Source organism: Archocentrus centrarchus, chromosome 16 (genome assembly GCF_007364275.1).
Source record: "Archocentrus centrarchus isolate MPI-CPG fArcCen1 chromosome 16, fArcCen1, whole genome shotgun sequence".
Lineage (NCBI taxonomy): Eukaryota > Metazoa > Chordata > Actinopteri > Cichliformes > Cichlidae > Archocentrus > Archocentrus centrarchus.
In genome coordinates this window covers 4442982-4515070 of record NC_044361.1, presented here as the reverse complement: position 1 = coordinate 4515070, position 72089 = coordinate 4442982, and the positions used below count along the sequence as shown (strand labels likewise).

Sequence of the window (72089 nt, the reverse complement as noted above, 5' to 3'; positions counted from 1 at the left end):
TTACTTTCCCACATATGGGACAAACTGTACAGACCTACAGATGCAACAGATTGACATCAGTGACTTTCAAGATGTCTCAGGGGGATAGCTGGTACAGACATCTTCCTCTTAGGAAGATTACAATCCATTAATTTCATCCTTAGACTTTCACCATATCTCAGTTCACACACTTTTGTAAGTGTACTAGAAGATGTTGCAGGACTGTAAGAGAACTTGTATAAACGAATACCCGCAAACTTCAATGAACTGAAGTAACGTTGTAAAGAGGAGTGAGCCAAAATTCCTCCACAATAATGTGAGACATTGATGAGATCGTGCAGAAATGATTAAGTTGTTGCTGCTAAAGGAGGTTCTGCACACAGCCCTGTGAAAGCTTTCTTATACATCCTCATAACTTTTTTAAAATACAAGCATATTTTGTATTTATATTGAACATTTCTATCATTTCTACTATGCTGCTCCCCAGGTTCATGTTATTGTCTCCACTATCTGTGTTAACATACCCTCCAGTATTTTGTGTGCATACTTGTGATACCATTGTGTCCCTTTGAGCTCTGTGCAATATCATCTTGGCTGGGGGCCCATTTTCTCATCTGCTTTGCAAACGATTGAGGGGCTCAGAAACTCACCTAAAGCGCATTTAAACACATTAACCTTAATTTCACGCTGGAAAATAAAAACAATAACATTGTATTTGTGGCTTTTCAAAGACCTTAGAGGAATGTCTGTGTGTGGTAGGGGGTGTATCAAGAAACGTAAGGAATGCTAACAGACCGTTGGTCTTTATTTGGTCTGGCTCCGACTGTTATCTGGTTCTGCCAACATTGTGCTCGGTTATAAGCAATCACAGTCAAGTTAAGTGTCAGTTTGAGTGGGAGCAGAGGGAAAAAAAGAGGCAGATCTTGTTTTCTTTTGAATGAGAAATCAAGTGTATACAATAATAAGTTCAAAAGAATGCATGTTTGAGATAACAGAAGAAAGGGATACAAACACACCGTCTCTGATATCGCAAGCACGCAGCAGTGAACAGACAGCAGTTTGAAACCATTTTTCTCTGAGTCTGTGTTTAAAGCTGTGGTGTTACAGAAGAGAAAGATCACTGAGTGTAAAAAATTAGGTGTCTGTTAGAGCTTTCTGTGATCTGTAGGCTTATTTTTTGTGTGTTTTTCTTATTCCACATTGAGACTTTTATTCCTGAGGATTTTATTCAAAGGACCAAACTGCATTTCAGTCCCAGCACCACTTGAAATTTTCTCAGTGAGAAACTTGGCTTGACAGGATACAAAGAGGACACTTCGAAATTAGAAATAAACATTGTAATATCAAATTTATATATTTTTTTCCCATCAAATTTAGTTTTATTTCACTGCTGGCACACAGTTTCAGCTGGCTCATAACAAACGTAAACATTCAGCGATCAAAATTTGAATAATTTACTCAGGTGTAGTTGAAATGTTATCAACTGAGACAGGTTGAACCAAATACCAAAAAATGACCAATATAGACAGAGGACAACAATAATAAAAAAAAAGCCAGGACTTGAGTCATAAGAACTACAGCAACTGTTGAGACCAAATCATAGATGAAAGGAGACGCAGTATCATCTGTGGATGCAAACACTTTTAAGTGAACATGTTAACTGTAGCGATTAGCTGGGTGAGTAATAATGGTTGCTTATCTTTTGGATTTTCAGCCCTCCTATTTCTTAAAATTGAAAGCTTTAAAGAAACTGATTGCTAACTGAATTAACGAACCAAGAAAACTGGAATATTTGAGTGCATTATCACTATTACCTCAAAAAGAAACCCAAACAATCCACTAAGTCAGGGGGTGTCCAGCTCGTTTAAGTTCGTAAGATGCATCCCATCCAGTTGATTCTCAAGGGTGCCTCAGGAGAACCACTGCAAATGAAAAAATTTGTTCCTTTAAGGGTAAAATAGGTGTTTATGGGAAAAAAAAAAAAAAGAAAAAGAGTCACATGCAATGAATCATCCAGGTATGAAAAACAACCATGTCTCAGTTTTTTCTGCTGTCATTCAAAAATTCCTTCTTTCATAACTTAAAGAACTTTGCTGGCAGGCTCACTGGCTTATACAACTTATACCTTTTATAAAAATAAACATAAAACTTAGTCTGTGTGATTTTTGCACATTCAGTGTGCTGGTTTGGACTATTTGGCCAGCCTCTTCAGTTTGGCTCCTCTGCAGTGTTGAAAGGGCAGGTTTACTAAATCCTTTTGAAGAACTGCTGTAACAGGCTTTAATATACTGTAAGCACACATTTACAGGAGGTGGCTGCGTGCTTGACAATGCTGATGTTCACTGAGGTTACTGACAAGCCATGACCTAACCCACCATTTTACCTTTGATCTCTCAGGTTATACCTTTGTGTTCGCACCTCTTCTGTGAGCACGTCGTGTGGTGTTAACAGACAGTTTTAAAGAAAACACTCTCAGCGAGCGCCGCTGGCATCCTGTGATCCTCACACTTCAAAGAGCATAAACATGTCTGTTGTATTTGCAGCACAAATTGCCATATGTCCCATTTTGGTATTCATCTCTATGGATTTAAACAGTGCCTGTGTTGTTGAGGGTGTAACTGCAGCTACGGCCTCAGGGAATCCACTGGCTGAGAGTCTCAAAGCCACACAAGAGCAGCTAAGCTCTGCTAAAGAGAGGCTTTCATCCTCTCCAGGCTGCACCTGTGGAGACTGGCCTGCTTCTCCAAAGGCCTGGCCAGGAAAGAGAAGGGAGCTTTGGAAGGATTTGGGTGAGAATTGGAGCCCACTTTGCACCTTGACGCTGTAAATGCCTTGAATGGATCACGGATCTTCGGGATCAGGCCCTGCGGGGACTGGATGAAGATGACACCGGAGCTGTGGAGGTGGTACAGGTGTGCAGACAGGAACAGGATGATTTCATTCAAACTCACTTATTATTTCATCAGATTGTCACACACAATTTTTGAGTGAATGACTACGGGGCGATTAAATGAATCCACCTCATTTTCATCATTAGATAAAAGAACGCTGAGAACAGTATTCAGCTGGTGTGCCCGTATTCTTTCTTCTTTGTCCTTTTATGTACAATATGTACAATTCCCTCCTCTGCAATGCTGCATAATTTTTTGATTGCTGAGTTTAGTTTTTTACAGATGGGTTTAGTAGAAATTATGGCAAAATTCCAGAGTGACTCTAAGAAGTTACAGTGCAGGTTTCTGAGGGTTGTAGTATAAATTGTTGGTGTGCCAGAAGCAGCAACAGGGCAGGAGATCATTCTTTTGGAAGCTTTATCTATGCTTGATATCTACACTGCTCAAAAATATTTAAAGAAACACTAGCCTAGCCTGTAGAGGTCTGTGCGTCCTTCCAAGGATATGCATCCCCAGACCATCACAGACTCACCATCAAACTGGTTGTGCTGAACAATGTTACAGGCAGCATAAGATTTGCCATGGCATCACCAGACCCTTTCATGTCTGTCACATGTGCTCAGGGTGAACCTGCTATCATCTGTGGAAAGCACAGGGTGCCAGTGGTAGACCTGCAAATTCTGATATTCTATGGCAATTGCCATGTTTGGTCAGAGACATTCACGCCATTGGCCTGCTGGAGGTCATTTTATAGGGCTCTGACAGCACTCATCTTATTGCTCATTGCACAAAGGAGCAGATATCGGGCCTGCTGATGTTTTAAGGACTTTATTTGGCCCTGTCCAGCTCTCTTAGAGTAACTGTCTGTCTACTGGAATCTCCTCCACGCTCTTGTGACTGTGCTGGGAGATACAGCAAACCTGGCAATGTGCCATCCTGGAGAAGCTGCAGTACCTGTGCAACCTCGATAGGGTCCAGGTGTAGCCTCATGCTACCAGTAGTGATACTGACTCTAGCCAAATGCAAAACTAGTGAAAAAATAGTCAGTGGTCTCCACCTGTAAAACCATTTGGGGGGTTGTCTCATTGTTGGCCCTCTAGTGCACCTGGTATGCATCAACATGTTTGCATATTTTAAATAGTGAAAATTTGAGCAAACTTGTTATTCTTGGAAGACAGATGCGTCAGCACTGAATAAGAATGCATCTGCAGCACCTGGTGCATCTGACATACACTCTGAGGCTTTGGTGACAACAGTGGGGAGGAAGAACTAGAGAAATAAGAGATCACAAACAACAAACAGGACAAAACTTAACCCATGAGCAATGCAACAGTGATTTATAAAAACAATGTTATCAATCCATTGAATGGGTTATTATTTGCATTATTTACATTGTATCATTATTATTATTATTATTGGTAATAAGCCCAGTAGTTGAATATGGTTCAGATGAGGCCTTGGGCACCAACTAGCTGGCTACAGGGTCCGTTACATGAATGATCACCAGCAGGAATACAGAAAGTCCAGATCCAGTCCAAGAAGCAACAGCCTGGGCCTATAACTGCACAACTAGGGGATGGTTCGAATTCACCTGATCCAAACATAACTAAAGGAAAGTTAAGCCTAATTTTAAAGCAGAGAGGGTGTCTGTCTCTTGAACCCAACTAGGAGCCGGGAGCTGGTTCCACAGAATATGAGCTGATAGCTAAGGGCGCTACCTCCCTTTCTACTTTTGAAAACTTTAGGAATTGCTCTGCTGAGATAATATGTGACTATAAGGTCTTTAAAGTAAGTTACCTTCTAAAATTGAATAGAGGCAAAGTATTTACACTGAATCAATACTCTTGCCAGTGCTAGTGTTAGCTGATAGCTCCATCGTTCTCCTCTCTTATCTTTTCTGATCTCCTGCTAATCTTAATCATGAATGTAGAAAGAAATGAGAGGTGTATGATTTATCTGTTTAATGTTTTTGTCTCACTAAGACTCACCCGATTAACCAATCAGGATGAATACAGATCTGAAAACAAAGAAAATGAGAAAGAAATATTTCGTCATGTTTAAGAGCCATTTATCGAAAACGTTATTAGTTGGTGGCTTTTCTCATACAGTGAGGTAGAAATATGTGGCTTTAAACCTGCTCCATTTTCCCATCTTGGTCTCTCCACAGGAGAGCATTTCACAGTCTGGTACTGAAGATGTGTTTACACACACTTAAGCCTCACTGTATTTATTACCAGCACGATTCCCAGGTACTCATTCAGCCAGCCCACAGTTTAAAAACTCTCCAGCACACACTCTGACAAATAGGCTCACACACACTTATGAATCTCATGAAAAACCACATTTTGTACACACACACATTTTTCTCCAAACATGCAGCTAAGTATGCCGCTCCAAAGTACTTAGCGCATTAGAGAAACAAAACAGATCGACCTCTCAGCACACACTTTAATCCTCAGGCATCCAGCTCTGGGATGGTGTGAGGCTGAGCTCTGCATCCCTGCCGGTCTGCGCTGACAAACAGCGCTCTCTGCAGAAGAACAGGTCACTGGTTCATGTGACCCTTATTGGGATGGCCATGATGTTAATCCAGCCATCCGTCTTTGACATGTTGTCATCAGGCAATTGAAGGCAGCATCTGCAGAAAGTGCATTTTGAGGGAATGCATGCTGATGAAGAATGAAGAATTTTAATACAAAAAAAAATGTTTAAGCTCTGTGCTTATGTATCCCATATTTTAGTAACTGAAGACACCACCACTCTTTTGGACCACTATGTCCCTGTTTGTGGGTGACTGTACTGGATTTCTAATAAGCTTCTTTTTAAAAAAAAAAAAAAGATTTCAGTGTCGATATTAAGCTTCACAACAATTTCATAGCAAGTAACCAACCATAGTTCTGTAGCTATGTGCATCCATTTCCATCCAACCATTTTCTAAACCACTTATCCAATTCAGGCTCAAGGGGTGCTGGAGCCTACCTCAGCTCTCATACAGAGGCAGGGTACACCCTGGAAAGGTCTCCAGTCCATCACAGGACTAACACAGGGAGACAAACAACCATTCACACTATATCCAATTTAGAATCATCAATTAACCAATCAAGCTTTGAGGATCTTATTTCTAAGGTTTGAGAATTGTGCAGGCTGTCATTCAGTGTGATTTAAATGAGTATCGAGGAACTTTTTAGCTTTACAGTGAACCAAAATGGATAGTTGTGGGCAGATGTTTGCACAGATACAGTGAAGGTGAGGCTTTCAAGCCTCAGAACACTGATCCAACTGTCAAGCATGGTGGTGGTAGCATCATACTCTAAGGCTGTTTTTGCTTCCAGTGGTGCTGGAACACTGCACAAAGCAGAAGGAATTCAGACGAAGGAGGAGCACGTCCAAATTTTTATCACACATACAGCATGCTAACATTACGTTTATAGAACGGCCTTCCCAAAGCCCCAACCTCAACCCTATTAAAAATTTGTGGACTGTGTTTAAAAGCCAGGTCTGTGCCAGGAAACCAACTACTAAATAAACGCTACCAAGAATCTGATCGAGGTGCAACTTGCTACGGTACATTTAATTAAATATTAGTAGTGGTGTGAGTGTATATATTTGAACCTGTATGTATAATTTTGACCCTGTGTGGATCAGAGAAAATCCTAAATAAATTCCAACATAAAATTGTTGACGGTATTTTATTTGCTGATTTCAGAAGCTTTAAATGTGTTTTTTTTTTTTTTTTTGAATGACAGCTTTGTGAATGAAATTTTCCACATATGAAGTGGAGTGAGTGTTAATGTTGGGTGATTTGATCAAGCTAAACAAATTGTAGACTGTAGGTTCTGGATCATAAATGTGAAGTCATTGCAGAAGTACCTTCTACCTGTGAGTCCTCTGGTTGCAACAAAGGGAAACTGCCACTGGCCTCCTTTGATCTGTGACCTCTGTAAACACTTTCCTAATAACTTTATAGTTTCACTGGCTAGTTTGAAGTTTTATTGAATATTACACGATGTTCAGTTTGTAAATTATAATGCACATTAAAATCAAAAGCAAACAAGTTTTGTTACTATTGTGTATTTGAAGTTTTTTTTGTAATAGATTTATTCTTTGCTGTCTTTTGCTTAACCATTATTACCACCTTTAGTTTTAAAAAAAATCTTTAATGCTTTCATCATTATAACCTTTCGAAGGGTGGCTGAGTACTAAGGATGGATGTAGTTGAAAAAAAATAGCAGCTTTTATGTCAGACACACAGCTGAACAAGGATCCTCTCTGTTACACCACATAAAGATGTTTGCTGCAAGAAGTGGATGTGGACAGTTTGAGGAATGGAAGCGTTTATAATCTGTGCAGGAACAAATGGAGGACTGAATGAGCACGAGCAAAGTACATGATCGATCACGGAGCGGGAGGAGAGGATGGGAGACGGAGGGAAAGTGTGAGTGTAAGGCCGAGATGGAGAGGCAGCGAGGGAGTGGAGGAGTGGAGGAGTCAGGGGGCTGGTGGAGAGTGGGTGGGTGCAGATAAAGTCAAGCTTTGGAGGATTAACTTGTCTTGAGTATGTTTCAGAGCCAGCGTGGTTGAGGGACAGGCCCTCTGCTCTTGGAGGGCTCTGGAAGTTCTCAGCAGCATCCAGACACCCTGTCTGCTGTCTCCCATTCGCACAGACAAAGACACACATTCAGAAACATAAAAATAACATCATGAACAGAAAACACTAAGATACACACACACACAGTTTCTTCCTCTCTGTATTTCTGACCGAGTTTGTGACCTCTACTTCAAGCCTGTTTATTTGCATGGTCCTGATTTTCTTCAGTCCTTATAATAAAAAGAAAATTCTGAATCTGAACAATCAACTTTATATTTATTCATATTTTACTGTTAATGAGGCTTCAAGCAGTTCTCTCCCCTTCATCATTACCACCATTTAAGTGCCCTTGACTGAAACACTAGTTGCCCAGTGACGCACATATTAGACTGTGGTCATCTTTCAGCACCCTTCAAATATGAATGAAATACACATCTGCAGGTGAGTGATGTCAATGTAAATATATTTAAAGTTTTATAATATTCCCCCGTGACTCATAAAATCTGTTAGTCTTGCATCTTAATGGATTTTCCCGCCTCATGCCAACAATTCAGTCTCTCAGTAGCTTAACAGTCGTCAGTAGTAGCGCAGCCTTCCTTTATCAACTTTAAATCATTTTTAAACAGTCACACAAAGTTTTATGTTAATCAACAATTCATAACTCATCACGTGTGCTTAAGTGTGCAGCACATCTGCTGGTGACATGAGGCTAATTTTAGTTCCTGCTTTCCCATCACTTTACCAGTAAGTGAGTCAAAAACGTCAGCAGTAATTTCAGAGGAATGATGGACAGTTTCCCCGTTTCCAGATATTTGTGGATGTTTAACAGATCCGATCCGTGCAGCCTTTAATCAAACTAACATGAGTTAGCAGGTCTGTTTCACACCATGACACTCTTGGCTCTGGCTGCTTCACAGGTGTCAGCTGAGGAAGGTGACAGGAGACCGTGTGAAAGCGCTGATAGGAGCTTGCTTTTCCAGTACGTTCCCACCCGGAGCGTCTCCAGAGCCACTGATGCTGACAGCACAATGGGTACGGAGCAGACCATACGTTGCTCCTGATGACAGTTAATCGATATAACAATGACTTGTCTGAGTTTTGTATCAATAAAAATAAACATGGTGGTGTCTCGGTGGTGATTTTCAAGAAAAATGTTTGACTTTTTAGACTAAATAAACCAGTTAAAGTCGCACTCAGTTATGCAGCAAAAGAGCAATAAGTAAGGCTTTGCATATTAGCAGAATGAATAAAAAGCAATTAAATATTTTAAGTTTTCTCAATTACAAAGTCAGTTTGGGCTCTAATAAATTACAAAGAACCTTTTTAATTTAAAAGAGAAAATAATCTATTTATTTATTGACAAAATAATTTGTGTATTATTCTGTGATAAAGATAAATACTATCTAACGAATGGACATGATTGGTGGAAGGATCCTGATTGTTTGCTTGAGGAACAACTTTAATACAACAATGTTGCTGACGTTAAAGTCCAGCATTAAAAAGTTTCAATGTTTTAATGCCAACAAACATCTATGTGACCACAGTGCAACTAGTTTTGGTCGGCTTTCTTCCTCTTCTTGTCCACCACTACTGTGTCCGGTTGGTTAGCCATCTCTAGTTTGTCTGTCAGTATCTGGAAGTCCCACAGGATCTTAGCTCAGTCATTTTCTACCACCCGTGGGGGCATATCCCATATTGACCTCAGGACTTCCAGGTCATACTCGGCACAGATGTTCCTGTATACTATGCCGGCCACTTGGTTATGATGTTCCATGTATGCCCTGCCTGCTAGCATCTTGCACCCTGCTGTTATGTGTTGGATTGTCTCAGGAGGATCTCTGCACAGCCTGCACCTGAGGTCTTGCCTTGTGTGCCTCTATCGATCTTGTGCTTGGAGGCTGTTCCTGTGCTGCCATGATTAGTGCCTCTGTGCTGTATTCAGTCCAGCTTTGTCCAGCCATTAGTAGGATTTTTCTATATCAGCCAGTTCTTCTATCCTCCTGGTGGTACATGCCGTGCAGAGGCCGTTCCTTCCATGATGGTTCCTGTTCTTTCTTATGTTCTTTCTCAGGTTTCTGCTGCCTGAGGTACTCACTAAGCACCTGATCCTTTGTGGCCATCTTCCTGATGTATTCATGGATCTTTGTTGTTTCATCTAGGACAGGGGTTCTGACACTCAGTAGTCCTTGGTCTCCTCCTTTCCGCTTACCATACAGTCTCAGGGTGCTGGATTTGGGGTGAAACCCTCCATGCATGGTAAGGAGCCTTCTTGACTTGATGTCAGTTACTTCTATCTCCTCCCTTGACAAACCTATTATCCCAGCAGGGAATTTGACAACTGGCAGGATGTAGGTATTGATTACCTGGATCTTGTTCTTCCCATTCAGCTGACTCTTCAGGACTTTCCTTATGCGCTGCAGGTATTTGGCGGTCGCAGCTTTCTAAGCATCCTCTTCATGGTTTTTATTTGTCTGTGGGATTTCAAGGTACTTGTAGCTGTCTTCAGTGTCTGCATTGTTGCCTTATGGTAGTGCAATCCCCTTAGTTCTGACTACCTTTCCTCTCTTTGTTACCATCTGACTACACTGCGCCGTCAAACATCAAACGATCTGAGCCTAAATGGTGGAACAATAACCCATAAGAGACAATCCTACTGGAGTATCCTCCATCACCGGGACTTATCGCATACAAAGAGATTAAAGAGGCAAAACCATATAATTTATGTATCATTTATAGCGCTATAATCAGGGGTTACAGGGGGCCGGACCGAGTGCTGATGTCTGTAAGTTGTGTTTGCGGTACTTCAGCATCTTAGCTAACACTGCTGAAGAGGAGCGAGCATAAAGGGAGTTACATGTTTCAGGTAATTTTAAATGCAACATTTCTAAATGCTCAACAAATATCAGCAAACACACAAAGTGTCTGCATTACACAAAAAATAGCTGGTAGCAACGTCCTCCAAAGAGCTACTTTTACTTTCTTACTTTGAGTACATTTCAGAACCTGTACTTTTTTACTTTTACTTAAGTAAAGAAGTTGAATCAGTACTTCAAATTTTACCAGAGTAGTTTTTAACACAAGTACTTGTACTTCTACTTAAGTACAAAATGTCAGTACTTTTGCCACCTCTGGTCTTTGATGAAACTTTTTGTTTTGGTAGGTAATTAATTTCTATATGACAGTAGCTCACAGATATATTCTTGTGAGAATTCCCACAGAGATCCTCACACATGAACTGAAATACTTTACACACCATAGATTAATCTTTTAAACCAGTATTCTTTCCAGGCTTTTCTACTCTCCTGCATTATGGAATACTTTTTGCTCTTCACTACTGAGCAGGCAAATAGAATTTCAGAAAAATGGCCGTCAGCCTTCTTCTGTAGTGGCTGCTCGCTCTATTGTGTCTGTGATTTGTCATCTCTTTTGCTTCAGGACACTTGGCCAGGGGACAGCGCCTTTGTGCCGTCCTGGTGTTGAGCCCTGGTGAAAAGGCAACAGAGACGAGGCAATGAGCTAAGTGATATTTAGCTCTTTGCCTGTCTGAAACTGACACACACACACACACACACACACACACACACACACACACACACACACACACACACACACACACACACACACACACACACACACACACACACACAAAACTGCACTTACAATACATCTACACACACACAGTACACACGCAAAAAACCCAAAACACTCACAAAGTCATGTCAGTACACTTAGCAGCTGTCATGGCTGGCTCCAAACCGTCATGAGCACACACACAGACTCACACGCACATACTCCGTCAGTCTTGACTTGACGTTGACAGGCCGCTCTTTTGTCCATCATTCACCCACAGACGAGAGCACAAACAAGAGAGAGAGAGAGAGAGAGATAAAAGCCCTCCCCCCTGCCCGCCATAATCCAATTACAGGCCTGCAAATTTGATTGGCGCCCTGGGAGTGTGCCTTCAGCTGTCCGTCATTAGCAACTAGAGAACAGGGGGGCTTGCTGAGGGTGCTATAAGGGAGGTGTGTGTCTGTGTGTGTGTGTGTGTGTGTGTGTGTGTGTGTGTGTGTGTGTGTGTGTGTGTGTGTGTGTGTGTGAGAGAGAGAGAGACAGAGCAGGACTTACATTTTATCTCTGTTGGCTCAGAAACGTCTCCTCTGTCTTCATGTGCCAACGGCCGATGTATACTTCCCATTAGTAGCCATTAGAAAAAATGAAGCACACTGAAAAATACTTTTATTAAACATTTGTCAAATTATCAAATGTGCTGTAGATTCCTTTGCCAGACCACACTTTTGCAGCAGGAGTGAAAAACAAAGCAATAAATTAAGAAAAAAAAAAATACGTGGAGCATTTTCTGTTATGTGTCTGATGATCTGCTCAGCTCAGCACCGCAGACATCAAAGAGAAAATAACAGTGGAAATGTAAGAGATCTGGATACTGATTGGCTGAGTGAAATGGGCTTAAGTAGAAGCCCTGATAGACTCACCTTATAACCACATTTGTTTTTACTTACAGAATTATCAGAATCACAGTAGAAAAAGATTCCATGTATTACTGTGTATCACTCTCAAGCTTCTCATATAAACGACATTCAGAAATCATTTAAATCAAGCGGGGAAAAGATATGAAATGACATAAATAGAACATGAAGACTGAAAAACAACTGTGAAAGGTTGCATGCATGCATTTGTAGTTTATTTTTTCTTATGGATTCAAGATCAACTCTTTGTTTCTAGTATTGTGCATCAAATTGAAAAATGTGACCCTTTTCTGGGCCATAAAGGCAAAGCTGTGTTACTTTCCTGAGTGCAGGGGGGTCCCAAAATGCAATTGAATTAATTACACATTTGCCAGACATTTGCATCACTTAAGGGCAAATTCAGGTTCTTCGGCGTCTGTCTAGCAGCCCTGCTCACTCACAGAGACCCTCTGCCAAAAATGTAGTTGCAAGACTTGAGCTGTATTAACTTATGTTGAGGTAATTTATGTTTGTTTAGTGTAATTTAAGTGTTTACATTTCCTAGCATCCATCCTTAATTTTCTGCCAAAATATTACTAAAAATAGTATTGAAGTTCTGTGGCCATACCTGACAAAGTTTATGTGGGACAAAGAGGGTGTTTTTGCGGGCTAATGTGGGACCAAAGCTTGATACATCCAGCTATAAAAAAATACAAACTTTGGTGTCAAACCTGTAACCATCACAACCTTCAGTCGATTAGAAATATGTATGCAGTCTTTTACTCTTCTCGCAATAAGCAAATACTGTAAGTATAAATGGAGGCTAAAATTGGCTTTAAGGCCTCAAGAGTCAAACAGACCACACTGATACCACAGCAGCTACAGGTCCTTGTTCCATTATAAGAGGGTCTTCACATACTTCTCTGTCCTCTATGCTTGTAGAATTCCTTTGTGATACAGGCCATACTGTTACCAGAGTGTCAACAACAATATGACTGCAAGTTTTGAATCTTTTAACTTGAAAAGTGGGTGGTTGTCACAGATTAAATCACCTAATTGTTTCAGCTCTACAACACTGGTTGGTTTCTCAGTGCCTGAGTAATAATGAAACTGCCATATTAGTGAAGATCCAACAGTGCATTACCTTTTTTTAACCTACCTTTTTTTTTGCTATACAGTGAGAAGAATTCTTAAAGGGTGAAATTACAAATTTACTATTTGAACTTCAAACTTTAAATCCTATCTGATGGATGGTAAATTTGCCTAACGACCTCAGTTATAAACCCATCATTATACTTGATATGAATGATGAAAATAAGACCCTGAATTTGGATTCAGGTTCAGCCTCAAAGAGGCCCTGCTCTTTGCTTGAATGCCTCTATGTGAGCGGTGTATGTTTGGTTTCTCTGTGGATGCCAGTGAGACGCCAGCCATATCAGCGCGGTGCCTTGTATCTGCTAAAGGAAGACCAGTGAGGAAGTCACAGACATGTCCTGGGTCTTATCTTTTATTGGCTGGCTCCTCTGAGGCTTATCTTTTATTGGCTGGCTCCTCCATCAAGCTTGTCTTTATTGGCTGGCTTCTCCTGAGGACAGCCTGTAAGCTGCGCAGGGCTGAGGTGGAGCTTGAGGTGGAGGGGTGCACTGCCAGGATGACTGGGACCGGCACAGATAGCTCTATCACCAGTGTGGGAAAAACATACAACCTTGTTTCCACCTTCAGGACAAAGAGACAGTCACTACTGCGTCTCCTCACTTCCTTTCCTTCCTACTTCATCGTCTACCAGTGATTGTTTTGACCTCTCATTGAGCAGCTTTTCACAAAACAGTAACAGCAGTCTGGCATTTCATTTCTTAATGCTCAGTCATCCCACAATCTGAGACCTGAGAAATGAACGGATTTCAACAGAAATGCCAGTGTATTAAATAAAATAAAAATAATAACCCAGACAGAGTCTAGGACCATAATTAATGTCAGTTTGTAATAATAATATTGTAACTTTCTAACAAGTCAACACAAACAAAATATAAGCTATAAATGAGAGATGAATGCACGCACACACAAATGTTAGTAATTCTTCTAAATTTGAGAACACAAATGGTTAGAAAAGATAAATAATGATATATATATTCTGACCATAACTTGCTATGTTAATGGCTTATCTTAACTGGCTTGGTTTCAAAGCTACATCTACACTGTACAGGTGCAACATGCAGACACACATATCTGCTTATTATTGTCAAGTAAAAAAGAAATGAATAAACTACAAGAATTTCACACACCAAAACTGCCCAGAAGGCAACAGTTGGTTACAGCTGCTCATGTCAGCACATCAAAGCAGACACACTCCAAACTTTAACTTAACAGTATCCAAATCAATGAGTTATAAAAGAAATTGTTGATAATCAATCATTAGAATCTATAAAGATTTAATTGCTGACGCTGAGTATTTTGACATTAGGATCTATGGGGGGGGGTTGACACTCTTTTGGTTTCAGCCTCCAGTGGCCACTAGGGGAACTGCAGGTTTTGGGCCTTCCATGTTGGGTTCATTTTCTTAGCCCTGGAGGTTTCTGCTTACTTCTGACAACACATTCTTACTCCCAAATGATCACATTTGAAACTCTGTCACTATACCTTTGCGTCACATTTTAATACACTGGGTACCCGTGACAGTGAGTGTTAAAAAAACAAACAAACAACCAAAAAAAACTCATACATTTATATTTAAATGTATATTAAACTGTGTTATATATTGAGCCCATGATCTTACCAGTAATAGAATATTCCGGAGGTTATATGAGAGACATTATCATCTTTCTACTGATGACATGATTGTCTATATATTGGCAAAAGAAAAACAAAGTGCATTAAATGTTGTTGGTGTTCATTGTACAGGTATTAGGAATATGTTAAAAGGCTACAGGCAATATATATATATGTAGTTCAAGATTGCATTGAAGTGTTATTTAGAGAGCAAAGTGAATAGCTCCATTAATAGAGAATGATAGCTGCATTATCTTATTTTCTGATTACATGCTTATTTTGATTATCACTGTTTTTTTTTTTCATTTCCTCTTTACATCTCTGGTTTTCTTGACCAAGCACAGACTCTGACAGACTGATGTGCTGCTTTCAATCAGCAGCCTCCTTGTTGCTCATCACCTGTGGCATCACTCTGTCCTCTGTTAATGTGTGTGCGTGTGGCTGTCTGTGTGTGAAATGACAGAATAAGATGCTATTCTCAACACTTGTTTCCCGGAGTCTGGCCTATCAGTGAGATAAACAGCAGATATCCTTCAGCAGGTCTGTTACAGGAACTGCTGTTCACAGGCGTTACACTTTTATCATCCACAGGAAAGCTGATAACTGACCTCTGCAGACCCCAACTGGGTGTTAACAATAATTAGCTTTTTTAAGGAGACTGCGACACCTGCTTCTACTATACACTGTGGAAAACATGACAGTTTTCAAACAAAGTTATTGGTTTCAGAGACCTGTTTCACAAAAAAAGTGTTTGTTTTGTTTTGAATAAATATGAGAGGAAATCATCTTCTGTAAATCCTTACAGTTTGCAAATTTGTGACAAATAAAATTATACAAACTATTCTTATAAAAGATGGATGTGGCCACCATAAAACATGGCCACACCCCAAAGCATACCCTGCTTTATCATCTACTTTGCCCTTAATGGGGCTATAATTTAATAATAATAATAAAATCCTGCTGTTAAACTGGCAGTTGAGACCATATTAAATCTCACAGATGTATCTTTGTGTATATCTACTTTCAGTACTGCTCTTATTCATTTAGGCTCTCTGTCTCTCTGATTGATCTTTCTGAGTTAACTTAGTTACTTCCTCCAAACCAGCAACATGTTTTTTAGATCCCATTCCTACTAGACTGTTCAAAGGAGTGCTACCATTAATTGATGCTTCAATCTTAAAAATTATCAATCTGTCTTTATTAGTTGGCTGTGTACTACAGGCCTTTAAGGTGGCTGTAATTAAACCGCTACTTAAAAGCCATCACTGACCCAGCTGTCTTAGCTAATTGTAGGCCAATCTCCAACCTTCCTTTTCTCTCAGAAATTCTTGAAAGAGTAGTTGTAAAACAGCTAACTGATCATCTGCAGAGGAACGGTTTGTTTGAAGAGTTTTAGTCAGATTTCAGAATTCATCACAGTACAGATACAGCATTAGTGAAGGTTACAAATGATCTTCTTACAGCCTCTGACAGTGGACTCATCTCTGTGCTTGTCCTGCTGGACCTCATTCGCCACTGTCGCCAAGTGTTTCCTCATGGGGGTGTCATTTTGTTTGTTGGGCTTTCTTTTTAATTATTGTACACTATAAAGCACCATGAGGTGACTGTTTGCTGTGATTTGGTGCAGAGAATGTTACCTGGAATGGCCAACAATTTTTGGAAAATCAAGAGTACTTTTGTGGGGACACCTGAATCCTGGAAGGGCTAGCAGCTGCAATGGGAAGTGACTAGTACCAGAGACCATAAAATGACAAAGATGCTCATGCAACAGGTGAAATAACCACTGGCAATGTGAAGGAGACGAGTGGGAAACTAAACTTTTGTCAGCCTTGAGGTGATCGCTGTGAACAACTATCAAAATACACCATTGATTACAATCTGAGGGGGTGATAAATACATTTGTCTTACCTGTAGGTAACTGGAGCCTGGAATGTCCACTAGCAACCAACCATCAGCTATACATATATTTATAGTACTTTATATGTAGATGGGGTTTAAGTGAACAAATTCAGATTTCTTGTAATTTTAATGACTAAAAGATTTGGATTAATTAGTTATCAAAGCAACAGTAAATTTTCTCTCAAACAATTAATCAATTGATGCCCTGACTCAGGAGCCCAGGGTCCCTTTATCAGCCCCTACAACCAGCCAAATTTCCCTACAAACACCCATGTCTTCCATTTCCACAAAAGTCCAGATAAGTGAGTGTGTTTGCATTATTGTGTCCTGCTTTGGCCTCTGTCTGTCTCCATGGCTCAAATGACATCACTGGACCAAAAAAAAAAAAAAAGGGGGGGGGGGGGTGTCTGTGTCTGGAGGTGGTGAGTTGTCTTGAGGTTGCTGTGACAACAGCATCATCCATCCCGAGGGAGAGAGAAGTGGAGGCTTATCACTCTGAGACGCTTTTAAAACAGAAAAAAAAAGAGTTGTGGCTTTAGGAAGCAGAGCCTGATGGGTAAATAAGTTAACTAGGATCCATGTCCGCCCTTTAAGACCAGTTCCCGTATTCTCTCATTATTAACCGAATACTGTGTGAGGGTGTGTTTTTGTGTATCTGTGAGGTCCAGAAAGTTTTCTTTCAACTTTTAAAAAGACAATGGACAGTAAACAGGTGCTCATCATACAAACAAATACTACCTAGAGCAGTATATTTACACCACTTCATTTAAGGGGCAGAACTGCGTCACAGCTATTAGTTTTGATTCAAAATAATCACGATTATTCATTATAATGCAATAAATCCCATGATGTGTTTTGGGGCACAGCATAGCAGTCATGTCACAAGTCATTCCAGCTGTCATATGATGTCATGTTGTCAGATGCCACCTGTTACTCACCCTTACCCACAAAGTGTCTCGTGGTAGCGGCCCTTGATGCCATGGCAATATACCTACAAGGTCCGTATTAGGAGATCGAAGAGTTGGTGGTCTCTTAAGCTGCAGGTTTGTCAGCCAGGTGACTGTGGTACACGTCGTGTCGGGACCTTTCTGTTCTGTGTGGGTGAGTAAAGCTGTACTCACATGCAGGCCAACATGTTTCAGGCTTCAGTAATCTCACTTCTCATTCAGTTTGAATGGGCTGACTTCATGCGCTGCCAAACTGAATTGTTGGTGTGTTGCTTCATTTTGCTTTTAACAGAATGTTAAGAGGAGTTTTCAAGCTGCAGTGCAGTTCCCAGCCAATCAAATTACATGACTGATGGCATGACTGATCGCTGGTATAATGACAGCAGGCTCTACCACAATGAACTGTACATGAGTTCTGCTTAATGTATGGAGCTAAGAGTACAGCCAGTCTAAAGGGAAACATGAACTGCAAAGATCATTGTTATTGTGTGGAATATTCTGACTAAATAAATGCAAAATATATGTGACAGCTGTATACATTTTTGTTTCATTAATTAGAATAGAACAGAATAGAATAGAATAGAATGCCTTCATTGTCATTATACAGGATGTACAATGAGATTTAATTCACTCAATGTGGTATACTGATGGAAATACTAAGATGTGGGTGACATAAGAAGACAATCAGTTATATTTGGGATTCTTAGAACACACTGAGCTCAGTTTTCACAACATTCAACTTTTAGCATCCAACATCACTTAAACTCAGCTTATGTGATGGAGATGCTCAGCTGAACAGTTTCTACTCCCTCAAATATGTCAGATTTTTTTTTTTTTTTTTTTTACTAATTATGAGAGTAAGGAGGCCATTGTGATTAACTGATTAACTGGTATTACTCCAATTCTCATGAAGTTTGGAGAATTTTACCCTCCTTTTCTATCCAAAACACATTTCCTCTCACTTTAATAGCCTTGAAAAGTTATCTTTCTTCATCTCGCCTTGTGCATCTTATCCAGACTTCTAATGAAATCAGGAATGACAGTGTGCCATGACAATCTGCAGATCTGTCGCCTCATTGGCTAAAAACAGGAAGTCATTCATGCAGTGAGTTTTTATACAAAAACTAGCATTACACTTAAGGTTTAGGAAGTTGTCATACAGCAGACATACAAATGAGACAAAAAACAGTCTGAATAAATCATAAATGCAACTTTCTTATGAGAACACACACACACACACACACACACACACACACACACACACACACACACACACACACACACACACACACACACACACACACACACTCTGTCCAGACGTCCCTCCTTATCTCTCAGCTCCTTGGCTACATCTTAGCACACTAACATGTACAAATATGGAAAGAGCAAAGCACTGTCAACACCATCCCAGTCATCCCAGTTTGGGCCACAGCCTTTCTAGTCTCCACTCAGAAAGCACACATGGACACACACATGCACGCACACATTCACACACACATACACACACATACTTAGACAATCGTAGGTTCAGAGACACATGTAGGGATGCAGACAGTTAGAGAAGCACTGTAATGCTCAATAACTACCCAGAGATAACACACACAGAAATAAACCCACATGGGCTGACTCACAAACACAGCTTTCTCTTTCTTACAAGATGTTCAGACACTTTCACTCTCACAGTCTTAAACACACACAGAGTGATCCAGACCTGCCCAGTCCACCCCTCCTCCCTGGGAAAGGGTGAGAGGACAGCAGGCCATCACTGTTAGCGTTACATACCACTCAGAGCAAGCCCAGATAAGACAAGCCGAGGAGCCGAGTCCTTCAGAAGACCACAACCAGATCCACACTGAGCCGCCCACATGGCTGTTGCTTACTAAAGAAAAGCTATGAATTCATCGCGAAATACTGGGTTTGTTATTTTGGCATTTCACCCCAAACTTTGATTAAAGTTCATTATTCTAATTATTGTAATTTGTAACATCAAATTAGCATAATCTAAAGTCAGACAGTAATTAAAACTTTTAAATTAATATAATTTTAAAGGAGAATTGGCCTCTTTAGTCTGAAATTTTGTCTTCAGCTTCTGTATTATTGACTCACACAGTCTTGCTTATCCTAAAATAATCCACAGTGAAGACAAAATACATGCAGCATATTGTAAACAGATAAGCAAAGAGCTTTGTGCAAGTAAAGAAGCAATAAAATACAAGTGTTATATAAAAACACAAAATGAAATACAAGGTGGTACAGTGGAATTGCATCTTTATAGATCATTTATTTTCAGTACATAAACGTTTGCAGGAAGCTGATCAGCTAGTCTAACGTAAAGGTAGGAGTTGGGGGGGCAGTATGAGGACTAGAGTGGTGCTGATAAAGGAAAGACAAGGTGTTGCATTCACTTCTTTGCTAATTTAAGTCGCTCTCTAATTGTGGCTCTCTAATGGGTTTTATGGCTACTCTTAGGATCTGTGAGATAGTTTATCTGTGAACTAACAGAATACTCCGCCTGCTAACAGTTAGCAAAGCTGTGAACGGTCTGTGCTTGCTCTGGGCAGGTACTGCACAGAGGGGTTTTCTTTAAAGTGGAACCCCTTGGGAGAAAGCTGAAAGCTTCAGATTTTTTCCTCACTGGAAAGATTCAAGAAGAAAACAGCCTCAGACTGGTCAATGTGGTGAAAGTGCAGCTGGCCTTCAGTGTATAACAGATTCTTAAATCTTTCTTGTGATCTAGCGGTTTAGTGAGGTTTTATCAGAGTTTGGGGTGCTGCGATCAGGGGTCAGAGGGTCACCATGGGAGGCCTGAGAGTTCAGGGACAGACTGTCTGTGGGGTAATCCTCAAGCACACACACTCACCCGTCTACCACCAACACCTTCACAGACTGGACCTGGAAGTTATGAGTGTGTTTACATCTGTTTTGTGACATTTGTATAAATCTCTTCTGACCGTGCGTTTGTCACATTTGAGCACTAAAATGTACATATTAACTGTGCATGTGCACTATACGAAGCCCAGCATCAATCAACATTTTAGCTGCCAGACTGCAGGCTGCTGCAGCCGAACAGCCACAGACTGGGAGGCAGGGTGAGGTTCAAAGGTCACAGAGAAACAGGAGTCCCTGGCCACATTTATCTATCATCACTTGATCCTTCTGCACCTCCTTCTTCTGACCAGTACAGAAGAACTACCGGCAAAGTCACGACAATTATCAACACTTCATCAGAAAAAAAGTCACTTCTGTTGGTTTGTTTACATCTTCATTTTACACCACATCATTAACAAACTCAATACATCATTTTTGTGAGGATTCACCAATATTCTGAGTCTCCATGACAAAAGAGTTTTCACCATCAAGAGTTTTTTGTTTACTGGTTTACTATTTTGATGGTTTCTGGAAAACAATGGAGCTCTATAACAGAAAACGTAATATACCAGGCAATGTCTGGGCAGGAAAGTGTCCTTCAGCAGCTGCTATTTCACTGCTAAAACTGGCTCTATGTGCACATATTTGTGGCTGAGACCATAAGCTACATATAAATGAAGGATTCATGACATCAGTCACTGGCTTGTGGACTTTCATTTTAAAACCTTGAGGTAAACAACGATGCTATTGCCACTGTTGATTGGAGCCAATAATAAGTACAGTATTTGGAAAAGATGGTAATACACTAATGAAATACAAAGTTCTTTGTAACAGACTGAGACAGTAAGCCATGCTGTTTGCTGGATAATTGCATTAAAAATGCCCCAAAAGCCACAGGCACCAAAAATGCAGTCAAGTGTTTCAGTTCAGTAACAAAACGACCCCCTATGAGCAGCATTTGGCGACAGTGGGAAGGAAAAACTCCCTTTTAACAGGAAGAAACCTCCAGCAGAACCAGGCTCAGGGAGGGGGGGTCATCTGCTGTGACCGGTTGGGCTGAGGGGAGAGAGACAGAGATTAATAATAACTAATGATTAAATAAAGAGTGAAGTAAAAACAGAGTAGAAAGAGGTGAATGAAAAGAAACAGTGCATTATGGGAACCCCCCCAGCAGCCTAGGCCTATTGTAGCATAACTAAGGGATGGTTCAGGGTCACCTGATCCAGCCCTAACTATAAGCTTGATCAAAAAGGAAAGTTTTAAGCCTAATCTTAAAAATAGAGAGGGTGTCTGTCTCCTGAATCCAAGCTGGGAGCTGGTTCCACAGAAGAGGGGCCTGAAAGCTGAAGGCTCTGCCTCCCATTCTATTCTTAAGTATCCTAGGAACCACAAGTAAACCAGCAGTCTGAGAGCAAAGTGCTCTATTGGGGTGATATGGTACTATGAGGTCTTTGAGATAAGATGGGGCCTGATTATTCAAGACCTTGTAGGTGAGGAGAAGGATTTTAAATTCTATTCTAGATTTAACAGGGAGCCAATGAAGAGAAGCCAATATGGGAGAAATCTGCTCTCTCTTTCTAGTCCCTGTCAGTACTCTAGCTGCAGCATTTTGGCTCAGCTGAAGGCTTTTCAGGGAGCTTTTAGGACAGCCTGATAATAATGAATTACAATAATCCAGCCTAGAAGTAATAAATGCATGAATGAGCTTTTCAGCATCACTCTGAGGAAGGATGTTTCTAATTTTAGAAATATTTACGCAAATGCAAAAAAGCGGTCCTACATGTTTGTTCAATATATGCATTGAAGGACATATCCTGGTCAAAAATGACTCCAAGATTTCTCACAGTGTTACTGGAGGCCAAGTTGGGGCCGAGTACAAAAACTTCAGTTTTATCTGAATTTAGAAGCAGGAAATTAGAGGTCATCCAGAACTTTATGTCTTTAAGACATTCCTGCAGTTTAACTAATTAATGTGTGTCATCTGGCTTCATTGATAGATAAAGCTGAGTATCATCTGCATTATCTGAGGTAAAGCCCAGCAGACAGCTAGCTGGTTAGGCAGCATCCAGAGCATCCCTGTCAGGTCCTTATTCCTTAATGCAAATGACACAATTTCAGTACATTTGGATATAATTGGAACTGTTTTGTTTTTTTTTAAATAGAGTTATAAAAAATACCTCCCTGGTCAGTTGTCACAAGGCTATAAACATTTTTTTTAGCATGTGTGTATATGGGGATTGACTATCTTACCTCACTGACCCAACCTAAAGTGGCCATTTAAGGAACTGCATTGTTTTTGGCTCAGTTTTTCAGGCACAGCAGTTGCTGCTTGGCTAAAACAGACTGCAAACTACACATACATCATATGGCACTTTTATATCAAATGTATTGGGATTTAATTTTTTCCCTAAAGACTACTCCCTAAAAGCTGAATCATTGGGAAGATGAAACAAACTGATGTGATTTTCTCCATCGTTTGTAAAATTAGCACAACTCATTATTGTTGGCCAGTTCTGTGATAGATTGACGACCTCAGATTGGGCAAGAGGCAATCTGTTATGTGCTTAGCTCTAACACAAAACAGGTTTGGTGCCTATTTTTTAGTTTATATTCATATCAGTGTTTCTTTAAATTGGGATTTGTGGTGAGTCACAGACAGAAACTCTGTGGAAATAAATCAATAAGTATTAAGTGTAAATTGGTGGCACCTGAACTGCATTTCTGTCAGTCTGATGTTCAGTTTGGGTGTGATCAGGTCCTTAACGCCTAATAATTTATCTGTAACAATCAGCATTAAGGCCGTGAACGAGCAGTGAGACTGAGAATTTTTTGAAAGTTGATTCTCTTATATTTAGTATTGCAAATAATATCTCTAAAAATGCAGCCATTTTGTCTGCATCTTTCATCTGATATTGAATTTTTTTTCCTCTCTTTTTGTTATGTTCAGTGGTCAACTGATACTGAAGAGTTTAAGCATTAAAGCCATTGAGGCAAATTGAGTCGTTTCTTTATATCTCTGGAAGTGAATCTAGAGAAATCCATCATGCATGTTTTAAAACTTGATAAAACATGACCTTTATGTAGTGATTGATTTTCATTCCTCAGCTCAGAGAACCGTTGACTGCATCGGCCGATAAAATGGACATAATTTTTATTTGTGTCAGGACTTGTGGGCTGCAGGGACATGTGATAGTGTGTATTTCTTGATACGAGTCATGCGTGTGTTGTTGGGGGACCATTAAGAGGGGATAGTTTGTATGTTCAATCTTCTATAGATTTTAGCAGCAGCGTGCTCAGTTCCTTGCAGTTAGTGTTTCTCTAGAGGCCTGCAGACAAAGTGTGTGTACATGAATGTACAGTGCAGTGTGTATCCAGTGTACACAGTGCACTGTACACACAAGTTTCCCTCTGGACTAAGAGAATTTTTTAAGCTTTTTTGTGAATTCCTTTTTCTTCATTTGCAAGTTTTCAAACATTACATTAAAAATTATTTGCACAGGTGTGCACTGTTTCTTATTTTTTGTATTTTAAAAGTCATCTTCATGCTTCCTCATGAAACACCACAGTCGTGGCTGAATCAGTTTTTGTTGCAATGAACAGTAAAAATCAGGACCTTCATCAATGACCTTGATGATGGGAGGATTTAAGTTTAGCTTAGTGTAACTAATAAACTGGAAACTGAATATACAAACAGAAAGATTCAAGTGCACTCTCCTGAGATTGCAGCAGTTCTTAGCAGCTGCTTGGTGTTTGGTATGACACCTCTTCAGGAGTGCTAATGCTGGAGAGGCATTTAACAGCCAAGCAGGCCGACGATCCCGCTGCTCCTCCTCGCTGCCAGGAAACAGTAATGGATGGCTGGACAGTGACTGAAAAAAAAAAGGGGAGGAGAGAGGAGGGGAGGTGAGGGGCTGTGTTGAAGACGGGTGAAGGAAGATGTTGTTAGGAGGAGTGTTTCTTATCCAGATCCCTTGGCGGCTCTCCTGCTGCGCTGAATGAAAGCTCCCCAACCAGCAGTCGTCGCGGTAACTAATTTGCTGAGATTTTCTGCTTGACTGGAGGCACGAGGAAGAGGCCCCCACACCCCCACCTCATCCTATCAAACAGTCAAGTTCCCTTCACCTCCTCCTCAACAATCACTCTCTGAATCTCTGCTCTTTGTCTCTGTGCATCCTCTTCAGCTTTCACAGAGATGTAAATCTCAATTATGATCATGAGTAATAAGCAATAATTTTACAAACAAATGTATTAGGAATCGGGCCAAAGTATGAAAAAATCATGAAGCATCTCTCTCTTCCCATAACAACATCATCATGTCAGAGTCATGTAGAAATTCTTAAAAGTTGACCTGCGATCCTCATTTTCAGATCAGTTTTCACTGTTGGACTCTGTTGCAATAGCTTTTCTTGGTTCACAATTCAAATTAATCCCTATTTATCTTATATTGGGTCTTTGTGCAACATCTCAGTTCATTCACTGCCTTAAAAAAGCAGTTTTAGCTGAACAGAAGGTTTGGATGGCAGGTGGGTGGGCCTGTTGTGCTCACAGCCAGAGCTCTCTGAATAAGATGACCTTATTAGGGATATCCCCTCTCACTGACATCATAAAGAGCCAAGAAAAAAAAAAGGTCTGAAATAAAGCATTTAGAACAGTCTGAAACCTGAGCTTTAGGCTCACGGGCATTGTTGACCTCATTCTTTGAGAGTTTGGCCATGTTTTATATGAACATCCACCATTGGAACAGTATCTGACAGCATATGAGTCTTCTTTAACCTAGCCTCCAAGTGAAATAAAGTGGCCCAACTCTATTAGAAAGACTGTGACAGCAGAAAAAAAAGAAGAAATAATTGGTAGAAGCTGGTCCAAACATTACTATTTAGAAATGTAGAAATTAGCAGCTTTGAACTGTCAAGGCGGGCGGCGTGGCAGGCAAAGTTGGGATCTAAATGCAGGGAAACACACCACTATGAGGTGGGCAAAGGACAAGGAGAAAACACAGACAATATATACAGACCAGGTAATGAGACAAATGGAAACAGCTGGGAGGGAACCACACAGGAAGCAAAATTGGACACAATGCACATGGAACAAAGAACTGGAAAATAAAACAGGAAGTGTGTCAACAGGGAAACAGAAACACAGACTAGACACGGGGAGACAAGAACACTGAGGAAAACCCAGATCCTAAATACTAAAAACTGAAACACGAAGGAAAAATATACAAGACTGCAAAACCTACAATAAACACAAAACACTGGGCAAAAGAACCAAGACTATGACAGGAAGAAATGTTTGCTAACTATAATTTGCTGTGGATTTTACCATACCATTTACCGTACCATTTTGCAAGAACAGCATCCATCCATCCATCCATCCATCCATCCATCCTCTTTACCCCTTATCCACTTCAGGCTTGTAATGGTGCTGGAGCCTATCCCAGCTGTTGTTGGGTGAAAGGTGGGGTACTGTACACCCTGGAGAGGTCACCAGTCTATTGCAGGGCTACATTATGTATTATTTTGTAAAATTGGGTTAAAAGTCAAAGTTCAGAATTTATTCAAGACCTCAAAAGTAACAGTTTTAAAAAACATTTCATTTGCAAGTCCAGTCAGTAGCAGTTTGTAGCACCTACAAGGTCATTCCTTTAATAGGCCACCAGGGTGCGATAGCTGTGGTTGCAAGAAGATCTGCGGTCCAATGGAAGCCTATTGGAAAACAGTCCTCTGCCCCAACCTCTGTAAACACTTTCCTGATCTGTGTATAGGTTCCATCACTCAATTTGGGTCATATTGGATAAAACATTGTCTATCTGGTAAATTCTGGTCCTTCTAATATTTAAAAAATCTAATTATTCAAGATGTGTTTATTAGTTAATGACTTGTCAGTCACAAGTGTGGATTTTCACAGTCAGCTCCGCCTCTTTCTCATTACATCCAGTTTCAAAATGTCAAGCTGGTGGTGCCAGGGTGGCTCAGTGGTTGAGCAGGTGACCATATATGCCATGTGGCCATACAGACGGTGCAGGTTTGAGTCCCTGAGTTTACTGCATGTTTTCTCCCATCTCTCCTCCTGCTTTCCTGTCTCTCCACTGCAAATATTCTCAAAAAAAGGGCCAAAAAAACATTTATCTGAAGGCTTCAGGACAGGATTTAACAAGCCATTTGTCTTTTATACAGTCTATATGTTTACCATGTTTAATCTACAGTATGTATCACTTTGCCACCCTTTGCTAATCAGCACTAAACACACAGCACAACTGTGACTTACAGGGCTGAATGTATTTAAACTACTGAAAAAGTTAACATTTAAAGTCAAAGGACCACCAAAGTAAGCTTCATTTGAGGATCTAAGGATGGCAGTCCATCCATGTTGTAGTGTCTAAGCTTTTTCAGTCTCAAACTAAAGTGAAGTGTTGACCATCTCCACAACCCTGCTGCTAGCATCGCTCAAGATTAACATGCAGCCACTCATAAAACCTCTTTCACCCTCTTCTTTTCCTATTATGTCTAAACTGCTTCATCTTAATAATATTCACTAATTACCGTTGTGGCACCCTTTGGGGTTCAAACAGGTCATTGGCAAGAAGCCATAATCCTCTTTCTGAACTCTGACCCGCGACGGACATTTTAATGGGGTCAAATACTGGAAGCGGATCACATCACAGCCCGACCAGCGTCGCAAACTCTGACATATCGGCTGCTGGAGGGGAGACAATGAGGGCTTTTTGTGTCTCACACTTAGAATTCAACAGTTATGTACTGGGAGAGAATAAACATGAGGATTAAATGCTGTAGGATCAATAATATTGATTGGGACACCGAAGAAGATGTGATCGCTCTCTGAAAACCCTGTAAGAGGCACCTTCGTGTGTGTGTGTGTGTGTGTGTGTGTGTGTGTGTGTGTGTGTGTGTGTGTGTGTGTGTGTGTGTGTTGTGGTGTGCGTGCGTGCGTGCGTGCGTGCGCATTATTAACAAATCTATGGGAACTGTGTGAAAACTGAAAGAAATGATCAATGTTGTGCTTGTAAGTGCACAAGTCTGTACGTGTCTGTATGCATGTGACCATGTGTGACACTATGTGTGTGTGCATTTTGGGGTTACTAAGCACAGATAATTCCAGGCATTAACAGCATTGGACAACAATAGACCTTTTCTTGGGTCTGTTGGCCCACTTCCAGTTTTCCTCGGTGTTATTATAGCAGTAAGGCTAATCCCACTTCTAGCAGTGTTCAGGCTGCAAGATTATGGCTTATAGACTGTTTTTTCTGTCTCACATCCATGTAAGTGTGTGTGACCAGACTATTGTAAAAATTTACATTTATTAATGTAGTTCTTATTAAAAAAATACAATAAATGATCAAATCTGACTCAAATATCTTGGACTTAAATAATATTTCTAACTTGTTTTGGTCCTTATCTCTGGAGAACAATCACCTCTGTTTTTCTGGTTATCTGAAATCCACTACATAGACAACTGAATGGGGCCACCTACACTTTACGCCCACAGGAGCCACTCGGCCACAGAAAACCATGCCGTGAAGCTCCAAGTGCACAGTTTGTGTGTTGATGTTAATGCCAGAGAAGGTTTGGAGTTCTGCTGTTATTGTCAGAGAGTTGGCAGCTTTTACACAGTGTCTACCTCAGCACTCAGTGACCCCGCTCTGTAGCTTTACATGCTGCCACTTCGCAGCTGAGTTGCTGTGGTTCCTAAAACGCTTCCACTTTGCAATGATACCACTCGCAGTGGATTGTGGAATATCTAGGAAAGAAGGAATTTCATGAACTGGCTTGCTGTGTCAGAACCAAAGCAGATGATAAATTCTGTCGACTCTAAAACAGGACCCAACGCACAATGTGCAGTTTGCAACAGTTTATTTTTACAAGCACTGAGGTTTAAGCAAAGGAATTTGCACAAAGGAGACTTGGTCCTCGGAGCTGGGACGGGCTTCTGTCAAAGAGGAAAGGTAGATTAATTTTTATTTCCTGTGCAATATTGGAGAATGTGAGTTATTGTTGTCTTAGGAGAAGACACTGGAGAGGGTGACTGGCCAGAATTTACTCAGAAGATTAGGAGATGGTTGAGGGTGGACAGGCAGGTGAGTGTACCCATCTTCTGATGGCATGTTGCAACTGTGGTATCCAGTGCCACACTCAAATTCACTGAGCTCCTTACAACAATAGCCATCACAAAGGGCTTTATATTGTGAAGTAAAGATCCTGCAATATTAGAAAGAGAACTGTCATGGTCCAGGGTCTGGGACCATCAGTGTTTTTGAGTTTATGGACTTTTGTTGTCTTATTTTCTGTGATCCCTGGGTTTGGTTTCTTATCTTTTGTTTGAGTATGTTTGATCGTGTTTCAATTCTGTGCTTAGTTTAGTTATCTGAGTCGTGTGTATGATTTAATTGAGTTTTGTTCCCTCAGTATGCCTGCCTCCTGTGTCTAGTCTGAGATGTAGTTAAAGCCTGTCTTGAGTCCTGCACTGGGGTCCTTTACCCACGTGCCACAGTGGTTACATGACAAGAACCTTATGGATGAGAGCCTATGAGCAAGCACTTTGTGACAGTGTGGAAGAAGAACTCCATGATAATTGCACCTGTGGTGGATCCAGGCTCAGGAGGAACAATTGTATGCAGTGAATTAATTACTGATGGCTGTAACCTGTCCTTAAATGATTGTCCACCCACCTTATTGGGAATCTTTTCTTTTAAGAAAAGGCCATGAACCACAGTGACATCACAACTACAGTTTCTCTGTCGTTTTACATTTCTTTCTTTCTTTCTTTCTTTCTTTCTTTCTTTCTTTCTTTTCTTTCTTTCTTTCTTTCTTCTTTCTTTCTTTCTTTCTTTCTTTCTTTCTTTCTTTCTTTCTTTCTTTCCATCAGCAAGAACCTTGTGAGACAGTGACAAACTGTTGGTTGTGATTCAGTTTCAATTCAATTCAATTCAATTCAATTCAGTTCAGTTCAGTTCAGTTCAGTTCAGTTCAGTTCAGTTCAGTTCAATTCAATTCAATTTTATTTGTATAGCACCAAATCACAACAGTCGCCTCAAGGCACTTTATATTGTAGGTTAAAGACCCTACAATAATACAGAGAAAACCCAACAGTCAAAACAACCCCCTATGAGCAGCACTTGGTAACAGTGGGAAGGAAAAAACTCCTTTTTAACAGGAAGAAACCTCCAGCAGAACCAGGCTCAGGGAGGGGGGGTCATCTGCTGCGACCGGTTGGACTGAGGGGAGAGGAAAAAGACAAGCTGTGGAAGAGAGCCAGAGATTAATAATAACTAATGATTAAATGCTGAGTGGGGTATAGACAGAGTAAAAAGAGGTATAAAAAGAAACAGTGCATCATGGGAACCCCCCCAGCAGACTAGGCCTATAGCAGCAAAACTAAGGGATGGTTCAGGGTCACCTGATCCAGCCCTAACTATAAGCTTGATCATAAAGGAAAGTTTTAAGCCTAATCTTAAAAATAGAGAGGGTGTCTGTCTCCTGAATCCAAATTGGGAGCTGGTTCCACAGAAGAGGGGCCTGAAAGCTGAAGGCTCTGCCTCCCATTCTACTCTAAGTATCCTAGGAACCACAAGGAAGCCAGCAGTCTGAGAGTGAAGTGCTCTATTGGGGTGATATGGTAATATAAGGTCTTGGAGATAAGATGGGGCCTGATTATTCAAGACCTTGTAGGTGAGGAGAAGGATTTTAAATTCTATTCTAGATTTAACAGGGAGCCAATGAAGAGAAGCCAATATGGGAGAAATCTGCTCTCTCTTTCTAGTCCCTGTCAGTACTCTAGCTGCAGCATTTTGGATCAGCTGAAGGCTTTTCAGGGAGCATTTAGGACAGCCTGATAACGATCATTCAGAAATGGAAAAAAATATAAAAGTGACCATCAATTGCCCTCTGTCTGGAGCTCCATGAAAAATCTTGCCTCATGGGGTTAAAATGATCTTGAGAAAGATGTTGGATCAGCCCAAAACTAAATGGGAAGAACTTTTAATAATCTGAAGGCAATTGGGCCCACAATCACAAAGAACATCATTGGTAACACACTGTGATGTAAGGGATGCAGGACAACTTCACTGCATTGAGGGGCCAATAGACAGGGCCATGTACCATAAAATCTTGGACAAGAACCTGTAGATGGGTCGTGGATGGTCTTCCAGCATGACAATGACCCAAAACAAGGTGAAACAAGGCAACAAAGAAGAAGCACATCAAGGTCATGGAGTGGCCTAGCCAGTCTTCAGAACTCAGTCCTTAGAAGATCTGTGGAAGGAGCTGAAGCTTTGAGGTGCCAAGCAGCAGCCAAGAAACCTAAGGATTTAGAGAGTTTCTGTATTTGTAGTGCCCGAAAACATTTCTTTCCCCGTCTTTATGCCTGGTTCAAACTCTATGACCCTAAAAGTCATAATTTTCTGAAAATTTGCATCAGAAGCCAACCCTGCATCATCCTTGACTTTCAAAAGATGGCCTATATGAACCATGTGATGCCAATATCCACCAAAGCTTTCATTTGATTCACAAAACACAAAGAAATAGCAGCAGATGAAACATTATAACAAATAAATACACAACGCAAATGGAAATCAACCACTTCCAGCATGTTTTTTTTTTTTTCACTTGAATGTTGCACCCTCTCCTTTTGCACAACAGTAGGAGTGAGTTTAAATAGTGAGCTTAAACTGATTTAAAGTACACTTGCATGGAAACTTTAAACACAGAAGTAATCATTTTACCTAAAAGTTGTTTTTATGTTACATTTATTAATTATCTATGAATGTATTTTTCAGCTTCAGAGTCTAAAATAAACACAACAAATGGCACCGACATACAATACAAATCATATTTGGATACCCTTGATCTGGAAAATTATTTTGAAAAATACATGAAAAGTAAGTTTCCATTTTTTACAAGTTGTGCAATAACCTTGACTTTTACTTTGACTTGTCATGCTCGGTGTGAAGGTTCCAGTGAGCACATCTTTTCTCTCTTTGCCAAAGTGAAAATCTGTGGAGCTGAAGTGTGGAGTTCTGAAGTTGAGGTCAAACTAATACAAGGACACGGAGGTGAAGTCCACAGTCTAACATGCAGGGATGGCTCCCCTTCACTCTGGCCATATTTAGAGATGTGACTCTTGGCACATCTCAGAAACAGCCTCCCTGGGGGTTCAAGAGGGTCGATCCAGTCTGCAGGACCACAACACAATGACAGCTCTCCTTCTTAAAGAGATGTAGAAGCAGGCTGAGGTGCAGGGTGGATGTACTTCTAAAATCCCACTGTTAGCTTTTAGCACCACGCCCCTGCTGCTAAAATCTCCTGGATGTCCCTGTTATGCCGCAAAAAGGGTTCGGGTGTTGCAATAAGCGTGTTATTAACCTCTTGCTACTGGCGTCTGTCACACTCTCTACATAGCAAACACTGCGGGAGCCTGTAGATGTCCATCAATCTACCTTTTTTAACCACCGAGCTCCTCAATTATTCAGAAGCAGAGTGCAGTCAAACATTCCCATCTAAAGATCTAACACTTGTTCGACCAGCTGAATGTCCAATAGTCGTGTCGAGACAGATAGAGCAAATGGCTTCTTAAAGGGCATAGAAGATAGATACAAAATCCTTTCAGGCTTGAAGACCGTCTGTATTTTGTTTGAGCAAATATGAGCTAATGCTAACACCACGTGATCTTTGTATGTATTGGTAATCTGCAGTATAGGTCAATTTTTAAAACACGTGTACTGATGTTCACAGTGCTCAGTGTCACACCAGAGAAGAACATAAATATTGAGCAAAGCACTGGAATATGTTCACTGACACAGTGTATTCTACTGTGACTAACTGATACCCAGACACAAAGGACAAAAACTAAATGATATCCAAAATTGCCTACACCAAGTTTTGTAAATAATAATTAAAAATAAGACTTTTTCTCTTTAGTTTAAATAGCACCGAAGAAGCTCAATACAGGGATTACCGTATTTTCCGGACTATAGAGCGCACCATACTATAAGCCGCACCTACAAATTTTTTGGAAAAAACTGGAAACGTACATATATAAGCCGCACCGGGCTATAAGCCGCTGGTATCTCCGCCGCTCTCGGTTTTCCACAATTACTCGGCACTCAGCAGAGGGGGACAGACAACCCCAAATTTGAGTTATAACAAGTCAATTCACCATTGATTCGTTCACGCCGAGCTTACGTGCAGCGGCTCTATTTCCCTCCTGTAGTGCCAGGTCGATAGCCCTCAACTTAAAAGCGGCATCATAGGAAGTTCTTTTTGTGGTTTCCATGATGAGGGAGTTTGAAAAAATCTCTTTTGTGCCTGCTGCTAGCACTTGTTGGCGCTTTCTTCTTTGATTTCCAACTTTGACGTCCCATGATTCATATCCTGCTAAAGAGCCCCCTGGTGGTTAAAGAAAAATCCACAGAAACGCCGCACCGGGCTATAAGCCGCATGGTTCAAAACGTGGGAAAAAAGTAGCGGCTTATAGTCCGAAAAATACGGTAAATTCTTTTCAAAACACAAACATATGTGGGCTAACCTGGACCCTCCAGTCACTGATACTGGTGTGACATCATGGGCCATCACTGCAGGTGATTTCTGTATGTGATTTACAGCATTAAATGAAATGCAAAATGGTTAGGGCTAGAACATGTGTCTGAGTTACACTGTTGAAACTAAATGGCATAAATGACATGTGACAAGTGTTGTGATAAAATGCAGTAATTTAGAGGACTTGGTCAGACCCCGTTTTATGATGCCAGTCTCTCTACACACCCATCCACCGCCCCAACATCCACAGACTCCTGTTGCTGCTGGCACCACACCAAAAAGGTGACCTAAGAAATTGTCCAGTATTAATACACTATACTGCCAAAAGTATTCATTCACCCATTCAAATCACTGAATTCAGGTGTTCCAATCACTTCCATGGTCACAGGTGTATAAACCAAGCACCCAGGCGTGCAGACTGCTTCTACAAACATTTGTGAAAGAATGGGTCACTCTCAGGAGCTCAGATTCCAGTGTGGTACCGTGATAGGATGATACCTGTGCAACAAGTCCAGTGGTGAAATTTCCTTGCTGCTAAATATTCCACAGTTGACTGTTAGTGGTATTATAAGAAAGTGGAAGCAATTAGGAACGACATCAACTCAGCCAGAAAATGACAGGCCATGGAAAGTTACAGTGTGAGGACAGCGGAGGCTGAGGTGCAGAGTACACTTACTACAGACTTCATGTGGCCTTCAGATTAGCTCAAGAACAGTGTGTAGAAAGCTTCATGGAATGGGTTTCCATGGCCGAGCCTTGCATCACCAAGTGCAATGCCAAGTGTCGGATGCAGTGGTGTAAAGCACGCCCCCACTGGACTTTAGATCAGGGGAGACATTATGGTGTGAGGTTGCTTTTCAGGAGTTGGGTTCGGCCCCTTAGTTCCAGTGAAAGGAACTCTTAATGCTTCAGCATACCAAGACATTTTGGACCATTTCATGCTCCCAACTTTGTGGGAACAGTTTGGGGATGGCACATCATATTAAACCCTATGGATTAAACATGTGATGTCACTCAAGCTCATATGTGTGTGAAGGCTTACGAGTGAATACTTTTGGCAACATGGTGACTAAATCCCTGGTATACTGTGCTGGGTACAAACTTTGACTGCAGACACACTGCCTGCCTCTGATTTCACAGGTCTTACCCTGTAAATGTTGCAATGTGTTGTCATCCTGTGGTATCAAATTATGAAATTTTGTGAGATGACGGCCACATCTACCATTACACGACACACCAGCCATGGAGATAATGGTATTGGTTTTAGAGACCTACAAAGAGCTTGGAGACATAGTGGTGTCATAAGTCACAGGTTTACCAACCAGGTGAGTATGTTTTTTGGAAATGGGGAAATCTTGGATAATATAACACATATATTATAAAAAAAATTTTTAACTTGGATCAAAAGGTCACCTTTTGTGTCTCAAGCAAGTGACTGGATATGGTGTAGAAAACTACAAAAAATTATAATGATATAAAGTGTGCAAACATAAAGACGGAATGCTTACTCTATTGGTCAAAAAATCTTGCTTTAAAAAAGAAGAAGAAGAAGACTTAGTGCTTCAAAAGTTTTTTCAGGTGACTTTGTGGTCTTGCAGTCCAGTAGCTCACTGGCCCTGTGATGAATCATCGCATCCTCGTCCCTCTCCTCCACCCACCCTCTTCTCTTTTCATTTGACCTATCCTTCACCAAGGCCCAGTGTAATCCCTTTGAGTTTGGGCAAAATAGAGTTTAAGGGGGAGGGAGGGGTGAAGGTTGGACTGAGGTTAAGAGAAAGCCTGCTTATTTATCGAAGAGTCAAAGACGTGATCCTGCTGCTACAGCAGTGTTCTTCAGAGCATATTTACATGCGGTAATTCACTGAATGAGAAAACGGGAACTGGAGGATTGGTGATAACACTGTGGTCTGTGAAAATTAGTAAAATGAGATGAAAGCACCACCCAGTCTCCTGCACATTTTTTTTAACAGTACCTGGACTACTTAATTTAGTCTGAAATAGGAACATGATCTGCAACATTTTGACTAAGGTCTTCTTCAGGGACAGATCATACTTACAAACCTCACATTATAAGTGTAAATCTGTAGGCAATCAAGTCCGGAAACATTTGGTCATGTACACTCCCTTGACCACTTTATTAGGAACATCAGTGAAATACAAATACAACCACTCTATCTCTAACACATAGTATAAAAAATGTACTCTGAGAGCACATGAAATAACTTAAAAGATGGTCATTTCCAGCTTCATGATGATATTACTTACTTATTTATTTTGCACTGTGCCTTGGTTTAGTAGCTCAGTTTGCCTGCTGTCTAGATTTTAGACAGCGTTACATCAACTTTTTTCTGATTGGCTGCCCTTCACGGATGAGGAAGCTACAGCTGGAAGGTGGAGGCATCTGTGACCACAGCTAGAGCTTTGTGCCTGAGATGAACATGTTTTGGCTATTCACTCTCAATGACATCATAAACAGCCAAGATTAGAAAAAACAGCAAGAAGTCATAGTTTAACGCATTCTGGAGGCTGACCTTTGGCTCATAAACAAAAGGTTAATATTGTATGGCATCGCTATGGTTGGATGGTGCATTGCTGGAATGTGCACAATATTTCACTGATATTCAACATTTCCTATCATTGTAAAGGAATTAGAGGAAACTTTTACAAAGATTGCATTTGCAGATTATTTGTGCTCATAGTGACACCCAGCTCTGCTTTTAAATCTTTGTTAAAATGTGTGTAAAATAAATAAATCCTTAAGGTCACATACATAGCCTAGATAAACTCTTAACTCATTTCCATCTTTAGTTTTTTTGGGTGGGGCAAGTGGTGGTTAGAGAAGTTAGTGGAGACGTCGGTCCTGCATTTGAACTTAACCTGGCTGTGACCCGGGACTGACGCAGCAATTAGCACCAGGGATCAGCATCAAAAGGAACGGCACAGTGTGAAGCTGGTCTAATTAGTCATATGAACGGAGGCAACAGACCGACCACTGCATGCCTCAGGTTGTCACGGTGTGTGTGTGTGTGTGTGTGTGTGTGTGTGTGTGTGTGTGTGTGTGTGTGTGTGTGTGTGTGTGTGTGTGTGTGTGTGTGTGTGTGTGTAGGTCTGGCTCAGTGTAGTCAACAGCAGGTGAATGACAGTCTGTGTTGGTGAAGACACACTTTAGATCAAAGCTTTGTTATGTATGCTAACTGACCTGATCTGATCTGTTACTGAAATAAAGGAAAACATCCCCACTGCTTCTCTGCAAACTCTCGCTACTCCAACAGGGTCATTATTTTCATACTTTAACCTCACAGTTCATCTCACGAGCAAGATGAGGTCATATCAGAGACTATTTGAAATGAGCCATGCAACAAAGTAAAAGAAGTAGAAGAAAGTTTTGATGGTTGAGACTACCGCTGACCAGAATTTCCTAATAAAATATTAGTAATCAGTTTAGATGAATAGCTGAATAGTTCTTGCACATTTCTTATATTAATTAATTACTTAGATATTTGTTTTAATTCTAGAGTTGAGAAAGCATTACATTTTCTATTTTTCACACCAAAATAGTTGGAATAAGGCAACAAGGAAGACTAAAGCTAGATCCAAAGCTATTCTGAGTGCTGAGAATATACAGATTTTAAAGGAGAGGCTATCACGTGGGTTTTACCACTTCCCTGCCCCTTTATCCTGTTGGTACTACCTGCAGGTAGTACCAACAGGATGGGTGGAGCTGTGCACCGATACTGACCGATTTTTAGCTCCAAATGTTCACAATCTACATGTTTTCCACACTTTCTTGGTCAGTTTTACTGTAGTCAAATGCATGTGATGGATGAATGTGGAGGCAGCCCAACAAATGCATGGAGTCTTGCTAGATACTGTGTTGAGCAAGTATAAGTATGGAAAACAACCAAGGCACTTAGTCATCAAGTGAAACTGTTACTATTATTTTTAGCACTAGACTGAATTAAATACCAGCCATGGGTGCCAATCAGCTAACACCTTTGGGATAATTAACATAGATCACCAGAATAATTAGCATAAACCACATACATGTCAAACCAATATCATAACACATGATAAGAAAGTAATTAACTTTATTGAAGACTGGCCTCTGTTTCAGCATCACACTCTTGTGAGATCTTGCAACACAAATATATCGCTTCCAGAAATGCAAAATGTAATGGTGTAGTGGTTGACCCTTTCGCTTGGCGAGCAAACGGTTGTTAGTTTGAGTCCAGCCACAGACACAAATCAAACATGTGGGGCAACCTTTGAGCAGCTGAAAGTTGCTTTTTAAAAAAAAAATATATATAATCTAGATAAATATTAATTCTGACATTTACTTTTAAGCCTTCTGATCAAAGTATCATAATAACTTCCATCCAAATATGGTTGGTGTATATAGTAAGTGTATTCTATAATGTGCCATCTTTGTGTTAGAGCATCTTTGGAATATGATGCACAAAGATGATAAAACATATTAGTTGGTTATTCTAGAAAAAGCTGTACACTAAGACTTGCAGACTTCCTTTAAAGCTCAGCGATTAACTGTGTTTATGACTGGCTGTGCATAAGACCCCTGGTGCCCCTTCAACCCTGCAGGTGAACACAGGCGTGTAATATGCAGAAATAGCTGTGATAATAGGGATTTACATTGGCAAAACAAACCTATGTACATATATTAAATATATTCCTGTAGGCAAATAGTCGCCTCTGCTGTCTGCCCTGTAATCTGGTAAAAAATCATCAGAGAGGTGAAAGGGTTGGGTCACAACAACAACCATTTCATTACTGTGGCTCAAATGTCCCAGGATTCAATTCAATCACAGGGCGATTATTTTTACTCAGTTTCCACTCTGCGGGGAATTGGCCGTCGTTTGTTGCTGACCTTTTCACACAGCGCCCATTTATCCCGAGGAATAATTGTTTGGATGGTTTCATTGTCATATCCCTGAGTGCTTCGGGCTCTCACTGCGGCGAGATGTCACCTATCCTGTTATCTCCTGCCACTGATGTGTAGCAGGAAATGCACAGACCACTGCAAACAATTGTATTGGGTCAGATTCAAAATTTAAAAAAAAAAAAAAAAATATATATATATATATATATATATATATATATATATATATATATATATATATATATATATATAGTTGCAGTCTTTCCTTGAAAAGCTTTTAATGAGGCATTTTCAACATTTCCTGACTAAAAGCCACTGCCAAGAAGCATGTTTTTACACTGAAAAATACACAAATACACAAAGTATAACCGTCATTCATGTTTATATTAACTCCATGTTGCTGTTGTTGCCTCGTGTTCATTTTCATCAGACTTTGAGGAGTCAATTTAGGAAACCAACAACTAGCCTGAGACCTTATCTTCTGGTGCAAACTACCCACTTTTGGGGGACTTCCAGTGTTGCCAGTGGATATCCAATTCAAGATTTCCTGTTCGGTCCACTCGTCCTTGTTCAAGAATGCACATACATTTTAGAAAAGACTAATAAAAAGTAAATAAATTGTCATTAGACAAAAGCTGAGAGCACTGAAATTCGGCAGACACAATCCTTGTTTTGTTCACCAAATCCAAATGGACTACAAACAGAAATATAAAAGTCTCCAGAACCAAAAATCTTTTTCCCTGCCTAAATATTCTCTATATTTGGATGTTGATGTTTATTTAAATGTTAGCAAGGATCTGACAGGATATGAATCAAATCTAAGACAAAATAAATAAATAAAGGTAGGACAACTTGTGCAAGTGACCCAGATCTGATTAAATAAATAAATAATAAAGTCAGATTTGATGTGTCCATATGTACTACTTTAGCAGGTAATGTGAATTTAAGCTCTTTCAGTTAAAGTGGCAACAAATCGAATCTTTTTTTTTTGAATGATTAGATTAACTTTAAGTGTATTTGCCAAAAGACTAGACGTGAACAATCAAGGACTCACTGTATGTGTGACTGTTGCTCGTGCTAATTGAACATGTTCTTCTTCATTAACAGTGGCTCTGTGATGTTTACAGGAATTAAGATTATCAGGGAATAAGGAAAGTGAAATTTGGCAGCAAAATGACCAAAAAGCAGTTAAATACAGGACGGGTTCGTCTCTAAATGATGTCAAAACTGCTGTCATATTTGTCATATTTGTAGATTGGACACATACTTTATATAGAGTAAAGAGTAAGTTTCAATCTTACCCAAGGTTTTGAGTCATTTGGCTCTGAATCAGCCACAGAGCCATTTTTCTGTTTTCTCTGTGACTCATCTTGTATTCAGGCACCGACTCTGACCACCATCTGCGTCTCACTTCCAGGCGTCTGCTTCTTTAAGGCTGCACCGGCCCCTCAAAGTGTGAATAATATTCAGTAAGGAGTAACGCTTAAGTGGGAAAGCTTTTAGCACATTATCCACTGGCAATTGCAAGGTAATCTAATTTGCCAGCACAGGTCTCTTATTAAATATCTGCAGCAGCGGATTTGCATTCAGGAGTCTCCTAATGGGTTTAGCTGCCCGGCGGAGCTCTGGCTCAGTGTTTATGTAAGCCTCCATCTTTGAGAGAAAAGAGAGTGACATTGAGGAAACACACTCACACACACGCACACGCACACTCACACACACACACACACACAGAGACACCTTTGGAAAAAAATATGCGGTCAGCGCTTCAGAAACACAATCCTCTCAGGTGCTCCTCGAAATCTCCATTTTCCAAGCTCAGATGTGGCACGCAGTTGTTTCTCTGATTGGCTGTTGTGAACCAAGCAGTGCACATGTGGTGTATCCAGGAAGAAAAAAAATATTTGTCTTGATAAACACTCTGTATTAGGTGACGTCTAGACAGGATTCAGTCCCTATCAATTTAAAAGCAAAGGAAATATATATAAAAAAAAGATTTATTTAATCTGTCTTGAAAGCTTTCCTCTGATATTAAATTGAATGAGTGACTAAGGACAGTAATAAGATGATAACAGTAGGGAATCTGAGCCTGGCAGACCTGCAGTAGAGACTACAGGCTGGACTGTTGTCAACATTAAAACCAACCGGGCTCCTGTTGTTAGACCTGCTGGTGGGCCTCTTAAAAATAATGTGAATTTCCTGTTGTCACGTGAAGGTTGTGTGCGCGTTAAAGATTAGGTGCTTACTGGTGTGTGTCATAGAATGGATTAACCCAACATTGCTGCTCCTGCACTCAATAAGGTCCCTGTATGTGTGTGTTTAAGGACATTTTTGTGTGGACCAGTGTGGTGAGTTTTATTAGACCCTGGGAAAGTGTGGATGTTGCTCACTTTGTGAAACGCCTTCAGAGGGCTGATGGTGGGTTGGTGCTTGGTTTTAGGGTTCAGGTTAGAATTGAGATTAAAGTTTGGGCATCATGCCAGTGACAGAAAAGCAGAAGCACCAACATGATGGCATAAATCCATGGACTGCCACCCCAGTGGCTGAAGTGGTGTTTAGCTTAGTGTACATTAAAGGACTATTACACTGTTTTTATAACCAAAGCTGTTAATTGCTAATCTAAGGTAGGTGAACTCACTCAGGGGATCTTTTTTCAACAGATGCCAAAATAAAAATAATAAAAATAATAAAATAAAGATAATGCTGAATCAGCAGCTGTTTTAAGTCAATTTCCACCTAAATTTACATTTTTCTATAAATACTTGTTCACCCTAGTACGCTTTAAAAAAGTCACATTAATGTTCTTTTTTATTTATGCCTTTTGCCAGTCATACTAATATCACTGTTTCTGCTTTAACAGCATAATTAAACACTTCATTTAGGTCTTCTTTAGCGTTCTTCTGTTGCTGGAGATGCTCTGAAGAACTGAAGAAGACATTTTTTTTTTCATTTTATCATTTTTTCATTACATTTACTGTCATAAGTCAATTTACTCCATAAAGATGCAGGAAATGGAATACACTGAATTCATATAAAATGAAACCACTTGTTTTCCCTAGATGGAATATGTTTCAGGCAGATGATTAGTAAAATGATTTTTGATGTACGTATATAGGGTGGACTCAGCTATAAGAAAACTAAATGGTGTTTTGGGTTTTTTTTTATTAAAAAATTACAACTTCTAACAGGATCAAATTGTGATTGGCAGTGCCCACATGCCAGGCAGCACTGCAGAAAGGGGTTTATTTAGCTGACACACAGTCATCTCAAAAAGATGATTAGTATCTGATCAGATTCGATTTTCTGTGTAACACGTTTGACACGATAAAGTTCCAACCACTCTAAAAAAAAAAAAAAGGACAATGTTTCTTCCACACAAATTCATACCCGTGACAGGAGCAGATACTGTGTATATATATATACTCGTCTCACTTGTGCGATTAATTATCAAATAGCTTCATGTTGGACAAACATCTTCTGGAAAATCTGTTGTTGACATTCTGGGTTTGTGATTCCCAACATGTGGTCGGGGGGGTGTGGGGGGGGGGGGGGGGGGGGGGGGGGTGGACGGCTCTTCCTTTGTGTTGTGCAATGACAGCTAAGAATTACATTTTCCGAACCATATGTTTGTCATTTCCTTCTGTCATCACCCGGAGTACAGTCATAAAAATCTCACATCGGCCCTCTCCAGCCACACTCGCTCTGTATATGGGATCTTTCGCATGAAAAAGAAATCCTGACAGGGTATTTAATTGGCTGACCGGTAGCAGGGTGGCTGTGGGACAGTGGGAGTGTGACGTGGAGGCAGAGGCAGCGATTGGAGGGCAGACTGGAATTATAAGGGGAGGGTGAGCCAGAGAGAAGCGTCCCAAAGAGCAGCTGGCCTCAGATCTGACACTGCAGGACCTGCGCAAGTCTCTGGAGTCAGCCCTCCTCCGCCTTCTTTCACCATGCATCCAACAAGACTCCCAAATCAGTGACCAGCGTTTCCAAAGTGACAAGTATTTCTCCGTTTAAGAGCAGAGTATTTGCGCACAAAGGGCGAAATCGGAGAGAAACGGTGCAGCTTTTCCCTGCGCATTTTTCTTTACGTGGCTGACAGTTGGAAACAGGCGGAGTTAAGCGTTTCTGGAAGATTTTTTATCATTATTATTCAAAGGGGAATATTTTGTTCCAAGTCTCTTCACCGACATGGAGTACACTTCATCCCCGAAACCGCAGCTCTCATCCCGGGCAAATGCTTTCTCCATAGCCGCCCTGATGTCCAGCGGGAAGCCCAGTAAGGACAAGGAGGCGGAGGAGAACACCATCAAGCCTCTGGGTAAGACAGAACTGAGAAATGAAATCAGAAAAGTTAAAGGGGTTCAACTTGAGTTTAATTTAATTTTATTTAATTTTATTATTTATTTAGTTTATTTATTTATTTTTGTTGTTGCTTTGAACTGCTGTTAAATATCACAGGTGTTCACATAATAAAAACAAGTTAATCAAGGATTGTGGTTTGCAGCCTAAGTACTGAAACAAGAAAATGTGGCGGCCTGAAAAAAGTCAGTCAGTATTTAAATAAGGATGAGCTGTGATGGCAGTGAGGTGAGTTTCTAGTCTGTAACATTTAAAAGAAAAATAATCTGGATAAATAGACCACAAACAAAAATCTGTGCCATTTATCATTAACAATTATTAGTAAATGTGGAAATGTTAAAAGTCAGAGTTTTCATGTTTGATTAAAAAGACTGTAAATACGAAATGGACGTGCTTAAAATGACCCAATATGACTCCCTATCTTAACTGCTTCAATATTTCATTTTTCTGTATTTTAAGGAACTTGTTATATTTTCCTTTTTGTGTAAAAATGTTTATATTTTATTTCATTTATATATATTGTTTTATCAGTCCACGCAAATGACGATGGATTGATTCTCCAAAATAAAATGTAAAATGCCTGCTTATAAGAGACAAGTAAAAAAAAAAAAAAAAAAAAAGAGAGAGAGAGAGAGACATACCAGACAAGTATTACACTTTTATTTTTAGATTTTCTGAGATGGAAAAATGTGCCTCTTCTCATTAAGACAGACATGTTCTATAGATCACGTGTTTTTAATTTTATTTGACCTTATTCATTATAGAATTACCTTTTACACAGAGGTGCACATGACTACGTTAGTAATAACACCATAGCAGACTAATAAGATTTATTAATTTATTATGCTGGAATATCAGACCACAGGGTATTTTAGCAGACTGTAGTTACACATTTTCGTTTCCCTGTTTAAGATGAAGACTTGCTGTTGTTTCTGATCACATCAACATAAAATGAGAATAATCACCCCTGTTTCTCCACACATCCACCTAAAAAAAATAAAATAAAATAAAACAGAGCAATTTGTGGAGAAGTCCTCCTGCAACCAGCAGTCCCTGGCTGACCTGTCCTCGCTGGACGGGCATGGGGACTTCAGCGGGAGCGCGCCCGCGGTGTGCACGGAGCCGCTCATCCCCACCAATCCAGGCATCCCGAGCGAGGAGATGGCGAAGATCTCGTGCAGCCTCGAGACCAAAGAGCTGTGGGACAAATTTCACGAGCTCGGCACTGAGATGATCATCACCAAGTCCGGAAGGTAAACTACTGTCTATTATATTTTAATATTTTAATGTAACCTATTTAATTCCCCATAACAAAAACGATATAATTATAAAGAATAATTTGGAAAAACAGACGGATCGGAGAAAAATCAAATTCAGTGTGAAATATACTGAAATAAATGCCTTATGGTTGGTTTTTGTTTGGGCCTTCTTTGTGACCTGCTAACCTTTTGAAAATAAATAAAAATAGGCTCAAGCTCATCTGCAGCTCGCTGTGACTTTTCTTCTGACAGAGCAGCAAACTGTGGACATTTGATCTGATGACTTTCCGCAGGTGCTGTGAAACGACAGTTACACCATAATCTAATGTATCAGTGACCCCAGAACCACCTGAAACACAAAAAGACCGCAGGTTACTGCGATATAACGCCAAACACTGCAGTTGGATGAAATGAACCTAAAATAAATTATTTAAGAAACACTCAGAAATAGGCTAAACTTATTTACCAACTAAAATCTGTTTTTGTAAATATTTTGTATAACGTTATATTTGTGCACGGTTTTAGCTGCCCCTATCATGGAAAAATAGGATTATGCAGTTTTCACGACCCGCAGACGATCGCGATCAAACGGATGGATGTGAACTTCAACTGCGTTTAACACACTAATTAGAATATTAACTGACATTAGCCGGAGCTGCTGCTTTCAAACCCAGAAAATAAAAGTAAATAATAATGCACTATTTACAGTTGTATTCCTGCACTGACTGTGGCTTTGAAACAGCATTTTACAGGAACTGCTTGTGAACATCATATATTTTATATACTGATTGTGTATTGCACATTTATTTATTTATGTTTTTTTTTTTTTTTTTTAATTTTAGCACGATCGGTACACTTAAAATAACTTATGTTCTATTAGTAAGTCGACAGTAATTTGATTCTGCGCTAATGAAACACGATTAGGAGGATGTTTCCAACCATCCGAGTCTCTTTCTCCGGGGTGGACCAGGACTCCAAGTACATCGTGCTGATGGACATCGTCCCGGTGGACAACAAGCGCTACCGATACGCCTACCACCGCTCCTCCTGGCTGGTAGCCGGCAAGGCCGACCCTCCTCTGCCCGCCAGGTACACAGACCTAAACGCTCTCCCTCTCTTCCTCAGTCTCTTTTCTTTTTAACATTTGTAGGCTTAGTTTAAAAGATTTCAAAGCTCCAAATAATTCTCCATGTTTTCAGTGAGCTCCTAACTTAGATAAAACTACAGTAATTCTATTGGAAGGCTGTTAAAACTTGAGAAAATTCACTTTATTGATTTTTTTTCTAGCACCCATGAATGTTAACTGAAGCGAATTCAGCCTGTCTCATTTCAGTTGCGATATTAAGCTTTATTCTTTATGAAAATTAGGACATGGGTGACTCCCTAACAAAATATAATGGACTTGTGAAAAAAATGGAGAGCAGATTTATGAAGTACTACCAAATTATTTAGACTAATGATTCTATTCAAGAAATAGATCGTTTCCGGACATGTTTTCATTCAATATAAAATAATAATGAGGTCGTGTGTAATTTATTTGTACCTACTTGTTTATTTTTCATATCTAAGCATCTTTTTTTCAAGAACCTGGAAGGTAGAGCAAGATTCTAGTCTTCAATTAAATGCTATATTGTTTGGCTAATTAGACCTCAGACCAAGCGGCTGTTATGAATTTATGAATTTATGAATTTATGAATTTCTTATTGAAAAATCCACAAAACGAAGATTTTATTTTTATTTTACTTTGTTTTGTTTATGTGTTTGTTTACTTATTTTACACCACACTATTTAGGGTAATTTCCACTAGATTGGTTAGTTGCTAAGCGACTTGTAATTTGCCAGTCTGCAGCGTGCCACCTGCACGTTGATTGGGCAGAGAACGAACGCCTCTCAGCCAATCAGAGCTGCTGTTGTTTTTCTCCACAGGTTGTACGTTCACCCGGACTCGCCATTCACCGGAGAGCAGCTGATGAAGCAAATGGTTTCCTTCGAGAAAGTGAAGCTGACAAACAACGAACTGGACCAGCACGGACATGTGAGCACCTGATTTTTCTTCTTCCACCCCGTGAAAATAAAAACATCACGTCAAGTATTAATCCCGCAGTGTCGAGGCTTTACTCTTGCGAAACCCCGTGAAAATGCGTTAAGCTAGCTTAATTTCAGGCGAAATAGCAGACTTAAAATAAATTGTTCATTTAATCCTCCTTTCACTGACATCATCATGGCAAGCACAAGCAGAGACCAGAGCAAATGCAAGAAAAAAATATATCCAATAATAAGTCAAAAGAGGGGCACAGGAGGGAAACACGGCAGTTATTAGTTTAAAGGTGTGTACACATTTTCAGTCCAAAAATAGCACCCTGAGTCTATTTAGGTGGATGTATCCAAAACAACTGCACAATGAGATGAGTCCATAAAATAAAAAGTGAGCTACGCCCCTTTCATTTATTTTATTTAATTTTGCCAGATTACAAAAAAAAAAAACAGAATAATTGACCCCCATACAAAAAAAAAAAAAAAAAATAAGTGTTGCAGGAAAAGACATTTGTGCTCCTAAACACCCATGTGCATCATTTACATCCTGACACTACAATCGCACACTTTAAAAACAAATTATTCTTTCTTTATTGGCTTGACTCGGTGGTTGAGACAGACATTTATAAATATAAACTGTTTCCTGGGCTGCAGCCAGACAGCAATAGTTGTGGAGGAAGACACTCACCGCGCTGCAGCCTTAACAACTTTATCTGTTCACACTTTCCTCTTTCTCCCCAGTCATAGTGTTCCTTCCTCTGCTGTTTTATTTCTCATTTCTCTGCTCATCATCCTCACCTCCAGCTGTTTTTTTTTTCTTCTTTCTTCCCTTTCAGTCATATCACAGCTGGATATGAAGACCTTCTAAAACTGCTCATTTCTTAAACATTTCTCTTTTACTATTTTAGATTTATTGCATTATTATTTGATGCGTATTGGCAACATTTCAGTGTTCTAAAATATAAAATATTAGGGAGAAACATTAATTAAATAGCAATATCCCAAATGAGTTTTCCAGTTTGCAGACATCAGTTCCAAATATAAAACAATCATTAATTCCCTGGCTTCTTAACTTTAACATTCTTCATTTAAGGATAAATAGTTCAGCCAGTGACTGTGGAGCATTATATTTTATACTTGGTGTTTTCATTTCCAAAACGACAATTCATAGAAAAGAGAGAAAGAAAACAGAAAAATATTGTAACCAAAATTATCATACATGTATTAACATCATAAACTGCAGTAATGAAGGGAAGGAGTGAAACAGATAGGTTGGTCCCAATATTCGAAATTAAGTTCAGTTACTTTGCCCTCACACATTCACATTCTAGTCTTTGACTTTACTCACACGTAAACCCTTTTTGTATTTTATACTAAATGCATAAATGCAAAAATATATAGTAAATGCATAAAAAAGTATGTTTTTATTATTTCAATGAAATATTTATCCATGCAAAATCCATATTTTCTCAAACAATTCTCAATTTTTATATAAATGTGACTTTTTCTATTATACTTTTCTATTAATTTAAATGAGGCGGCTCACATTGCAATTTAAAGATGAAGCTGGGGATCTTCTGTGTTTTTGGTGTAATTTCTCAGCAAATCCCACAAAAACACCAAAACTAAGAAGGAGCGCACACACTCACCTGCCACTTAAAACTCTTTGCTGTTTCTCAAAAAAGAATCTTTTTAAAAATGGCTAAAAATGTCAGTGTGATTTAGGTTTTTTTCATTTGTAACTTTGGGGAAATGTTACTCCAACATTGGGGACTGTTTTCTGGTGCACATAAATACACATTTTGTGGACTGGTGTGTACATCCAGCAGCAAAAGCGTGTGTGTACAGATTGAGTAAAAGTAAAGTGCAGCTTGTGTGTTCACACAATGAATAGCCAATGCAATAGTATGACTCCCTGCTCTCTTTTTAATGGACAATAATGGAGCTTTGTGATGCAGAGAAACAAGATATATCTGAACTCGATCTGGATGCACTCTGTTAACTCCAGTGAGCTTGCGCAGCAGCAGCAGCAGCAGCATCATCAGCTGTTCTACATTTCACTGTAAACCGATTCTTGCTCTTCTCGTCCTCTGCAGATCATCCTCAATTCCATGCACAAATACCAGCCGCGGGTCCACATCATAAAGAAGAAGGACCACACTGCCTCGCTGCTCAATCTCAAATCTGAGGAGTTCCGCACCTTTGTGTTCATTGAGACGGTCTTCACGGCTGTCACAGCCTACCAAAACCAGCTGGTGAGCGATTGTTGACTCCTGCAGGTTTAAGGACTCCGCCAAAATTCTGCTGCTGGCACTCATAAAATTTTGAAATTATAGAAATAGCCACAAGCTCCATTTAACGGCCATTCTGGATCCTTTGATTGTATCACATGGACCTTATCAGCGTACAGAGTTGTGCTGTCTGAGCACTTTAAGGGCTTCTCATCCTTGGAAAGGGTAAAGTTTAGACCTAACGGAGATAAAGAGATGCTTCGTGAATGCTCCAGTGTGGAGCCACTTCTGCCTTTAAGAACAGGCCACATTGTGACAAGTTTGAGAACATTGTGTAGTATAACCGAGAGGATGGGGTAGTTTCCACTGAGCAGTGCTCTTAATAACTTTATTATTTGATCAACACCATATCTCACGAGCCAAGCTCATCTTTCTTGTTGCCTCATCGGTGAATGTGTATGGTGGATGTGTATGATTGGTTGTTTTGTATTTTTCTACTCTACACCTATCTAATTTAAGATATCATCTCTAATATACTTTATGAAGACCCTAATGAAGGCCTCAAGCTGAAATGGGTGAATCAAATAATAAAGTTCTAGATAACGAAAGTGTTGAGTAACTTTAACATCTTCTGGCCTTATCTTTGTCTTCATATGGGACAGAATCTGTCGGCTGCATCTGCCAACCACTGCCTTTTCCCCGCCCACTGCCACTGGTGTAATTTATTTTAATTTTGTGACCTGCAATTTTGTGGCACTATGGTGGTGGAAATAAATAAACAAGTTTAGAGTGTTTTAATTGTATAAGAGTATTCTTTAGTTTAAGTCATTCACCACTGTTCTGTAATATAAGCTTTGAGATGTAAAGGAAGTAATCTATGAAGAGTATGTTTTGACATCCTTGAAAACCTGGTTTCAATTTTTTAGAACTCGATGTTTAATATTCATGACTAAAAAGACAACAAGGAAGTTAAAGTTGAGAAATTTTGTGCTGCGTCTCCTGTATGTCCATTTGCTTAATGCTCACATAGCTTTAAAGCCCACCTCTGTTTGTGTTTGTGTGGCTGTGGTAAGATTGCAGAGAAGCAGCATGAAGAGGCATGTCGAATCAGAAAAACCAAAAAAAGAATAAAAAGAAGTGACAAAACTGGTCTGACTGACTTGTTCACTCTCCTTCTGCTGCCTTTTCCCAGATAACCAAACTGAAGATTGACAGCAACCCGTTTGCCAAAGGTTTCCGGGACTCCTCACGGCTGACAGACATGGAGAGGTACAGGGGATTCTGGGTCCTGCACTGTTTGTTTACCTCTCTCCCCACCGCTGCCGATAAGATAGACGATTATGGAGGAGGGTTAGATATCCGGGGTTGCTGCTCATTAGTAAATACAGAAGCTGCAGTGTTTATTTCCCTCTGTTTGTGTCAGTGTAGAATAGATAATCCACGCTCCATATACTGCAATCTCTCCTTCTTTCTTTCACATCTTTTCCTTTTGTTTTCCCGTGTCTCTCCGTGCATCCCTTGTATTTTTTTCTTTCCCTGTCAGTTTTTTCTTTTATTTATTTTTTATTCCCCCTTGGTGAATTTCTCCCCATTTCCTGTCTTTTACTCAATCCTGCCAGTTTATTTTTTCTTTATGATTCCCCTTAACCCTTCTTCACTGTCTTTTTTTGTTTCATACTTTCATTTTTTTCCTTGTCCAGATTTTTCTAGTCTTTGTTTTGTCTAGTTGGATTAGTCTAGCTTCTAGTTATATCCTTTGACTTTCTTGGCTCAATTTCTATTTATTAGTTCACATTTTCTTTGCTTACTGTTTTAATCATCCTTCCTTTCTTTCAGTCCTTTTTAGTCTTTTCTTTTTGTCCTCCCTCTTTACCTTCTGTGTTCTTCACTTCTGTCTTTCTTGTCTTTTGTATTAAACATCCATTGTCCTCATTTCTTTCTCTCTCTTCTGCCTTCTTTTGCTTCCTTTTAGTCCTTTTATGCTGCTTTTACTCTTGTTATATGTTCTGTTTTCATTTCACTATTTTATGCAAGAACAGGAAGAGTTTGACTGTCTTTTACACACACACACACACACACACACACACACACACACACACACGCACACTCATATGCAGAGTTAGAGATCAGGCCTCCAAAGGACTTTTTGTGGACACTGCCAAAACACACACTTCTCGTAATTCCCGATTCCGGCACTACGGCCAAAATCAGCTGACAAAATCAGACCATCTGCCCATTTCCTTCAATCAAACATCCCCAACAGAGACTGTCGAAACACAGCCAGACAAACCCTCCTCCTCCCTCCTTCTTCTTCTCTGTCTTTCTCTTTTTTGAGGGCTGTGAATTAGACCTGATCAATTGATCTTAGGGAGCTGCAGAAATCACATTAGTCTGGAGTCGGCCACTGCACTAAAACACACTGTAATTCAATTGGCTGCTGTGACTGATTGAAACCAGCATGCCCCGCCCCTTCCCCTCCTTTCTTCCCTCCCGCCCGATGCTGTGTATTGTGGGAGTTCACGGTGGCCTCTCTGCCGGAGGGGCCCGGCACTGATAAAAACACACACATTTGTACTCCTCTGCTGACAGATATTGCACTTTCCTAACCTAATTGGAGGCACGGGGGCTACAGGGAGGGGGGCTGCTAATGCGAACGCATGGCTCTCATGATGCAGACCACTTGCCTGTCCACCCAGCCGTGCACACACACTCATGAACACACACTACCTCCCCCAACAATTTGTGTCACTGTGTTTGAGAAGTGCTGTCTGACAAGACTCAAATGAGCTAATGCACTTTGTGGGAACATGAACACGCACAAAGAACACACACATACACACACACACCAAAATCTACATGCACAGTCAACACAAACATTAAAATACACAAAGTGGAAATTCACATTTAGTACTGCTGCCAAAAACATCATGAAAAGAGGAAAAACCTTATTATTGGAAAACAAAGAATGGAATAGAGGTGATTACTAGAAAAGTGCACTGGTGTTAAAAATTAATCTGTGACCCATCAGATTCAGTGTCACTAAACCCTTAAGAATATGAGACACGGTGAAAACTTCAACCAGTGCAGCAGTGTGTCTAAAAAAAATAAAAATATGTTTTCCAAAATATCAATAATCCAGATTGTTTAAATTTTGGGGGGTAATTTTTCCAATTTCAAGTTATATTATATGTGAAGCAAAAAACTCATTTGTAATTTTTGTGCTTTTATGTTTAATTCTGATCTCGTTATACTGTATATTTTGTTGCATTTGTTTTATGTTGTTGGACGTTAATTAATTAATTAATTAAATAATTCAGTGATTCACTGCAACTATTTTATTAAGCTGCAAATATTCAAATATTCTAGAAGTAACACTTACAAAAAGAAAGCGCTACAGATTATCTGGTCGTCATCTCCACAAAATAAAAACATCTAAAATGACAAAAAGAGATTTATTTTGGGGCTCTCTCTTCGGCTTTTGCTGTAGGGAAAGTGTTGAGAATCTGATCCACAAGCACTCATACGCCCGGTCGCCGATCCGAACCTACGCGGGTGACGAGGAGAACCTGAGCGAGGACGGACACGCCGCACACACCAGAGGTAAACGCTTATAATGCGCACGCCGCACATCGTATGAAGTCATCATATTTGGTGAAGCTGGTACTCAGAAACATCCTTCTCTGCAGTTACATTTAATTTCCTCAAACAGTTGGGAATTTTAGGCTTTAATAAATGCTTATAACAGGAGTGCTGATATTTGAGGGGTGAGTTACAGTGCCATTGATGGCCTAACTTGGTCCTCTAGTGAGCATATATGACAAGAAAATACTTCAGCAACTACTGATGAACAAATATTTTGAAAGTGTATTAATAACTAAGAACTACAAATTGTATAAAACCAGTAATATAGCTTTTAATTTTCAATATTGTTTAAATGCAGTATATTTCATATACACAATATGGTAGTATATAATATTCTTATATAGTATTGATATTAATATAATATGCAAAGACAAAAAAAACTGTGATACTTCTGCTAACTGTAATTAATTTTTTATCACTGGAGCTCTTTAACATGGTGGAATCAGGAGCGAGGACTCAGAAGGAGATGAAATTACAAAAAACTGTCCTTTTTTTTCAGCTGATGCAACATCCAAAAATAACAGTTACACAAACAGGAATCCAAGAAACAAGCAACTGAGGAAAAACAAGTGCAGAAGGAAAAAGTAGAACAAAAATAAAGAGAAACTAACCTTTAAAGTAAAACAGGAAGTGACAAAGGACGCTGAGACAATTAGACAAGTCACAACGTGGCAGAGACATAAAGTGGACATGGAACTAGAAACATATCAAAACCAAGAAATATAACATGAACCAAAATACAACAAATACAGTCCAGAAACCCGGGACCATGTCAAGAAATGGATGTTTTATTAAATCTTTTTATTGGGTTTATTGTGAGCCTTATCCTTAAATCTATTGTATACCAACCTGTCTGACGTTCACCTCTCTTTCAGGTTCAGCGTTCACTGCCTCAGACAACCTCTCCCTGAGTTCCTGGGTCACCACCACCTCAGGTTTCTCAGGTTTTCAGCACCCACAGTCCCTATCAGCCATGGGCACAGGCACCGCTGCACTGCCCCACCCCATCCAGGGCTCCCTACCCGCTTACAGCCGCCTGGGCATGCCCCTGACGCCCACCGCTCTGGCTGGAACCATGCAGGGCAGCGGTCCCTCCTTCCCCTCCTTCCACATGCCCCGCTACCACCACTACTTCCAGCAGGGGCCCTATGCTGCCATCCAGGGACTCCGCCACTCCTCCACTGTTATGACACCCTTTGTATGACTCCATCCTGGGGAGGAGATGGATGAACCTCGCTCTGACACTCACCCCTGATCTGGAGCATCAAGTTATTTCCTCACTCCTCATCCAGTTTGTATCTTTCCTTTTGGTCTTTGTAAATAGATACCCGACAGTGAGTAAGGTGATGATGCGGCGTACTGACAGCCAATCCAAAAAGGACTGTGGCGCGCGCTTCTTTGGACCTGCGGAAACACCAGTAGATCCTGTGGTGTCTGTGAACACTTAAAAGGCACAGTACAAACACTTGTGACCTCAATACAAAGTACAAAACATAATGCAAGATGATAACAGGAGCATGTTTGGTCTCAGCCCTTCTTGAACCTAAAGTGGATCTTTGACTCATTTTAAGAAACAAGTAGAAAGCCCCGTCTTCCTCTAAACAGTCACTGGTTGCAGAGGGGCTCGACTGGCTCTAACGATGGCAGGCTACCGTGCTGTCCTTCAAAATGACTCACGACTCCACCCGATGGACACCAAGGCTCAGTCTGTGAACATTTCAAGCATGTCAGCAGGGCGGAGTAGCCATCTCAGGTTTCCTCTGTTTTGGAGAAAGCCAGCCATATGTACAGTTAGAACTCGACACTGTTTGAAATTAATGTCAAAAAACGTGTTAAAATGCACTGTACAAAGGCAGACGTGCCACATTTACTCATAGGAAAATTCTCACTGTAGAGTTAAACAAATAATAGGACGCATGCTGACCGCAGTAGACATACACACTTTATATGGAAGAATATGGGATAAAAAAAAAAAAAAAACACATGAAAAGGTGAATTTTTTTTTCTTTGTTTAAAGGACCAGTTAATGGAAGCAGTGAAGCTGCTCGTACCGTGGATGTATTAAAAGAGCTGGAGACCATGCTGATGCTGCTGAGTTTGTCCTTGTGGCCACAGTGTTGCTACCAAAAATATCCTTATAGACACCCAAAACTGAAATTCAAAGTTAAAGTTAATACTATTTGTTTAAAGAACTTTCAGCCAGTGCTGGTTTTAGATTTATAAAACTTTTGCAATGATCAAGAAGTGATTTGAAATTGAGATTTTAAAAGAAATCTGAGCAGGAAAGCTAGAAATCTTTTTTTGTTTGTTTGTTTTAGCACTTTCAGGTAATTTCCTTGGCTGGCACGCAGCCACTGTGGTTTCACACATTGGTTTGTGGACAACCATTTCAGTGCCTCGCTCGTCTCTTTTCTTTAACCAGATTTAGATAGGACTGGCAAGCTATCAGGAAATACTGGTGCTGACAGGTTCATTTGATGATAAAAGCACTTCTGTAATTTGCTGTAATAATAAAGGGGATGCTAATGTAGGCTAGTTTAAAAAGAAACAAAATAGGTTTTAAACTAAATCTTTTGGGGAAAAAGTGCATTGAGGTGTCATTCAAAGGGGCCACACTTTTAATTATGAGTAACTTAAAGAAGAAGTACATTTTAAACTGCCGAGTTATTTAAAAATTGATCCCCAGCACAGTTCAAAGAGGAAAACAGCTATAGTGGCCAAAACTGTTTTTGTAGCAGGCTGTAAACCTGATTAATTCTTGTGTAAATTTGGGCGTTTTTAAGTAAATCAGGGCTGGCTCACTTTAGCAGCCAGCCTCTAGTGGCTGTTTGAGGAATTGCAGTTTTTCAATTTATTGCTTATTGAATCTCCAGTTCTTATAATACATCCACGGTAATCACACACAGATCTTTAATGTTCATCTTTGAATTTAACACAAGTGCCACCACTGACCAACAGCAAACTTTCTTTCTTGCTATCATGGCCTGATAAAACCCAAGTTTATCTAGGTGAGAAGAATTAACACAAATACATTTCATGATTTTTTTTTTTTTTTTAAGATACCAGATCAGCTTTACTTTAGCATGCAGTTTAGCTCGGTGAGTTGTCTTTGACACCCGAAACAAAAAGTCTAACATGCAATGAAGAAACACCTCATCACACAAAGTGGCTCTGTTTAAACGCAATTTCACAAAGACAGGTGAATTTTACTGTCACTGTCTGGTTTGACTGGACTCTTAACTAAAATCACTTCAAGGATGCCTGTTTTAAAATAGCTGTATATTAATTTAAGTGAGTGAAACTGGTGGTGTGGTCCTTTATAAATCTGAGTACATTCACTGTGATCAGTTTTATATCAGAAGGCAGCAGAGTGAACAGTAGAAACATAAACCCTGGCTGCTCCCTCTTTTCAACCCTCTGGTGGTCAGTCTTCATCAGGTGTTACAGAGCTGTGTGTGTGTGGGGGGGGGTGGGGGGTGTCACACCTGGAAATAATGGCTCTGTGGTCTCATTTAATGCGACTCGCACACTCAGCTCCAGAAACTCACCATCAGAGTCATTTAATTTAAAAGCTCTAAAGAAATGAAACAGTTGAGGTCATTTTAGTGGTCTGTAATTGAGTCCTAATACCTGGAGTTAGAATGATGAACCACCCAGGCCAACATGCAGACTGACATAAACTTGAACCGAATCTGTATTGGTGTAAACTCCAGGATAGAAAAGTGATAAAATATCCTCAGTCACTTAAACTTGAAAAGCATGGTGTCTTCACATTTTACAAGCCACAGTCATTTTTTTTTTTTTTGATGTCCTGAATGAAAACCATGAAAATCCATTTAGTTTGTACAAAATACATGAAAAAAACCCCTGAAATAATCGTTTCACTTCACTGAAAGAGGAGAAAATATCTGCTAAAATGGCTGGTATGAATGGAGTTTTTTTTTGAGACCTCACATTCATGCACATTTTCATTAAAGGTGTCACTTTAACTTGCCTGCAGCTGCAAAATGATCCATACAGGTAAACATTTGAAATTACACTGAAAGACCTTATAAATGTCCCAGTTTGACTCATGCCACATGTTAACATCACGTGTAGCCAAACGCAGCAGATCACGGGTGGAAGTGTTGGCAGCAGTTGATTTTATTGCATCTGGTTAGTGTGCAGGATGGGAAATGTCTGCTGTGGAAATCCAAGCTTTTTTGTTGTTGTTGTACAGCTTTGACTGAACTTTGATTTCCACTGATGTAAATGTTAAACACCTCTGAGTCTCAACTCACCACTGAAAATAATCTCGTTTTAAAATGTTTTGTTTTTAATGCCATGATCTGAATATGACACCCAGTGAGATTGTGTTTTGATGATTTTTAAGTGCAATATATTTATTTTATTTTGCTGTCTGGAAATAATGTGTAATGTACTTTGTCGCTTCTAAAAAAAACAAACAAAAAAATAGTTATTTGTAAACCATGAGAAATATATATATATATATATCACCACCCAGACACTGAGGGTCTTTTCTTTGACAGACATATGCATGATCGTAATCACAGATAGTCAAAAATGGAATAAAAAAGTTTTTTTTATTTGTTTTTCTTAATAGGCAATACACAAGTATTTACACAGGTTTGTGTATCACCTAAACAGATTAAAGTTAAAGACAAACATTCAGTTTTTCTAAACTGTTTTTAAAACTTTATCATGATTTAAGCTGCTTCACCATCCTGCATCACCACCTAGTGGTCAGTCTGCATTGAAGCCTCTGTTCATGCTGACTGTAATTTTTTTATACTTATCTACACTAATCAAAAATCTGTTAAAATGAGCAATCAGAAGCACCATAAGTCCAGATAATAACAGAGAGCTCTCGCAGATTATGCGAATCATGAGAATCAAATTATAAGCCTTTAGGTTGTTTTTAGATTTGACTCCTTACACGTGTGCTTCTCCAAAATGAGAGTGGAGGGAAGAAGCTGATTTATATTTGCAGACTGAAAAAAAAAAAAGGTTTCATTTAGAGGAGGAACATCAGGCTGCTAATCTAAGCAGAATGATATGAGCTAACTCAGCATTAAAAGACTAAATCATGTAAAGCACAGGTGTAATTAATTCAAATCATTTCTGTATGTTTATTTTTTCCTCCATCTGAGGACATTTTCATAAGCCTGGCCAGGAAAAAAAAATCCGGACACAGCAGTACAAAAATACTTAGTACAGGTACAGAGGGCAGTCTGAAAGAGTTTGTTTATTTGTGACATGTGTTTTATTTCAGAAATTTTCCATTTACATGAAACGAGAATTTTAAAGTCACTGTAAATACAAAAACCAAACTAAAAAAAGACGAAACAGCAGCAATATGTGTACTTTATGTTTTTCACTGCACACAACTGGACTTGATCACAAAGTCCGGGTGACCCATGAACAACACAAGTAAACCACTGCAGTAGTTTAAATTAACATACACCTGTCCTCTTCCTGATATGATGAGCCAAAAACTGCACTCTGGATGGTAGTTTGTGCTATCAGACTCCGCTTATAGTACTCTGTGTGGCAGATATGCTTTCAATAAGTTATTAAGTTATTAGGGATCGTGTTATTGTTATAATAATAATAATTATTATTAGTAGTAGTAGTAGGAGTAGTACTAGTAGAATAAATAGTAAGAAATGCAATGGTGGGATTTTTGTTTCCATTATTTTTAACATAAATATTTATGCAGCAACTGGCTGACTATGTATTTAAATTATTATGTTGAGAAAATGAGGTGGTGTTTTACCAAGACGGTGACCTAATTAAGATAAGGGATGTAATAAACTGTTCTTACCAATTCTGATGTTTAAAATAAGATTTTTTTGCAGATACCTGAAGCCAACACCAATACATTTGTTATTATTTATTCCCATTTTGTACCATTTAAGCAAAGAGCTCGTTATTATTTACTTAAAAACAAAAACAACCAAAATGTTTTAAAATTATGTATCCCCTTCATCACACTATATTTAAACATTTCACCATTGCAGGACTGGCGTATTAGCAACAGACAATACTGACATCAGTGAATGTCATCTTATTTGTTGATGTGTCAGTATCAGTAAGGCCAATACTGTATATCAGTGTATCCCTAAAATGTATCCATTTAACTCCAGAGAAGTTGGAGAAGGTTAAAAAAGTAAAGGTCTCTTTAAATGGGAGCATTACAATGGCATGCATTTATTTTCTTAAGCATTTTGCTGTTCATTCAATGAGAATAATCAAAGACTAAGAAACAAACTTTGTGACAATGCTTGATGTAGAAAATGTCCATTTAGTTCTGGAATAAATGAAAAATAAACACATCAGAAATTAAATCATCCCAAAACTGGCATCTTCAAACGCGATCTAGAACCTAAAAAACACGATGCTACGTGCATCTCTGACTCTGCTGCACACTCACAGTCGTCTATCACCAAAAGCATCACCCGCCACTGCAGACAAACTGACGGATCGATGGCTGGACGTTAGTCACCGTTTCACCAGGAAGAAGGCCCCACTTCTGCCTTGATAAGAATCGGTTACATCCTTTGAAAATAAATAAATAAACAAATAAATAACATCCAGCGTGGCTTTGATTGGATTAAAGGGAGAAGGGAAGGGCAAGACAAACCACCATGAGGTATGGCCCAACAAATTGGAGCTAACAGTCAGGCCAGAGAGTCCATTTTGGGGCATAATTTACACAGTGAGGAGCATGAGCTGAATCTAATGTCATTTCCATCAATTTTGCATTTTGGACCTTTTTTTGCCTCCCTCAGGCTTTTAGCGGGCATTTGAATCATCTGGCGGAGGACAGTCGGCGAGCATTACAATGTCGGAGACGACATTTAGCAGCAGAGTGAGAGGTGGTTCTTTATGGCGTGGTGACTGGCTGCAGCATGGCAATGTGTATCCACTGCTGCACCATCTTGCAAATGGCTAACAATATGCTAATAGGTTAAGAGTCCAGAATTGCTCCAGACAAGACACTTAATGGAGGTTTTATCTGCAGGTCAGGAGGCTCATCAGCTGCAATCTCTCCTGCCAAGATGTGCCAAGTCAAATTTAGTGATAAAGTGCTTTTAACAAACAGGCCACAAAGTGCTTCGGGCAGGACAAAGGACACAAACACACAGGAGAGTCTGTGGTGAAATGTGAAACCTGTTGGCAAACAATGGAAAATTGTTTTAGAGGAAATACACCTTGAAAGCAAAGTTGTCTGAGGACAGACAGATACGACAGGACTTCCTGACAAAGTACAGTCTAATTTCTCTTCCTGCCCGCAGATGGTTGGATTTCTGCTCGAGAGCGGATGATTTTGCCAAAAGGTTTCCCAAATGTAGTCTGACATTGAGGCTGCTGCAGTAGTTTCCAGATTTCTTCTGATATATTAGTTTTAGTAATGCCATTACGAGATGAGAAAAGTAAGTACAGTACCTGACTTCTTCCTTATGCTTCACCACATTTCAGACGGATTTTATGCCGCTACATTCACCTGACAGCTAATTTTACGTGACGAATTCTGACTTTGAAACATAGCATTGGTTTGAATGTGATTTGATAAATACTGAATTACTCAAATAAAAATAAAATTAACTGCACCCTACTATGCATCTGCAACATTAAGATGCAAGGTTACTGTTAATGCCTCAGTTTAAAAAAATATAGCAAACAGTCAATTCCTCCTTAAAAAAGTACTTTACCTTCATATCTAAACTTGCTATGTATGGAGACCAAAGTGAAATGTATGTATCACAAAATGTTCCATCCATCCATCCTCTTATCCTGTTTGAGGGTCGCAGGGGGGCTGGAGCCTATCCCAGCTATCATAGGGTACACCCTCACCAGCGTGTCGCAGGGCCAACACAGAGAGACAGACAACCATTCACACCTATGGGCAATCTAGTGACCAATTAACATAACACCAATAACTGCATGTCTTTGGACTGTGGGAGGGAACTCACACAGACACGGGGAGAACATGCAAACTCCACAAAGAGAAAGGTCCGGGCCTAGGTGGAATTGAACCCAGGCCTTCTAGATGTTATTCCAGTTGTGAGGCAGCAGTGCTAACCACCACACCACCGTGCTGCTCCCACGATCACAATACATTCAATTTTATGTGAAGTGTACAAGTCATATAATTACTCCCATTTTAGCTCTGTTTTGGTCCCCACCAACTCCTGAGGGAACTGTACTCCTCAAAAAAAATTAAGCAGTGGAGAACGCTATGCTGCCTGTAACATCATTCAGCATGACAGGTTTGGTTGTGATGGTCCGGGGAGGCATATCCACAGAGGGATGCAGAGACCGCTACAGGCTAGGCAACGACACCCTGTCTGCTATTAGGTATCGGGGTGAAAATCTTGGTACCGCTGTCAGACCCTACACTGGTGCAATGGGTCCTGGGTTCCCCCTGGTGTATGACAATACTTGGCCCCATGTGGTGAGAGTATGAAGGAAGTGATACCATTGTTTGGCCCCCATCAACGCCTGACCTAAATCCAATAGAACACCTCGGGGCATTTTTGTCTTTGAATTCAGCCCTCTGTAGGTTGATCATTTTCATTTCCATCAAACAATGTGGCATCCTTTTATTCCTAATTGATCACCCAGTCCATATCAGTAAAAGTATCCAGCATGATTTTTTCCCATTGAGCTGTGTGTGTTCAAAATGTTCCTTTAATTTTGAGCATATGACTCTGCTCCACTATGTGTACTCTTAGTTGTGCCTGTTGTTTGGAGCTGCTCAGGTAGTGTACACTGTGTTTAATTTAGTTTTTTTCCCCCCTTGTCATATATGGTCTATTGTATAGTTGCAATAATGACTTTTGTGCTGTGCTCTTGGTTTGGTCTGTCTTGAAAAAGGTTTTAATCTCAGGCAGACTTCTATTTGGTTAAATTAAAGGAAAATTAAGTTATACTCACTATGGGACACTCCTTGATCAGTGCACTGAAACTCTGAGTAAACATCAAATTTGAGCTCTAAGTATATGCAAAAACAAGAGGATTTTTTTTCTGATGTAGATGCACTTATGGTTGGGCACCAATTGAATCACAGGATAATCATGTAAATCACAACATATCCTGTATGCACAGTGCTTCTGACAGTCGACAGCAGGAGAATTACACTGACCAAAAGATGCAAGTTGTAGTTTTACTTGCAATTCTAGACACACTCAAAGAAATCCACTTAACATGTAATATCATTACAATACAACTAATATATGCTGGCCTATCACACACATATACTGTATATTAGTATTGGCAGGTTTGTCATATGTGAAATATAATGTAGAAAAAAACTGCATTAGTGGTGTTACTAACAGCAGGAAACATAACTAAAGGCAGCGTGGCATCGAGCAGTGTCTGACCATTAAGTTGTAAACTAGCTGTGAAATAAGTTATGACAGCAAAATGTTGCCTTTTGTATAAAGATGATATACATATGCATTGGTGTTGGGCCCAAAGATCCAGTATTGGTTGGGCTCTAAATATCTGAGTTACCTTTGGCAACTGCCCAAGTTGATATTAAAGTTTTTCAAAGTTTCAAAGCTAATATATACTCACCAGACACTTTATTGGGTACTAGTCCTGTTACTGGGTTGGGCTCCCTTTTGCCTTCAGAACTGCCTTTATTCTTTGTGTCTTTGATTCAGCAGGGTGCTGAAAACAATCCTCAGAGATTTTGGTGCACATCGACATGATAGCATCACAACATCACGGAGTTGCTGTGGATTTGTCAATTGCACATCCATGGGACTCTACGGTTCCACCACAGCCCAAAGGCTCTCTGTTGGATTGAGATCTGGAGACTGTGGAGGTCCTTTAAGTACAGTGAACTCACTGTCATGTTCAAGGAACTAGTTTGAAATGATTTGAGCACTGTGGTATGGCACATTATCCTGCTGGAAGCAGCCATCAGAATACGGGTACACTATTGAATTCAGTTCAGTTCAATTCAATTTAATTTATATAAAAATCACAACAACAGCCACCTCAAGGCACTAAGTTAAAGACCCTACAATAATACAGAGAAAACCCAACAATCAAACAACCCCCTATGAGCAAGCACTTGGCGATAGTAAAAATTCTCTTTTAACAGGAAGAAACCTCCGGCAGAACCAAGCTCAGGGAGGGGCAGAGAGCCAGAGATTAATAATAACTAATGATTAGATGCAGAGTGGAATATAAACACCACAGAAGAGGGGCCTGAAAGCTGAAGGCTCTGCCTCCTGTTCTACTTTTAAATATCCTAGGAACCACAAGCAGTCTGAGAGCAAAGTACTCTATTGGGGTCATATGGTACTATTCAAGACTTTGTGAGCACAAGGATTTTAAATTCAATTCTGGATTTAACAGGGAGCCAGTGAAAAGAAGCCAATATGGGACAAATATGCTCTCTCTGCAGCATTTTGGATCAACTGAAGGTTTTTCAGGGAGCTTTTAGGACAACCTCAGGGTTCTAGCCAGTGGTTGATCACCCGGTGCTGCACCATGCTGAGGTCATCTTCCGCCGGGATTAGAATGTCACCGGTTTGCTCTCGAAACTCTTTGCTATTTTTGCAGTGAGCAAGCAGCCGCGCACCCCGTGCACTCCGTCCCATCGCTGATGCCAGACTGATTTATTTTCTGTTGCTAGATTGCTGCATTATAGTATTATCCATCCATTCTTTTCTGCTTATTTCACCGCAATTTGCAAACTACCACCGGGGACGGCCAGTTAGTTCGCAATGTGCACGCGTGATCTCATGACAGTCGTGTTCACACTTGATTCATGTGGCAACAGAAAGCGAAATAACAACCAGTGTGAAAGCGAGGGGGAGGAAGTCGAAAAGGGGGGCACAAACGACAATTTCACGCTTCTTGAATTCCCAGGTGCTCAGTATTGCCAACTTAGCAAATTTTTAGACCCCCCCCTATTGACTTTTGTTTTGCGACAAGCGACAAATTTAGTGACATTTTACGGTGACTTTGGCAACTTTTGGAGTTAGCCCGGTGTTGTGCCAAAAAGTGATTGTCTGCCAAAAAGTGATTTCTGCTGTGTGTGTGGCATTAGCCCTGAACCTGGTAGCAATGACTTACAATAACCCAGCCTATAAGTAATAAATGCATGAATTTATTTTTCAGCAGTGGCGCAGTGGGTAGGCGCTCGCCTTGCAGCCGGACGGTTGCAGGTTCGAGCCCCTGTCCCTGTGCTGCGTTGTGTCCTTGGGCAAGACCCTTAAACCACATTGCCTAACGGTAGCGCCGGTCTCTGGCTGCATGACCACAGATGCTCGTCTCTGGATGAGCGATCTGGAACGATCATTTTGTTGTGTGCACAGTGACAATGAGTTGAATCTAACATATCCTGGTCAGAAATGACTCCAAGATTCCTTAAATGCTTTAGGAATCAAAATAGTTGCCGATTAATTTTCTGTTCATCATCTAATTAATTAACAAAGCAAATGTAACTGTTTTTAATTTAACTCAGACATTTCTCATTATTCACTGGCTGACATGTAAGGTTGCATCCCAGGTGACACCTGGCCTAAACACGTGCTAACACGTTTACAGCGCGTGCTCAGTCAGGGTACTTTTACTGAAAGCACTGCATCACCATCTCATCCTTACAGGTGTCACACTCCATCTCTCCTCCTCATCTCCTCTCTGTTCACCTAATAAACTCAGCCTATCTCTTCTCCCCCTGCTGTGGCAGGTGTCCAGCCCAACTGCTGCTTCTCCAAAGACAACGAGGCCTGATAGCAGGGAAACAGGAGTGAGCCGGCTGCATAACAAGGACTTATTATGATGATGAAATGTCCTACAAGGCCCCAAACACCCTCTTAAAGAAATCTCTCCCTCTGATAAGGGGAGTCTCAGCCTCACCCCGGACCTGTGTGGAGGAAGAGGAGAAAGTGTGGGGGGGGTTGCGTCCTAACCTGATTGGATCGGTGGCTCAGAGGGGGCGCACGTAACAAAATCAAATGGCCGTCAAGCCGCTGTCATGCATAATTAATTGGACCTTCTACTACCAACTACACAAAAATCCATGGTCATTCGATTAGGGGGTTTTGGAGGACTCTCTGAAGTGCATCGCTGTCTGAGCTGCTTCCCAGCTTCCCAGCTCACCTCTCTATCTGTGAGGATGGTGTCAGCCTGCACATGTTTAACCAGACAAATTTCAAACTTTCAAGCCCCTAAAACATTGTTAGGCTGTTTGTTGTAAGGAAGAGCTTATTATACAGGTCTCCAATCAAAGCGTTTGCTTGATAGTCACCGGCCATTTGTAGATGCAGAAAACCTGCAGTTCTCAGCAGGTAAAGTCAAGGAAACATCTGTGCTGAAGGCTGATTCTGTAGACCAAGCAGCAGGAACGTATCCCTGTGTTCAAATCTTTCAGTATGTCGTCTGCTACAGCTGCCTTTTTTTGTTTGTTTGATTGTTTAACATGATAGTCCTGAAATGAAAATCTGACATCATGACAGTCCTAGTTGCATGCAGTATGCATACAGTTTGGACACACTACGTCATATTAGGATTGCATCTTTACTTTGCCTTTCTTGTAGCTCGTGCAGAGGATACTGGGTCAGAAAAAAGCTGCAAAATGTGACCAGATGGCGCACTGCACTGCTATTTTTGAGAAATGTGGCAGTTGTAATGGGACACACTAAATGTTTTTCTTTTATACTAAATCGTGTGGTAGTGTCAGTACTTGAAGGCAACCTATGCTTCACCAAGCTTGTTAGCATTTGCTAATTAGCGCTAAAGCTGAGGCTAATGTAAATGTCATTAGTTTTGTGAAATAATACATTGGCAGTTGGAAAAAAAACAAGAATAACTGATAAAAGTGGGATTTTTTTTTTTGGTACTGCAGTCTGGGCTATTTGCAGCCTTTTTTTGGTATCTGTTAGTATTTTCTATATTTGCAGCTTATTTTCCTCACAAAGTTCAACAGCACAGATATAGAAACAGTTTCACTTCTGAATGCTGACAGGAAATACTGTTAACAGGCCCGATGTGCTCTGTAAATTTATCCTTACTGTTATAAAGTTGCTGAATCAGGATCACATTGGCAAGCTATGTAAAATTATTGGTGCCACTCTTAATGACCATCAGCATCTGTATGAAAAGAGACCCTTCTCAAAGGCACAGACCACCACTGTGGACCCTCAGCATGCTTCACATGTTGAGTTCCACCATCACAGATGACGCCCAATAACCTCTAGTGAATGCAGCGGTGTATCAACTGATCGATTGTCACATCCATCATCGCACAGACTCTGCATTATAGAGCTGGCTGTTTAAGACCTGCTAATATGCGATGTGACTGCGTCAGACAGTTTGGGGTAACATTTAGCAAAGTTCAGGCTGCAAAGCATGTGTGAAAAAGAATCAAGTATTCATACTTGTTTCCAGTTCCCTTGTAGCGATTACAGTTCCCACATCAAGCAGAGCTAGGAAACCTGACATTCCTGTAAGTTGCAGGAATTTGTAATGATCAGGCACCTCATCCTGATTTTTGATTGTGTTTTCATTTAATTTTCTTTTTTGTCATATACCGTCTTTACATCATATTTTTTATCTGGCACACTTTTATGGTTTTCACTATTTGCTTTTTGCTGTGAAACATTGCATAAGAAAACCACACACTGATTGACTGTGGGAATGCTTTTTGAAAGTACAAGATGAAAGATAATAAATATGCAAGCAGAAGCAAAATCAAAACTGACTTCCTCTTGCTTGCAAGCCAGACGTCGAGCTTTGAACGCCGTTTCTGAAGGACATCTCAAATCACCCCGCTGAGCGGGTGCCAACGCTCAGCTGTTCTGGATTTGTAACAGGGAAGGGGGAGGGAGGGGGGTTCAAAGTGCTGTTACAGTAAAGTCAATATAGAAAAAAGTAATGGCCAATGTTAATGTCAAAAATTACTGTAGAAGGTAAAGGTCATTTGAAGGTCAAGGTAGTGGTCAAGTAACTCAATTAAGAATTAATGCTGTCAATACATTTGAGTATGGAAAATTATTTAGAAAAAAGAGAAATTAAGGGCAATGATAAAATATTAGTCATGGTAAATGTTAAAGTTTTAGTGGAATTTCAAAGTCCAAAAAAGGGATAAATAAGTAAAAATGTGACAGATTTGTGGCCCTTAGTCAGCATGTAGCCCCTGTTTTAAAGAACAATTGAGAGCTTGAATGTTATAGAAGTTAAGGCCAATGCTGAAAGTTTCTGTGGAACAGACGCCGCTGACACGGCCGTCACGCCATTACATTAGCTTGACTTTTCTCCCAAACAGCTGAGAAGACCGGAGGAGAAGGAGAGCTACAGTGGAGGACACACAGCTGTTTCCTTTGTGGAAGTGTATGAAAGAGTGGAGACACACAGCCTTAAAAGGCCAATACAAAACCTGATCAGAGGAGGATTCTGTAAACAAGTTTACATTTATAAGTTTTTTAGTCATTTAAGATATAAATGTTCAACTGAACTCTCTGCCCTTTACCTTTTTGAATCTGTATATCTGTACCTTATGCAACAAAGTGAATTTAGTTAAAAAGTAGGCCCAAATATATAAACTCATCTGACATCTGAGGTCATGAAATTCAGTGGTAGACTGTAGCAGAACAAGAGGTGATGCAGTTGTGCTGCATGTCACATTTTACTGACATCACTTTAAAATGACGGCAGCGACGCAATGACGTCTCATTTTGTTGTCCCCTTGTGTCTCTTCCTCGCCGCCTACTCCTCCTCTCACATCTCTGATGGGATGGACTAAGATGAGAGGAAAGAAGGAAAGGAAGAAAGGAACTGAGCATGTAAAATCTGAGAAAGGAGACAAGGGGGGTGTACAAAATCTGTGTGCGGATGCCACCTCCTGCTGGACAATACAGGAACTACATCATCTATACATTTTACCGTACATACACCACAGCAGGCAAATCAAACTGCAGCAAGATTTTTATTCAAAAACAGCATATATTCAGGAATTAAAGATGCATATACTTCCATGAGTAAATAGATATTTTAAAATACACAAAGTGGGAAAACAATGTGCTTCAGTAGCTGCTATGTTTATATGCACATCGTGCGCATACATGAAAATGTCGGTTTGTTAATAAGGACAAATGACTCCCTATCGTTTTAGGGAGATTCCTTTCTTCATTTTTTATGTCTGGGTATAAAAAAAAATATTCACAAGCATGACCATATCACAGCTCAAAATGGAAGACCGCTCCCTCAAACGTCTCTCGCCATCATCACGTCTTAATGAATTCACAAGTGATGAAAGAAAAACAAAAACTTCCAATGCTGAAGCTTTTACTCTGTTAACACAGCATGACATGACTTTACCAAATGTTCCATTACTCTCTCTGCAGCAACACACTGCATCTGCTCTTACTCTTCATTCACTGGCAGCGGGTAGGAGGCCAGGCAAGTCTCTCAGGTCAAAGTGTATTTGACCGTATGGGGTTGTGTGAAGAGTGTTTGGGTTATTTAGGGCAGTAAGGATGCGGGGGGGGGGGGGGGGGGGGGGGGGGGGGGGGGGGGGGGTTATTTAGAGGCAATGGGGTCTACCTAGTTGTCTGGGTGGGGCCGTCCTTCGGGGATTAATGAGGTGAAGAAGGTGCTGATGAAGGACCAGGCAACTGTTAGGAAACTCGGCTCGCGGAGAGCAGCAGCAGCCCGGCCCTGATCCTCCGCTCCTCCACCTCCATCCTCGCCGCTGTCGTCATCCTCCATACCTTCGTCCATCAGTCGTTCCTGGGTCACCAACAAGCAGAGATGAGCACAATTAAAGACGTTCTCTTTCAGACATGTTACTTCTGGATTGCTTGGTTCATTTTCCACTGAACAAGCAACTATTTTGGAAGCTCTTACTATGAAGTGACAGGATGTTATGTTGCAATCCCATGAAGGTTTATAAGTTTATGTTTATTTAACTGGTTAAATCCCTTTTTTGTTTCCCCAGGACAGCAGCAATACTAGTTTCAGATGACACAACATCAGGTACACAAATAAAATAACGCTAAAAACCAGATACAAACGAGTGAAGGTTGTAAAAAACAAAGTCAGCGTTAGGAAACAGAAAATTAAAGCAGTCTGAAATGCCAATTTTCCACAGCTGAAAGCCTTCATTTCCATTTCCATCTTTGTGTCTCTTCTGAAATCTGAGCTCGAAATTCAGAGAAGAACTAAAATTATTTGGAAAGACGTGAGGAACAAAGAGTTGCCCACTAACTAGCAACTGTCTTTATTTCTTCCGATAGAAAACGGGACCCTGAAGCTGAATTTGAACTCTAGGTTTTATATTTGAGATAAGGTTTCTACATGCTGCTTAAACTAAAGAGTCATTTGTCAAAACCCCAAGATATTTATATCCAATGACATCTACAGTCTTGTTTTGAGCTGAGCAATCTGATCTTCATGCACATGTGGGACAACAGCTTACAGCTCGAATACGAATACCTTTATTAGTCCCACAATGGGGAAATTAGCTCTGGTGAAAGGTCGTCCTATGACTGCTGTAGTGCAGCTGAAACATCTTCCTTCTGTGATTTAATACCAAACATGATGCTTTTACATTGTTTCGTATCCATTTCAGGCATCAAGGTAGCAAAGAAATGCACAGAAATGGGCCAAGAGCAGCTCAAACTACATAGCAAAGCACTCTGCATAGTCATCATATTTCAATAACAGTGCTGATTTCTGATGCATCATCAACAGCTTTCAAGGTAGCGACAGATGGGAAACGGTCCAGCATTTCTTTGGTGTGATGCAGCCAAATCTGATCAGGTTTTCTGTCAGCTGTTGAAAGCAACAAGGCTGATAGACAACGCCCAGCTCACCATTTCCTGGATGTCACGGTGTCTCTCTGCTTCCTCCTGTGGAGCTCTTTCTCCTCCTCTGAAGTTCTGCTGCTCTGGCCTGAAGGGAAACCAACCAGCCTGGTGCCTGAAACATAAAATGTAGACATGACTGTAAAACTGTTTTTGCATTTTTTAAAACCAGATATATCCTGAAATGCTTTCTGAACCCACAAAGCACCTCGTGACTCTTCTTACAATCTGCCAGAGAATTGAAGATTTTCCAAGTCAACACTTTTTTTTTTTTTTCTTTTTTTTTTAAATCGCTGACTGAAATGATGGCTAAAAATAAAACCGCAATAAAAACACATTTGGTGCACCGCCCTGAGTACAGATATGAAAATGTGAAATTAAAAGTATAATCTTTAACGAGTTCTGCAGAATTAACTCACAAGTAGACAAGCAACATGGCGCCAACCACCATGATGAAGCGGCTAAAGGAAGAGTAGAAGTAGACGATACTGAGCAGGACGCCCAGCGCGAGACACTGTGTAAAGCCAGTCCAGCCAATCGCGGTTCATCTCGTCATCATTTAGGACAGCCCCGCCTTGAGCGTTCATTTGGATGGGGTTAGCTGGCTGGTTCTCTGGCAAGGCATTGGGGGGCCGGGTTAGGTCCCAGCGGTGGCTGCACAGCGTTTGGCTGGGCAGGCTGATGGGGTGATGGCGAGGGGGAAGAGGGAGGGGAGGTGCTGGGTGGGTGAGAGGCGGCTACTGCTGCTTGACTGTGAAAATGGAGATAAGAGGAGCAAGAATGAGGAGAGAGAATGGAAATAATAATAAATAACAATAAATAACAAACAGGTAATTATGATATGCTAGCAGGACCATTTGCAGACATTTGTTGCACTTACTATTGCATATAGTAGTGACGAGCGTACATCTGCTGCCACCACAGCATCTGCATTGGCATGTAGATGGGGTGGGGAGGCATGTTGGCAGGGAGGCCACCATTAAAGGGAACCTGGGCCGCATCAGGCCTGTGGAGGGAGGAGGGGGTCACGTTTGTTATTAAAGGCATTAATGTAAAGCAAATCAACTTATACACATCCTGAAACTGTTGGTCCGTCTTCAGGGTGCCCCCACTTGTTACTTAGAACCACAGACCAGCTCAAAACCCACACAGAACAAGCAAACTGCACACAGAAAGGCCCGGGCCAAGGTTTTGAACTCAGGACCTTCTTGTTGTGAGGCAGCAGTGCTAACCACCACGCCACCGTGCTGCCCATAAATAGACAAAACAGACTGTTTGGCTTTACTTTACCTATAATCACCTACAAAGGCTCATTTTAAATTTAAAAAAAAAAGAAGAAAAAAAGCCCAGTCTCATGTTATGATGTTATTTGCTTACCACTGAGGGACATCACCGGCGCTCTGAGGATATTGGGGAAAGCCAGCACGGTATCTCAGCCCATCAAAACTCGCTGGGTCAGAAGAGGAGGAGGAGGAGGAAGAGGCTGACTGACTTTCCTGATTTGGTTGTGGGGGCAGGAGAGGTGGGGCCAGCACTCTCTGAACTCTGTGTGGACACCAATAACCACCAGTAATTAAATCCAATAATTAAATCAGGCACACACAGACAATAGATCAAGCTCCCCCTGAGAGAGGGATGAGAGCAGTAGGGAGGCTGCAGCCAAGTCAAACAGTTTGTACAGGAAATCACAGAAACACATCCAGTTAAAGTTGATCCCAATTTACTGAAACCTCATCAGACCAATGAGTTCTTATGCAGTTTCAAATTGTTTAAATTGTGACAGGTTATCTGTTAAATGTTTCAACCTGTTTGTTTACAGTTTACATGTCTGTAAAAATAAACAAAAACATGAATAAATAAAAGCGTTGGTCTACTCACGCTCGAATCAGAAGCAGCAGAGCTGGAAGGACTCCGAGGCATGGGCGAGCCGGGGGGACTATGAGAGGTACATACGAGATGCATCATGTGGTATTCATCCTGCTGTGGGTCCACAAGGCCAGCGAGTGACCCAGATGTGTGGGAGGAAGAAAAAAAATAATGAGGAGGAGGAGAAGGTGGTGGCGAAGGCACCAGAAGAGCACAGAGACAAAGCAAGAAAGAGCGAGAAGGAAGGATTAGAGTGGAAATGGCCAGAATTCAAACACAATGCTCATTCTTTGTTTGTGACACGCATCACATCAGCATTGTTTCCCAGACAGCCTGTTTCACGTCCCCCCACAGATGGATGTGTGCACGAGCAATGGCTAAACAACCACAGAGCAGGTGAACAACTGGCTACATGTGCCTCCTGCACAGTCATCACTTCTTATTTGTAGCTACTAAATACCAACAGTTAAAACTTGATTGATTAGACTTGTGTGGTACTTGGGCACAGCCTCAGTTTAATACTTAATGGGATACAACTACTGTAACTGTGTGAGGCAGCTCCTTTTTTGTGGGACGTTTGGGACAGGAGTGTGCGAGAAGCAGAGGTGGGAAGTAACGAAGTACAAATACTTCGTTACTGTACTTAAGTAGATTTTTCAGGTATCTGTACTTTACTGAGTATTTATTTTTCTGACTACTTTTTACTTTTACTCCCTACATTTTTACACAAGTATCTGTACTTTCTACTTCTTACATTTTCAAACAGACTCGTTACTTTTTAACACGTCAGAGAGAAGTTTTTATTTCCGGTCAGTGCGCCTCAAACATCAACCGATCTGAGCCTAAACTGAGGAATAATAACATATAAGAGACAATCGTACTGGCGTATCCTCCATCCCCAGGGCTTATCGAGTACAAAGGGATTAAATACGCAAACCCATATAATTAATGTATCATTTTATAGCGCTATAATCGGCCGGACGAGTCCGTAAGTTGCGCTGCGGCACATAAACAGCTTAGCTAGCGCTACTGAAGAGGAGCGAGCATGAAGGGAGTAACGTGTGGCAGGTAAATGCAACGTTTCTAAATGCTCAACAAATATCAGCAGACACACAAAGTGTGTGCAGTTTGTCACACAGTGTGTAGCTAAAGCAGAGCTGCTGTATTTCAGGGAGAGCAAAGAGAGAGAAGTTCACTCAGAGATGGAGAAAGAGGACAGGAGAGGAAAGAAGAGAGGCTAGAATAAAGGTAAGGACTGGAAAATAAACTGAAGTATGCAGACTTTGTGTTATTCAGAGATTCTATGAAAATACTGCAGTTTAGTGTGTAATAAACAGGTCAGCTTGTTGTACTGTATTTAGAGTAAAGTAAAGTAAAGCTCTGTGTTGGTGCTCTTTGTGTTCATGGTCAGAGTTACAGGTTACATCAGTGCAGCAGAGATGAGTCTGAATCAAAGCTGCTGATGCTGAGATTCATTCACTGAATCCAACATTTCTACAGCCTGTATGCTGTCAGTGTAGGGGATGGAGATCAGCTCAGAGAGCTGTGAAATACTGGGTTACATCTTTGTGAATTCAGTTCATCCACACAGAGCAGTAAACCTCAGAGCAGCAGCAGCAGGTCAGCTGATCACAGCCTGCACACCAACATCATTTACTGCAGCTCACAATAGAAGCTGTGGTTCTTCTCCCCATGCAGAGACACTACAGCTGATCTTAGGGTTCCTCCACCTTCTGAATCCCACTGTAACCCCTGAGTATCCTCATGTTTGTGTTTAGGTGGAGGCACAGTCACCCTCTACTATGGAGGACACAGAAACCAGAGCTGTGTTTGAATTCACTTTCACTGTTTGTGTCCTACAGAACAGATTCAAGCTGAGTGCATTCATTAGAATTAAAATTTAGATTGGAATAACATTTGTATTCTCATGTATTATTTTATATTATTACAATAATATATGATGAGGTTCAGTTAGCTTTACAGAAAAATAGCAGGTAGAATGTCCTCCAAAGAACTACTT

At 40.4% G+C, this 72089-nt stretch overlaps 2 protein-coding genes across 2 annotated transcripts; one reads left to right on the top strand and one right to left on the bottom strand.

Annotated features, from left to right (window-relative positions):
- The first annotated feature begins 42035 nt into the window (after nucleotides 1-42035).
- Nucleotides 42036-55800, top strand: tbx20 (T-box transcription factor 20). The gene is made up of 8 exons (XM_030750224.1): nucleotides 42036-42167; nucleotides 43224-43461; nucleotides 44392-44556; nucleotides 45394-45502; nucleotides 47598-47756; nucleotides 48925-49001; nucleotides 51220-51332; nucleotides 52250-55800. Exons 1-8 carry the CDS (start codon nucleotides 42038-42040, stop codon nucleotides 52576-52578), a joined length of 1320 nt encoding a protein of 439 aa, XP_030606084.1. The 5' UTR covers nucleotides 42036-42037; the 3' UTR covers nucleotides 52579-55800.
- Nucleotides 55801-66897: 11097 nt separating this feature from the next.
- LOC115794411 (homocysteine-responsive endoplasmic reticulum-resident ubiquitin-like domain member 2 protein) lies at nucleotides 66898-70657 on the bottom strand. The gene is given in 9 exon segments (XM_030749914.1): nucleotides 66898-67127; nucleotides 68213-68318; nucleotides 68623-68705; nucleotides 68707-68832; nucleotides 68834-68954; nucleotides 69084-69209; nucleotides 69581-69714; nucleotides 69716-69748; nucleotides 70082-70657. Coding segments are annotated over 9 exon segments (1002 nt in total). The 5' UTR covers nucleotides 70169-70657; the 3' UTR covers nucleotides 66898-66941.
- Nucleotides 70658-72089: the final 1432 nt, after the last annotated feature.

Bases quoted from the DNA above. Each gene is read 5' to 3' on its own strand.
- tbx20 (XM_030750224.1), top strand. From the start codon at position 42,038: ATGGAGTACACTTCATCCCCGAAACCGCAGCTCTCATCCCGGGCAAAT. The intron at 42,168-43,223 runs GTAAGACAGAAC...AAAATAAAACAG, and splicing joins GAACACCATCAAGCCTCTGG to AGCAATTTGTGGAGAAGTCC. The intron at 44,557-45,393 runs GTACACAGACCT...TTTTCTCCACAG, and splicing joins GACCCTCCTCTGCCCGCCAG to GTTGTACGTTCACCCGGACT.